At 49.7% G+C, this 69,944-nt stretch overlaps 3 protein-coding genes across 10 annotated transcripts in view; all 3 read left to right on the forward strand.

Annotated features, from left to right (window-relative positions):
• The first annotated feature begins 11,257 nt into the window (after window positions 1-11,257).
• On the forward strand, window positions 11,258-26,269 carry GOT2 (glutamic-oxaloacetic transaminase 2). Its single transcript, XM_079759621.1, has 10 exons — window positions 11,258-11,446; window positions 15,704-15,860; window positions 16,706-16,834; window positions 18,995-19,054; window positions 21,067-21,228; window positions 21,486-21,590; window positions 22,796-22,946; window positions 23,410-23,575; window positions 24,581-24,731; window positions 25,059-26,269. Exons 1-10 carry the CDS (start codon window positions 11,355-11,357, stop codon window positions 25,179-25,181), a joined length of 1,296 nt encoding a protein of 431 aa, XP_079615747.1. The 5' UTR covers window positions 11,258-11,354; the 3' UTR covers window positions 25,182-26,269.
• A 4,780-nt stretch (window positions 26,270-31,049) lies between these two features.
• SLC38A7 (solute carrier family 38 member 7) lies at window positions 31,050-42,958 on the forward strand. 3 transcript variants are annotated; one of them, XM_079759914.1, is made up of 11 exons: window positions 31,050-31,753; window positions 32,799-33,176; window positions 34,048-34,246; window positions 34,484-34,628; window positions 35,478-35,660; window positions 36,225-36,282; window positions 36,505-36,619; window positions 38,071-38,218; window positions 38,761-38,960; window positions 39,713-39,767; window positions 41,023-42,958. In XM_079759914.1, exons 2-11 carry the CDS (start codon window positions 32,907-32,909, stop codon window positions 41,123-41,125), a joined length of 1,476 nt encoding a protein of 491 aa, XP_079616040.1. In that variant the 5' UTR covers window positions 31,050-31,753; window positions 32,799-32,906; the 3' UTR covers window positions 41,126-42,958. The 3 variants fall into 3 exon arrangements, with proteins under 3 accessions (XP_079616040.1, XP_079616042.1, XP_079616041.1); XM_079759916.1 differs by having other exon boundaries at window positions 35,478-35,576; XM_079759915.1 differs by having other exon boundaries at window positions 34,102-34,246.
• A 24,541-nt stretch (window positions 42,959-67,499) lies between these two features.
• The window catches only part of CNOT1 (CCR4-NOT transcription complex subunit 1), a 71,669-nt gene continuing 69,224 nt past the window's right edge, over window positions 67,500-69,944 (forward strand). For 3 of the 6 annotated variants that reach the window (XM_079800268.1, XM_079800267.1, XM_079800269.1), the window contains exon 1: window positions 67,500-67,675. The gene's annotated coding sequence lies outside the window, so the exon portion shown is untranslated. The remainder of the gene's footprint in view (window positions 67,676-69,944) is intronic. The other 3 variants (XM_079800266.1, XM_079800271.1, XM_079800270.1) reach the window with 1 other exon arrangement.

Below are 69,944 nucleotides of genomic sequence, written 5' to 3' on the forward strand. Positions count from 1 at the left end.
CTTGAGCAGCTACTTAAGTTCTGATGGTTCCCGCTCATTTGCCAGTGTGTAATTCTAATCAGAAGAAAAGTCCTTAATCATAGCGACATTACAGAATCTTCTATTCTGAACCTCGCAGGACTCCTATAAAAGTCAATACCTCGTGTTTGCTGGCCTCTGCATTTATTACAGTGGGATGACTCCACAGACTGAGTCTTCACCCTTTCAATCATCTTCCTCTCGTAGCGCAGCAACAAATCAATCTCTTGATTCAGCCATTAATTAGATCTTTGACCAGGGGTCATTTATTTAAACTCTACCAGCCTCCATTTGCTTGGTTGTAAAATGGGAATAAAAATGAGTCCTACTTGCCCAGCCGGCGTGGTTCAGTGGTTGAGTGTTGACCTATGAACCAGGAGGTCACAGTTTGATTTCCAGTCAGGGCACATGCCCGGGTTGTGGGCTCAATCCCCAGTAGGGGTGTTGCAGGAGGTAACCGATTAATGATTCTCTCTCATCATTGATGTTTCTATCTCTCTCTTCCTTCCTCTCTAAAATCAATAAAAATATTTTTAAATCATTCCTACTTCAATGGGTTGAGCAATAAAATGAGCATTTCTGAAATATGTCCGGTATTAGCCTGCTGTCTGACATATAAGGGCTCAGTGAATTTTAACTGTGGTTCTTATTTATTTTTATCTGCAGAGGAGACTCTACAAAAAGCGTTGCCATCAATTCCTTCCTTCCCTGTGAGTGTGTGCTACTTCATCCATTAATTCTATTATCCCTCCTCTTGAGTCAGGGCTGGTGTTGTGATTTTCCTGATCAATAAAATGTAGCAGAAAGGATGCCTGGCAGCTTCCTCTTCCTCCCTGGCACTTTCTTCCTTTACTTGCTGTAAAGGAACTTGGACTAGACAACTGAAGGATGAGACACCACAAGGAAAGGGAAAGGCCACATGGAGGAACACTGAGGCACCAGACATCTGAGTAAAGCCCTCCTGGGTCTTCCATCCAAGCCCAACGCCAGCTGAAGGCATTGTTAGGAGAGCCCCAACCCAAGCAAGACAAGTAGAAGAATCTTCTTACTGAGCCCCAGCAAAACCCACAGCCAACCCATAGATTCATGAGAAATCATAAATTATTATACAGATACTTTTTGTAAATCCATTTATTGTTCTCTTCTACTAGACCATGAGCTTCTCAAGGGCTAAGACCACATCAAAGTTATATCTGTATTGCCAGTTCCTAGCAGACAGAAATCTGAACAAATTCATATACCAGTAAACCAGGGGAGTGAGTCTGTGAGTGGCTAAGGTAGAGTGCTTGAACAGAAAGCTACTGAATGAATTCTTTCCTGTTTCTTTTTTATTTCTCTTTTTCTTTTCTTTTTTAAATTGATTTCAAAAAGGAAGGGAGAGGGAGAGGGAGATAGAAACATCAATGATTAGAGAGAATCGTTTATCGGCTGCCTCCCATACACCCCACCCTGGGGATCAAGCCCACAACCTGGCATGTGTCCTGATCAAACCATGACCTCCTGATTCATGGGTAGATGCTCAACCACTGAGTCACACTGGCCGGGCTGCTGGTCAACATTTTACATGAATCCTTTGAAATAGGGTAGACAGGGGGGAAAAAAATCAAGTATATGACCCTCCAAATTTGAGTAGATGATAATGAAACCCAGTGCCAGATGTTCTCAGCAGCTTTTGCTCTATTTCTCATCATGTGAAAAGTCATGCCCTCCCCAGTAATTTTTGTTAATTCCCAAGGACCTTATATTCTGACTGCCACTCCTTGCTGCAATTTCCTGAATTCTCTGAGCTCTTGTTCCTGATTTTAATTATGCCAGATGTTCATCTACTGAGCCTCAAATATCTTTCTTACATCATCAAATATTTATTGAGTCTTTCAAACGTGAATGTAACAAAACACAGTTGCTGTTGTCTAGGACATACGATCTAGTGGAGGTGACGGAAAAATTAATAGGCAATTCAACACTGTGCTAAGTGCTCAAGTGCTCCTGCAGGAAAATTAGAATGTGCTCTGTAAACACCTCATTCTGGGGGTGAGCTGGGAGGTCAGAAAAAGCTTCCCGGGGAAGTAAGTAGCAGGAGATACCTACATACTTGCTACTCAAAGTGTGGTCCGTGAAAATAGACAAAGCCACAATTATAGTTAGAGATCTCAGTGCCTCTCTGCCAATAATTGATAGAATAAGTGGACAGGACGTCAGGAAGGGTCCTGTGTTCCAGCAGCGATGCCCAAGAGGTCACAGGACATGAGAGAGGCCAGGCCCAATGGTTCCTTTATACCAGGGGTGGGGCCTGCGAAATCATTTGGTCTGGCCCTGCCAAGGCATTAGGGATAAGTTAATTAAATGCTTGACCAAATATAGCAGGCTAATTTTTAAGCTGATGATTTTGAATGGCCCGGAAATGAGGTTATAAGTATTCAAATGGCCCTTGGCAGAAAAAGGTTCCCCACCCCCGCTCTAGACAAACAAAGATGTGGGCAGGGCTGGCAGAGGCCCGTGTCCTCAGCTTGCCCCGGAAGTGGTGGAGGGCCACCGGAAGCATCTGAAACAGGGACTTTTAAAGATCCCCTGGGAGAATGGAAGACCAAGGGCCAAATGTCCCCTCAGCAAATCCCAAAAGTACAACATGTATAACATGCAACATGACTCTTGGGGCAAGGGGGTAACATTACCACCAGCCTGTCAAGATGTGGGCTTAAAATAGAAAATGTTGCCGAAACCGGTTTGGCTCAGTGGATAGAGCGTCGGCCTGCGGACTCAAGGGTCCCAGGTTCGATTCCGGTCAAGGGCATGTACCTTGGTTTCGGGCACATCCCCAGTGGGGGGTGTGCAGGAGGCAGCTGATTGATGTTTCTGACTCTCTATCCCTCTCTCTTCCTCTCTGTAAAAAATCAATAAAATATATTTTTAAAAAATAGAAAATGTTTGTTTTTAAAATAAAGGCTTATTTGTCTCACATCTTTGTGGACTGAGATTCATACTTCCTACATATATATATGCTGCGTTATTAATGTTAAATCCAGAAGAACCTATTTATGTTGGTTTTCTCTGGGGAAAGAGACGGGGGAGGGGAGAGGGAAGCTTTTTCTTCTTTTCATTTTAAAAACAACAAACATATTTTTAACGATTTTTAGAGAGGGAAAAGGGGAGAAGGAGAGAGAGATACATCGCTATGAGACAGAAACGTCGATCAGCGGCTTCCCCCACGCACCTGGACAGGGGGCTGAACTTGCAACCCGGGTATGTGTCCCGACCAGAAAGCAAACTGGCAACCTTTAGGCGCACAAGACAATGCTCAACCACTGAGCCACACTGGCCAGGGCTCTTCACTTTATCTTATGTCCTTTTCAATTAACATATACCATGTTAGAATTTTCATATTTAAAAAGTGTAAACAGTAGAATATTGAGACACGTCTATATTATAAAAAATAATCGTAAACACAATGCAAAGCAGAATGAAAGGGTTTAACAGGGTCTTGGATACATGGCCTTATGTGGCTTGGCATTTTGTAAAGTTTCTATGAAGTTAAAAATAAATATGTGAGGGAGGGTGGGGTGAAGAGGTGGGGCACTGGGGCAGTGAAAATGCTCTGTATGATATCAGAGTGGCCGATAAATTTGCCCAAGCCTGTAGAATGTACACCACCAAGAGTGAACCTAATGTAAACTATGGGCTGTGAGTGACGATGATGTGTTAGTGGTGGTTCGTCGCTTATAGCAAACATGCCATTCTGGGTGGAGAGCTGATAGTGTGGGAGGCTGTGCATGTTTAGGGGCAGGGAGCATGTAATATATCGGAAAACATCGGTACCTTCTGCTCAATGCTGCTGTGAACCTAAAACTGCTCTGAAAGAGTCTTTAAAAATAGAGTTTTAAAAATTAAATTAGATATGACATACATTTTACTCCAGAATACATCCATTTTTGTTCTAATTTATAAAATTTTTAAAATTACTTTCTGGTATTTATGGAAAATAAAGAGCATTATAACCTGATGAACAAAAAGATAGATACAGAAGCAGTAAAGCATCAAACAGACTGTCAAATTACAGCGGGAAGACTGGGGATTGTTGGGGAGGGGGGGAAAGCGATCAACCAAAGGACTTGTATGCATGCATATAAGCACAACCAATGGACACAAGACACTGGGTGGCGGGGGTGGGGGGGGGGCGGAAATGAGGCAAGCGACAGGGCGTAGGGGAGGCTGGGGAAGGTCAATGCGGGGGGGAAGAAGATATATGTACTACTATATGTAATACTTTAAACAATAAAATAAAAAATTTTTAAAAATACTTTCTGGTAAAAATCACCTCATTCTCTTTCAAAAGCAGAATGGGGACCACTGAGGATCCAGGTAAAACACTCAGCCCCTCAAGCATCCTGCAGGGAGCATTCCTACATGTTTACCACCAGATGGCAGCATTGGCCCACAGATGCAGCAACCGGCGGGGTCGGGGGTGGGGGGGAGGCAGGATGGTTCAGAAAACATCTCATCTCCTAGGAGGCAGTCCTTTCCACAGGTGCACATACCATCTATACAGGTGTGGCTACTTAAATCACACACACAATGGCCAAGTTGAGAAAAGTACCCGAACCACCAAATCTCAAAATTCACAGGGATCCTGTATCTGTTCCTTACTTCCTTTTTTATATTTTAAAAATATTTTTTATTGATTTCAGAGAGGAAGGGAAGGGGGGAGAGAGAGAGATAGAAACATCAATAATGAGAGAGAATCACTGATCAGCTGCCTCCTGTACGCCCCACTCCAGGGACCAAGCCTGCAACCTGGGCATGTGCCCTGACTGGGAATCAAACCGCAACCTCCTGGTTCATAGGTCGATGCTCAACCGCTGAGCCATTGCTGCCGGGCCTTACTTCCTTTTTTAAACACAGAAGTCACTAAAGAAGTCACACCTTAAATAACAGAGTCATTGTCAAGATATATTAGCCCTTAATGTCACCCAGGGCGCCATCGGTGGGGGCTGCACTCTGCATAGCCAGGAACGTCGGGAAACCACACAGATGAACCACTGATGCTGACCGAGCACTTCCCCGAGCCAGGCACTGGGAGGTAACTGATCCCCTTATTTCACTTCAGGTAACTGGTTTTCAGTGCGGCGGCAGCACTGCCCCATTGTCATACCCTACCTAGTGATAGACAAGACCCCTTCTCTCCACTATCACATTATTGTACTTTTTATCTACCTTATTGTAGCTTTTCCTACAGGACTGGGGGACAACAATATCCAGTCTCTGGAAAAAAGTGTTGGCAGATCCCCCAGAACTACTCTTGCTTCAATGGTATTTGGACAGAACAGACCCAGGGACGTCCCTTCTTCCAGCCTCCAACCACCTCCAACCTCTTTTCCAGTCGCCACCTTCAGAACCATCTGGGTCACCCTCGGCCTCCGAGACCAGCCAACACCATTTTTGGAGCTTAACTCCTTATGGCCAAGCAACCACGAGCTCCCGGATTCACCAGAAGTATCCACCGAGGTGGAGGCGACAGTCAACCGCCTGGTCACCCTGCGTCTGCGGGCCCCTCCACCTACCTCTCTCGGGGCTTCTATTTCCACCGCTACGGTGTGGTTCTGAAGGGCGTGGGCTCCTTCTTTCTCCAGCTGGCAGAGGAGAAGCTCAGGGTGCCAAGCAGCTCTTGAAGATGCAAAACCAGCATGGCGACCGCGCCCTCTTCCAGGACGTGCAGAAGCCGCCCCAAGATGAGTGGGTGACACGCAGGACGCCAGGGAAGCCGGTGTGGTCCTGGAGAAGAACCTGACCCAGGCCCTTCTGGACCTGCAGGCCCTGGGTTCCGCCCGCACAGACCCTCATCTCTGTGGCTTCCGGGAGAACCACTTCCTGGGTGAGCAGGTGAAACTCATCCAGAAGATGGGCCACACCTGGCTCTTTGAAAGGCTCACCCTCAAGTAGGAGCCTGTGGAGCCCAGAGGCCTTTGAGGGGCCCTCTGCGTGCCCCTGGTGTCTGGCTTCTGCCTGATCCTCTCCCTGCAACCACTAAGCATCCTTTTAACCTCCCTGGAGCCCCCTCCCAGGCTGTGGACCAAATGGAAACAATAAAGCTTTTTACAGCAAAAAGAAAACATTAGTCTCATTTGGGGTTTTTCCTTTTACAAACAGGATCCAGTTGACTTAAACAAAAATTTTGCCAAATGCTAACAAGAAGTTTTCCTACTATAGACAAGTCATAATTAAATGGAATGAAGTGTGGAATTCTAGTCAATAGGAATTCTCACGGGTATTGCATAAAATGCAGCTTTCTGTAATCACAATAGCACCTAAATTGGCTCATCTTCATGTCCTTGAATGGCCAAACCTACAGAAAAGTTTTATAAGAGTTATTTAAACCAAATATTTGAGAACATGCCCAGAATCAAGCTCTCAGCAGGATGAGGCCAGAAGCCCTTTTCTGTCTTCTAAGCAGCCAAACCCAGGAAGAGTGATGGTCTGGAATCTGGAAGATTTGGCTTCTGCTTCTGCCTAAACCAGGGACTCAGTCTTGATTAGAAGCAAGTCGTCTTCCTTATCAAATCCTGCCTTTCTCCTCCTGGAAAGCGAGGAAGTGGAGCTGGGCGGTCTCTGGGCTCTCACGCAGTGTGAGAGCATCGTTTCATTCTGAATCAATGGCATCTAAAGGCAGCTTTTTTAAAAAATATATACTTTATTGATTTTTTACAAAAAGGAGGAGAGGGATAGAGAGCTAGAAGCATCAATGAGAGAGAAACATCGATCAGCTGCCTCCTGCACACTCCCCACTGGGGATGTGCCCGAATCGAACCCGGGACCCTTGAGTCCACAGGCCAACACTCTACCCACTGAGCCAAACCGGCCAGGGCTAAAGGCAGCGTTTGATCTAGCAAATGCAAGGTGTGTCCGCACAGCCTTGTGCAGCAGCCAGCCACCTGGTCCCGAAAGGCGGGCAACAGCCTTTCCAGCCTCCAACAAGCGATAGCTGGAGAGGAAACCGCCCGAGCCCATCTGGGTGTTTTCAAGGAGGCTGCCCCACATCCCTATTCGGGTCAGTGCCCACACTGACCTCAGCCTGACTCTTTTGTTGTTGTCGTTGTTAACCCTCACCCGAGGATATTTTTCCATTGATTTTTAGAGAGAGTGTGGAAGGGACGGGGAGAGACAGAGAGAAAAACATGGATGTGAGAGGGACACGTCGATTGGTTGCCTCCTGCACGCACCACAACCAGGGCCAGGGATCGAGTCTGCAACCGAGGTACGTACGTGCCTTTGACTGGAGTCAAACCTGGGACTTTCAGTCCGACGGCCGATGCTCTATCCACTGAGCAAAACTGGCTCGGGCATCGCCCTTCCTCTTGGGGAAATGCTCTGTCTCCAGTTTGGGGACAGTCTGTGTTCGCTAAACCAATGGCTTGAAAACTCTGTGGTCCTGATATTTTCTTTTTTGATAATTCAAAAATATCAACAATAATCCTCACTTACGTGTGTGAAGGCATTTATTTCAACCCACAAAAGCGATGAGAGCTACACCGGGGCCAGACACAATGGCTTAGATCCGTGGTCGGCAAACTGTGGCTCGCGAGCCACATGCGGCTCTTTGGCCCCTTGAGTGTGGCTCTTCCACAAAATACCACGGCCTGGGCGAGTCTGTTTTGAAGAAGTGGCATTAGAAGAAGTTTAAGTTTAAAAAAATTGGCTCTCAAGAGAATTTTCAATCGTTGTACTGTTGATATTTGGCTCTGTGGACTAATGAGTTTGCCGACCACTGGCTTAGATTAAGGCAGGGGAATAGCCTCAAGTTGGAAGTTCAAGTTTGTTCTTACTTTTGTGACTGTGTCAGGTCCTTAGCATGATTCAAGCATAACTTATGAATGTGTACACTGGCTTCTACTTCTCCAAACCATATTTAGGAGGAGCTCAGATCCTCTTAACTATTGAGCACAGGGAATCTCTCCCCAGCACAGCTTCCAACCTTGGCTTTGAGGCACCTGACTGCACACCCCTCTCCCTACCCTTGATATAGCCAGTTCAGTGAGGCCTGGGGCTTGTCTGAATCCCCTCCGTCACCCACTCGCGGCTGGACACTTGCCGAGTGAGGAATATGATAGACCTGGTTGGCTCTGACTCTTTTGATCTGTGACCCTCAGCCAGTCACCTGACCTCTCTGAGCCTCCGACACTCTCTTCCTCTGTGCAATGGGGCTAATAACCCTGCCATGCAAACTGCATCAGGCTGCTGCTGGGACATCTCTCCCCGCTCCCCAACTTGTGCTGTGATATCTGGGAGCATCTTGACTTTGTCTGACTCTATGTACCTCGTTCTCTGGTGTCTTCCAGCCTTGATAAATGCTGCTCCTGCAACCTGCTCATTCTTTTACTGCTCATTCTTCTAGACTCTCTTTTGCTGCTCATTCTTCTAGACTCTAGAAGAATGAGCAGCAAAAGAGTCTAATCTAGACGCCAGTGAACAGTCTTCTCCTCCAGGTGATTTTTCTTTCTTTTTTTTTCTTTTCCAAGAATAAGAAGATTTTTAAAAATATATTTTATTGATTTTTTACAGAGAGGAAGGGAGAGGGATAGAGTGTTAGAAACATCGATGAGAGCGTAACATCGATCAGCTGCCTCCTGCACACCCCGTACTGGGGATGTGCCCGCAACCAAGGTACATGCCCTTGACTGGAATCGAACCTGGGACCCTTCAGTCTGCAGGCCGACGCTCTATCCACTGAGCCAAACCAGTTAGGGCCAGGTGATTTTTCTTGACATCGCAGGCTGGATGTCTCCATTCTGCACTCCTCTGTCGGTGGCACGTGTATCTACGTTTGTCACTGCACTTCGTGGACCCGAAATCACTGTTCCCACCTTCAAAATGCTTACCATGTTCTTTGGTACTTGCCCTTTTCTGCCATGTCCCCCGAAGGTGGCTAACTCTACTCTAGATGCTTAACGGCTGTTGAGAGTGAAGGCACAGGGGAAACAGGAGGTACCAAGGCAGTAAAGAGACCCAACAGGTATGTGTGGGTGCACCATTGGCATCGTCCGCGACATGGGAGGTCTGCATCTGCCGCTCTGTTGGCGGGCAGATCCTGCAAGGCTGCCTCAAGGCTTACATGGAGGGGATCGGACTCTATCCTGAGGGCACTAGGGAGCCTCCGGAGGGTTTTAAGCGAGGAGATGTGAGGGCCATTTGTTTTAGAAGGATCCTGCTGGCTGTTCCATGGGGAATGTCCCGGAGAGGCAAAACTGGCGTCAAATGGTCCAGTGAGGGGCTATTGGTCTGACCGAAGAAAGGGCTGGTGGTGCGGCCATGGGGATGGAGAGAGGCAGGTGGTTTCTACTTCCTGTGGTAGTGAGAGATCGCTGGGGCTAAATGCTGGCGCTGCCTCTCCCTGGCTATGAACTCTGGGCACCCACTTCAGCATCACTGTCAGAATTAATGAGGAACTAAATGTCTTGGTGGTAGTATTCCAGACACGTTCTGGAGGTGAACTGGGGTGTAGAGGAGGAGAGAGAGAGCTGATCAAGATGACTCTTGGATTTCTGGTTTAAGCAAATGGGTAGATAAGTCAGAAATGACTCAACGATGGGCATGTCAGGTCTTGAGAGAGGTGGGAGGAGGACCTGCTTGGGATCTGTGCATGGAATATGTTCAGGCCCTCACATCTCAGCCTGGCCGGCTCTGGATCCCGGTCCTCACCCCCGTGGGCAGGGCAGGGTGGATCCAGCATAGGCAACTGGAATGGGTGGGACTGACTGGAAAAAACAACAGTCCAACTATTTGAAAGGTGAGGTCCAATCAGAGGTGCTCTGTGTGACCCTGGATAAGTCACCTTACTGTCTGGGCCTGAGCTCTCACACGTGTGAATGGGGGAGACAACGGTGGGCAGGCCTGGTCTCCCAGACACTCAGAGCTGGGAAGTTCAGGCGACGGTGTTGAAACACCTCCTGTTCCTTTGAGGTCCCACTCACCTGCTCCCTGCTCCCTGTCACCTCTCCTGGTTCCCAGCCCGAAGCCAGCGCTCTCCACTCTGGGCTCCTAGAACCTCCACTTTGAGCACTGGCGGGCTGTGCTGGCCCCTGCCCACCCCACAGCCCCTGGAACGGGCTGGCACACTCAGGCGCTCCCTGCAAGCAGCCAGCACAAACCCAGGGCTCGTCCCAAACTTACGGCTCTGCTGTCACGGGACTGCAGTCCTCCAGGTGGAAAGTCCGAGCGAGCGGCAGAAGAAAGGAATCCAGGCACACCGAGGGGCTGCACGCGGGCAGCCACAGATGGACACCATGCACAAAGTATTTTTTTAACCATTTATTAAAATCCTTATCGTGGAAGCAGGTGGGTGTACTTTTCCAGGGTAGTTTCACATACACAGGTAAGTGTTTGGAGACACTTTTTGAGCCAGCCGGCCGGGCGAAAGGGTCATTCTTGAGCGTGGAATGGCTGTTGTTGGAATTATTCAACTTCTAGAATCGCAAATTCATTCGCTTTTTCCTTTAAATGTAATTCATTCCCGCGCACACAACACTGCACTGATCTGACCACCGCAGGCCTGTCATTAACAACCACGGGTTACTTGTGCTTACTAAATCTGGCTCTGTTTTTAGACATAATTGGCTAATCTCACTTAATCCTCACCAGTGCCCACATGAGACCTTGCACAACAGAGATGAGGAAACATTCGTGAAAGTGAGGTGGCCCGGCTGGCACGGCTCAGTGGTTGGGCACGGACCTATGAACCAGGAGGTCACGGTTCCACTCCTGGTCAGGGCACATGCCGGGGATGCTGGCTGGATCCCAGTGTGGAGCGTGCAGGAGGCAGGTGATCAATGATTCTCTCTCATCATTGATGTTTCTATCGCTCTCTCTCCCTCTCCCTTCCTCTCAATAAAAATCAATAAAAATATCTATTTTAAAAAGAGAAAGAAAGTGAGGTGATTTGCACTTAGGGAAGCACTGGGCTGAAGATTGAGGGTCGGCCACCTTGTTACTGGCTTTATGATGCTAGGGCAAATGACTTTACCTACATCAGCCATGTTCCCATCTTTCCAAATGGCACAATAGCTGCCCCCGCTCCCGAGCTGCCCCCTCGCGACACCTCGAGACCCGCCGTGTCGTCACGGTTCTCCAGGACCACGTGGCCCGGCAGCGCCAACCTGGGGGCGGGAGGACCCAGGCCCCGCGCCCGCCCAGCGCCGGCTCCGGCCGCCAGGGTCCGCTGTGGCGCGGCTCGGCCCGGCCGCTCTAGCCCCGCGGGGAAGTCGCTGTCCTTACCTCCCGCTGGAGCCCGCGCCTCCGCGTCTGCGCCGCCCTCGCTCCGTCCTGCTGCTGCCACTGCCCGCGTGTCCACCATGGCCCTGCTGCACTCCTGCCGTGTCCTGTCCGGGGCCGCCGCCGCCGCCTTCCACCCAGGCCTCGCGGGCGTGGCTTCTGCCCGAGCCAGGTAAGCGGGGAAGACGGAGCCGGGGAGACGGGCCTGCCCCCCGAGCCACCGACACCGCACACACACACACACACACACACACGCACACACACACACACGCACACTTTCTCGGGTTGATGGCGGCGCCTCACAGTGACCCTCGGGGTCCTACATCCCTCCCCTCCCCTGCCCCCGAGACCGCAAGAGAGCGTGCCAACGCGTTCCCCTGGGTGATGAAGTGTGGCCCTCCACGGCACCCGGACTCCCATTCAAGGTGGGGGTCACGAGGCGCAGATTCTGCGCGGGGCGGGGGAGGGCAGGGGGGGTGTCCAGGGAGAGCCCACGGGCCACGGCGCGGTCGGGCCTCACGCTCATTGGCTGCAGGGTCCGGGCTGCCTCGCGCCCATTGGCTGCGGCGCCGGCCGGGGACCGGTGCGCCAACGGTGTGCCCTTGACGGGCTACCTGGGGGCTGCGAGCTCACACGTCTCGGCCTCCCCGGGCCGAGCGGGGCGTGCGGGCTGGCGGCTGGGTGCCGTGTGTGTGCCCGGGAGAAGGAAGTGCCCGGGACCCTGGCTTTGAGACCCGCCCGGCTATCCTCTCTGCATCCCATGACCTTGACGCATAGCATCCTCACGTGTCCCCCTTCCCCGCTACCGTTTGGCCTTTGGATGGAGAAGGGTGGGAGTGTAGTGCACCTCTTTTTTTGAAGCCTCTTCTTAGGAGATGTAGCCGGAGGCGAGTGGCCGTTCTTTCTCCATCTCACGCTGCTCTTTCATGTAGTCAGTATTTCGTCACCAGAGTTTCAGAGAGCCAGCCAGGTCCTGGACCAGATATCAGCTACTGATAGACGCTGCGGTAGGCAGGGCGGGGCAACCTTAGGTATACAGTTGTTCCAAGGGAAAAGAATACACGAATAAATAATAATACAGGAATAAACTCTGTTTCACGTATTCACAGCAGTAAACCTACTTTTACCCCATCCTGTACATTATCCCAAACTAGTGTCTGCAGAGAAAAAGTACAGGGCATTCAACGAATTGGTAATTCCTTCCTAGTGGAGACCTGAGCCAGGCGATCTAATTCTCTCAAGAAGCCGACTGGGGACAGTGCCCTTAAGTACTGCCTAATCTGGAACCGAGTCTCCAAAACACCACAACCAGATAGGTATTCACTCCAGCGAGCAAAGCCTTGACCTCTTTCCCATGCCTTGGCCTTTTCTTTGGACGTTGTATGGACGTCGTTAAGCCAGCAGAACAATTTGACCTTTGCAAAGCCTCACACCCGTGGCAGTAGTTTCTCCCAGGCTTTCACGCTGTCTTAGCGTCTTGATTTGGTTCCTTCTTGGCTCACTGTCAGGTGTGCTCTTTAAGTCAGCCTGCCTACTGGCCCAGAATTAGGGAGCGGTTATTATCGTTTATGCAGCAAATTTGGAGAAGAGGGAGGGGTGCCTAAAATTATGGGCAAGAGAAAGTTGTTTTCACCACTGTAGTAATGTTAAAATGATCTCCTGTTTTATGGATTTGGTTGGGTGGTCTGTGGTTCTATTTATACTATTTAGTGAAAATCCCTATGGGTGTGACCTTTTAGTCATGTTTCAGTTTGGGAGCCTGACTCATTTTTCTTTTCCGCCTTTCCCCCATTAGAATGTAAATTCCATGAAAGCAGAGACTGGACCAGCCTTGTTCCCTGTTATTTCTCAGCACTTAGAATAGTGCCTGCATGTCTTTCAATTTGAGTATTTTCATTTTAAACATCGATTTGATTTTTTTAATCAATGCAATAGAAACAAATATGACATTTTAATATTGCATCTTACATCAAAGCCTAAACATATAGGGGAACTGCGGATGCAAAATGTTTATTTGTTTTTTAATAGTTTGGGCCCTGGCCAGGGAGCTCGGTTGATTGGAGTGTCGTCCCAATATGCCAAGGTTGTGGGTTCAATCCCCAGTCCAGGTGCTTACAGGAGGCAACCGATCAATGTTTCGCCCTCACATTGATGTTTCTCTCTTTCCCTACCCCCTCTCTAAAAATTAATAACTATGTCCTCAGGTGAGGATTTAAAACACACACACAAACTAAAAATTGCTAGGTAGGCTCCCAGGGAAACGGCAAGGCATTTAAATCGCAAATGCTTATCTGAATACTTTGTACCGACATATTTTGGTTGTCTGGTCAGTATTGCTTAATAGCTCAGGCTTTGAGCTTATGTCCAAAGTTCATTGAGAGGAATCACTTTGTAGGCCACTGGTTGTCCGACTCAACTTCATCCCTAGAGCACTCGTTTTTATCAAGTACTATCTCTTTAAAAAACATCAAAGTTCTTACAATGTGACAGAGAGTCTTCACCCTTTTAAGGAGTGGAATAGTGAAGGACATGGAGGACCTGAACATAATTACTGATGTAGGACTGATCAAATTGAGAATCCCTGCTCCTGTATTTAGATTTTTAAGGTTGAACATATTCAAATTGCTTTAAGACTTCTTCTTAAAAGACACTACTCTCAATTCGATCTCTGCCGGAAGACAGGATTTCTATGCCAAATAAACGTTTTAAAGAACATGACAAATCAGTGCTCTTCCCACCAGGTAACAAGGGTACTTCTGACCTGTGGTTAGGGGCAACGGCTCTGTCATCATTGATTGACGACCATGGAGACAGAGCCATCTTTTTAAAAATGAAAATTGCTTACTAGAAGTTCTATCATATGTCCTTGACATTCAAAGTATTCCTTTCAGTCATTAGCTGGTGACAGTGATATAGACAGGCAGGTGGCTACGTGTCTCCAGGATCTGAATTGTGGGTAGGAAGCAACAAAAGCTTTCTTCAGGCCCTGTTCAGAAGTTGCTTGGGGATACCTGTTTCTTACTGTTGCTGAGATACTGGAAGCCTGGCAGTGGGACTGTTGAGGAGGAAGAATGATAATATCTCCCAAGACTCTAGAAAAGACTTAACTTATTGAAAAGCAGGAAAGACCTGTATTTTATCATAAAGTCTTGTGACCACGTGTTCCTTGAATTCTCTGCATACTTTCCTCACCAGGCTTAGTGGCACAGAGGTTATAAATAAGAGTGTAGTGGAATAACTTAGTAACAGTGATACCAGCTGATATCGAGTACTCACTCTGTACCAGGCTCTGTTCTGTTTCATAGTTAACTAGAAGCCCAATGCATGAAATTTGTGCATGGGTAGGGTCCCTAGGCCTGGCTGCCGATCGGGGCCTTCCTTTCCCTGGCTGCCAATCGGGGCCTTCCTTCATTCCTCGCCACCCCTTGGTTGTTAGCACATGTCATGGCGAGCTGTCAAACTCCCGAGGGGACAATTTGCATATTAGCCTTTTATTATATAGGATAACTCCTTTCATTCTTACAAAAACCCTGTGAGATAGGCAGAGTTGTGCCTCATTTTACAGACTGGCTCTAAAAATGGAAGTATATTCATGCCCAGCCAGCATGGCTCAGTGGTTGAGTGTCGACCTATGAACCAGGAGGTCACAGTTCGATATCCAGTCAGGGCACATGCCCAGGTGTGGCCTCGATCCAGAGTGAGGGTGTGCAGGAGGCAGCTGATCACTGACTCTCTCTCATCATCATTGACGTTTCTCTCTCTCCCCCCCCCTCTCTTCCTCTCTGAAATCAATAAAAAATATATTTGAGAAAAAAAATAAAAATGCAAGTATATTCATGTCACTCCCCTTACCTGATCACCATATTCCTCCCCCCCCCCCCCCAAAAAAAAATGATTCCCATATTTTCACTACATCCAAGGTGGAGCCGAGGAAACGTTTTAACAAGCTCTCCAAATGGCACCCTTACCAAATTTGGGAACAGGATAAAAAATCCAAGCCCCTTGGGGTGGGGGGTGGGGGGAATTGTCACATTATCCTCTTACACTGGTCCTTCTGGCTTCTCTAGTTTCATCTTTGACCATTCTCAGCTTCTCACTGCAAATTCCTTGAAATAGTCTTTGCCTGGGGATTCAGGTCAGGCCGGGACTGCTTAGAAAGCCTACACATGCATCCTGTCCTCCCCAAGGTGATTCGGGGAGGTGGCCCCTTCCGCTTCTCATAGGATTCGTATTGAAATTATTGGTCTTCCCCACCCTCCTGCGAGGTGCTCTGAGGTCTGATGCATTATTGAATTATGGTGCCTATTGCTTTACCGTGTGCGTAGTAAACATGCAACCATGCATTGAAGTGGATTTGTGGAAGGTCCAAGATGTCTCTGGCCGTGGGAATCTTGCTTCTGTAACTGATGTCTTGTCTTTCCCCTTTCAGCTCCTGGTGGGCCCATGTGGAGATGGGGCCCCCAGATCCCATCCTGGGAGTCACAGAAGCCTTTAAAAGAGACACCAACAGCAAAAAGATGAACCTGGGAGTTGGTGCCTACCGGGACGATAATGGAAAGCCTTACGTGCTCCCTAGTATCCGGAAGGTGAGCTTGCCGTCCATCTCCCGCCTGGTTGGGATAAGTAAACTGACGGGAGCTCCCGGGGAGCGGCAGAAAGACCGCTGGACTGGGAGTCAGGAGACCCAGGTTCAGGTTCTGGTACTAACTGTTCCCGTCAGGCTGTCTGAGCCGCAGTCTCCTTGGCTATAAAAGACCATTGGAACTGCATGGTCTTTCCTAAGGTTGCATTTCTGTGATTGTCTATGAAAGAGGCATAACGTCATATGTAATTCTGAGTGCGCAAAAGGACCAAGAATTTCAGTGCTGTCTCAGTCATAGAATTAGGCCTTCGTGGATGGGCATTACTCTTATTTTCCATTTCTCTCATTGTAATTGCCTTAATAAAGCCCACCTTCTTACACAGACATACTCTGTCCTTTCTTCCTATCGAACTATAGAATAGTTTTCTTTATTTTTGTTGCATATTTATTAGTAGTCTTACTATAGGTTACTATAGTTATAATTTAACTAATCCTCTAAGAACAATTCTTTTTTAAGAAAGTATGTCTCCCTTTGCATCTGTCCCTCCTCCATTGAAATATGAATGTGCTGCTTTGCCACTTCCAAAGTGGATGGTGATGTGTCTGTCATTCCTCCAAATAAAAAAAATAACGCTTTACCTCCGAAATTTAAGTAGAAAACATTTAATCAGGCTGGGGCAAAAGTAGGTTTACAGTTGTGAGTACACGAAACACCGTTTATTCTTGTATTATTATTTATTTATTGTGTTTTCTATATGAACAAACTGTAAACCAACTTTTGCCCCACCTGTATTAATCAAGGTAATTCCAGGAGAAAAGAGCTAAACAGATGCTTTTTCTCTTGTCTAGGCAGAGGCCCAGATTGCTGCAAAAAATCTGGACAAGGAATACCTGCCCATCGGGGGCCTGGCCGAGTTTTGTAAGGCGTCCGCAGAGCTGGCCCTCGGCGAGAACAGCGAAGTGCTGAAAAGCGGCCGGGTAAGCGAGCAGACTCCGGCGTTGAACAGCGTCTGTCGTTAAATGTAATAATTTAGATACATTTGAGATAATTCAAACAATTTAAAACAAATAAGAAAAGAGACATGTTCACTTTGTGCCTGGTGATGGTTTTGAGGTGGCCACACTTTTGCTAATATCTCTTCTTTTTTTTTTTTTTTTTTAAATATATATTTTATTGATTTTTCACAGAGAGGAAGGGAGAGGGATAGAGAGCCAGAAACATCGATGAGAGAGAGAGACATCAACCAGCCGCCTCCTGCACACCACCCCCCACCGGGGGATGTGCCCGCAACCAATGCACATGCCCCCGACCGGAATCGAACCCGGGACCTTCCAGTCCGCAGACCGACGCTCTGTCCACAGAGCCAAACCGGTTTCGGCTAATATCTCTTCTTTAGCTAATAAATTGGCCCTAATTAAATAAAAGATTTCCTATAACACCAGTTCCAAACGTATGGTAGTGATTTGATAGATTTGACACTGCTTTTCTGTTAGTTTCTATGTGCTTATGTTCATTTTATATTAAATATGCTTTAGAAACTCCAAACTATCCCTAGTTTTAGGCCTATACTTAGCCCCCACCTTCATGTCCTAAGCTTCCAGCTTAGATGGAGGAAGCAAGCAGGAAACAAGCCACAGGTAGGCTCTGGCAGCTGGGACCAGCGGGCACTCTGCTGGTCCCTCGCAGCCGTGCTCCCTTCCTGCTGCCTCCCTCCTCTCTGAGGTCCAGGGAGCATCACCGCAGCATTGATCTCCTTCCAGCTCCCGGCGGGGTCCCTCCTTGTGGAAGAGAGAGGGCCCTAAAGGTCACTGCACAGAAGCTTTTTGCACAGATCCCCGTATGCACCGTGGAGTATACGCAGGCGCACACTTGCAGTAAAGACGAGCATCAAGCATGCGGGCCACCAAACAGCTCACCTGACACAAGGGCTCATGTGCCTTATAGTTTACTTTCTTTTGAAACATATATGTTTTCCTAATGGATACATTTGTATGTTTAAACTTTTTTTTCTGTTTAAGTCTGGGAGAAACGCACAAAGTAGCAAAACTAAGCCAACACTTCTCCCTTCCGCACCCCTCCAAGGACAGAATAAATACATTTTATTTACAAGACAGGTCTTAGTCCACAGGTTAGTTCATTGACTCAGAGTAAAACGTATAACCTTGACCCAGTGGTGATGGTGCAATGACCATAAGTCATGGACAGAATATGGTTTGACTGATATCCATACAGTCAACCACCTGTTAACCCCTCGTGAAAACTTCTGGGGGTTTTTTCTGTAATTTTTGCTTAGTCTGTGTACCTCTAGTCAGTGGTTACCTAAGTATGAGACTGGCCTATCTTAAAAGAACATCAGTTTGTATTTTATAAATTGCTGTGCCTTTGTGAATCATTGGCATCAGATCTACAGCCAGGTTTTTAGTTTTATCACGCCAAAGTTTGCAGAGACTAACTTTGTTTAGGAAAGAGTTTGTTGGTTGGGTTCCTCCCATTTGATCCAGTGTCCGCCAGTCCAGAAAATAGGTTGATATTCTGTAGGGCCTTGCTTCTATGGTGCCTTAAAAAAAGAAGAAGAAAAAAACCACAGTGGTTTCTTACTCATTTCCTAACGTGGACTGGGTTGAAGAAACAGATCTACTCAGGCATCTATCCAAATGATTAATATTTCAGATTCTGAAAACTCGTAAAAGGAGCCTCTTAGACAACCTTTAATATGTAGCAATGTTAGTCTAAGGTACTTTTCAAGGACCTTTGATGTTCGGAGAGTCACTCCATTTTGTATAATTCTACAACAATGTTTAAATGTAGTAACTGTTCTTAGTGTCTTTTTTTTTTTCCACTGGGAGGTGGGGATTTTGTGTCCTGAAAGTTTCTCACGTAACACAGGATGGTGCTACTAACAGGCTGTAAGGAATTAGCTTGTGCATCAGCAGGGCTGTTGGAAACTGAAGAGACCGCCCTTTGGGAAACCAATGAGGAGAGTCCAGTCAGTCTGTGGCTTAGCGAATGGGGAAATGAAGCAGCACCGTTCTCTCATTTCCTGATGTTCATTTGGGGCTGTCTCAGCCTCTGTGCTTGGCCTCTGCTCTGCTGAGTGAGGGGAGTGGTGCCTCGCTGACCTCGTGTCTCTCCCTCAGTATGTCACCGTGCAGACCATTTCTGGAACCGGGGCCTTAAGGATCGGAGCCAGCTTTCTGGTGAGTCTGGAAATTTCTTCAGCAAAGAGCTATGAGGATGACGGGTTTTTCTACCGCATGTGTGTTTGCTGACCCAGAAGTAGACTTCCTGTCTGTACAACATTGGAAGACTTCTCATTCCCTGATAAATGAACTCGGGGGGTGGGGGTGGGGTGTTAAAAATTAAAGTACCTAGAAGGAATCACAAAGATATTATAATTATAGTAAGATAATATTATCCTACATAATAAAAGGGAATTATGCAAATTAACCATCACTCCGCTACGCCCACGATTGGGCCAGCAGGAGGCGCGGGGGCGGGACTCGGGGTGGCCAATCGCGCTGGCAGGAGGAGCTGGGAGCGGAGACTCGCGAGTGATCCCTGGCAAGCCGAGCCAGCTTGGGCTGGGGTGTCTCAGGCTGCTAGGGCCTCGCCCCCAAGCGCGATGGCTCTCAAGCCGCGCTGGTTTGGGCTGGGGTCTCAGGCCGCCAGGGCCACGTCCCCAACCCGAGCGAGTGATCCCTGGCAAGCCGCACAGGCTTGGGCTGGGGGGTCTCAGGCTGCCAGGGCCACACCCCCAAGCCGCGTGATGGCTCGCAAGCCACGCCGGCTTGGGCTGAGGGTCTCAGGCCACCAGGGCCCCGCCCCCAAGCCGCAGGATCCCCTGGCCATGAGGACAGCTTGGGCTGGGGTCTCAGACCTGCAGGGCCTGGCACCCAAGCTGCATGATCCCTGGCCGAGGCGGCTGCCTGGGCTGGGGTCTCATTCCTGCAGGGCCAGGCACCCAACTGCATGATCACCCAGCCAGCAGCAGCGGCAGGGTGGTGTACCCCCACCAAGCTATCTTCAGGCCAGTGAAGGCAGCCTGGGCTGGAGACGCACACCCCCACTGGGCTATCCACAGCCAGGCTGAGATGGCAGCCTGGGCAGGGGTCTCAGCTTGGCTTGGCTGAGCCGGCAGCCTGGGCTGGGGTCTCAGCCTGGCCAGGGCCCCATCCCCTGCCAGCGGTGGCAGCCTGGGGTCCCAACCATTGAGTCACACCAGCCAGGCAGATATGGAGGAATCTTAAATGTTTCTTTTTTTTATAATATATATTTTATTGATTTTTTACAGAGAGGAAGGGAAAGGGATAGAGAGCTAGAAACATCTATGAGAGAGAAACATTGATCAGCTGCCTCCTGCACACTCCCCACTGGGTATGTGCCCCCAACCAAGGTACATGCCCTTGACCAGAATCGAACCTGGGACCCTTGATTCTGCAGGCCAATGCTTCATCCATCCGCTGAGCCAAAACAGTTAGGACTGTCCGATATGCTAAAGAAAAAACCCTATCTAATAAAGAGGTAATATGCAAGGGAGGGCATTTGGGGGTGACCGGGGTATCAGGGGCTGGCAGAGAAGTGGTTAGGGGGTGTCAGGCTGGCAGGAATAGCGGTTAGGGGCAATCAGGAAGGCAGGCAGGCGAGTAGTTGGGAGCCAGCAGTCCTAGATTGTGAAAGGGATGCCTGACTGCCTGTTTAGGCCCGATCCTATGGATCGGGCCTAAACAGGCAGTCGGACATCCCCCAAGGGGTCCCAGATTGGAGAGGGTGCAGGTTGGGCTGAGACACACACACACACACACACACACACACACACACACACACACACCCACACACACACCCACACACCCGTGCACGAATTTCGTGCACCGGGCCTCTAGTTATTATAATAATGAATATAATTTATTGAGCACATCCTGTTACTAGGAGCTTTTATATTTTAACTCATTTACTCTTTCTGAAGGAGGTTCAGTTAACACCATTTTACAGATGAAGAAAGTGAGGCCCAGGTAGGTCCTTGGCCACACGGCCGTATAACTGTCAGAGCCTGGGTTTCCACCTGGCAGTCTCGCTGCTTAGTCAGTACTGGCTCTCACTCGGAGGGGAGCTGTGTTTCAGGAGAGAAAAGTTGTCTTTTCCGTAAAATATATCAACTTTTTTTCGCCTCCCCTTTCATCGGTTTTTCATTCCCTTTCATCCCATCTCTCAGCAAAGATTTTTCAAGTTCAGCCGAGATGTCTTTCTGCCCAAACCGACCTGGGGGAATCACACGCCCATCTTCAGGGACGCTGGCATGCAGCTGCAGGGCTATCGCTACTATGACCCCAAGACGTGTGGCTTTGACTTCACAGGCGCCATGGAGGACATTTCCGTAAGTGTGGCTCTCAGTGAGGGTTCGGGCGGGCGGGAGGGGGGGTTGGGGCCGGGGGAATCAGGAGTAAACCTCTTGTGGAGACTTGAGGCCACCCAGCATGTCTCAACACCTGACTTAAAATATGGAGGATGAGCCAACTCCTAGAACTTGGGTTCTTTTTGTTATTTACCAAGTGATGGTGACCCTGTGGCATTTTGGGAAAATGATCTCCTTGTCAAGCTGCAAAGCGATCTCATGGTTGTTTCTCTTTTTAGAAAATGCCACAGCAAAGTGTTCTCCTGCTGCATGCCTGTGCCCACAACCCCACGGGAGTGGACCCTCGCCCCGAGCAGTGGAAGGAGATAGCCTCCGTGGTGAAGGTGAGGGGTGAACTGACTGGGGACAGTTCTGTGTGGTAACTAGCCTTCGGTGCTTCACTGGCCACGTCTGAACAGTGACAACTACCTGGAGCCCACGTGAAATTTCCACACTTTTAAAAAAAAAAAATGTTTTTATTTATTTCAGAGAGGAAGGAAGATGGAGAGATAGAGAGAGAAACATCAGTAATGAGAGAAAATCATTGATTGGCTGCCTCTTACACGATCCCACTGGGATTGGAGCCCGCAACCCAGGCATATGCCCTGACTGTGAATCAAACCGTGACCTCCTGGTTCAAGGGACAACACTCAACCATTGAGCCCCACCGGCCAGGTCCACACATTATTAATAGCCAGAAAAGAGCTCCACATTAGCGAGATTAACAATTCTGTACTTGATGCTACATGAGCAGGGTGGAAATAATTTTTGTTCCTCAGTCGCGTCTAGGAAATTCTGATCAGACTTTGTCATTGCCTGGCCTGTATAGTAGGCATCCACTGGCCCCACATGTCTGCTGGTGGGGTCTCCAGCTGTCCTGGTCAGTGGTTAAACTTGTTCATCCTTTTCCACTTTTTCATGTCCCCTCCTATCGGTGCCACTTCCCTCGGCATCGCCATTGTCACTCACGGGGTCGGCTGGCAGCGAAGGCACGCGTCAGAATTCCTAGGGAGGAAGATACTCCTGTTGCCTTGCATCCCCACTGTCACTCCTTTTGGTTCCCCTTCCTTTACATCTGTCAAACCTCCGCTGCAAACAGAATGAGAGAGAAGCAGCATTCAGAGAGCACTTTCAGGAGGAGATGGCTCTGACGTGGCCGGCCCCTGAGCCCTGGGTATAAGATGAGTCTGCCAGGGTGACATTAGCCCCAGAAAGGCTGATGCTGATCCTGTGCTGACTAAACTGAAATAATTACCCAACCACAGGGCCTAAAATGAGCTTCCCATTTGACGAAGCAGCTGCCTGGGGAGATGGAGATTAAGCTTCTCCTCTTTTAGTGTCTTCTTGAGGGACCATACCAACCGGAGTAAAAAAAAGATACATTGACATCTGAACTCTTAGGAAACGGAAACGCTGCCAAGCTGCCACCTGGGGAGGAGACTGTGTTGATTCTGTCTCTGTGAGACAGGCCTGGTCCCAGTAAGCACAGTGACCATCTGGGCATCTTGAGGGGCTGCCTGAAGCTTTGGTCTTCTCTTTTCCTTCCCAGAAAAACAACCTCTTTGCGTTCTTCGACATGGCCTACCAAGGCTTTGCCAGCGGCGATGGCAACAAGGATGCCTGGGCTGTGCGCCACTTCATCGAACAGGGCATTAATGTTTGCCTCTGCCAGTCCTATGCCAAGAACATGGGCCTCTATGGTAAAGTGAAGGACCCCGTGCGAGTGTGTTCTGATGACATTGAGGAAGTGCTGGGAGGGGTGCCACACAGGTGTGGGGTTGCGTGTGCCGGTGTGTATGTGTGTGTGTTGTCTCTGTCCCTCCTTCCCCAGAGAGGAAAGACAGTAAAATGGATTGTACTGACCTTAGCCACATCTTCTTTAGTGTCCTTGAATTTTCCCAGTAAAGAAAACTGATTACTGCTTCTCTAAACAGTGACTGTTCCATGAGCCACAAAGATGGATACAAGAGAAAGAGACCTTTAAACACTCTTGAGTATTCAACTTTCTGTTGTACCCAGATTCACCATCCTGGTTGCTAAAAACTTTTTACTTAGAAAAGTTATTTTTGTGGTGTTTCTGTTGGAAACAGCTAACGTGTAGCACATTTACTCATGATTTGCTTTAGATAGAACTAGACGACAAGATCCACTCTGTCTTTTCAGGTGAGCGTGTGGGAGCCTTCACTGTGGTCTGCAAAGATGCCGATGAGGCCAAAAAGGTGGAGTCACAGTTGAAGATCTTGATTCGCCCCATGTATTCCAACCCTCCTGTCAATGGGGCCCGGATCGCTTCCACCGTCCTGAACAGCCCCGATCTGCGAAAGCAATGGTAAAGACACGTTGCCGCCCCCAGGCACCCGCCTTCCCCCCACTAAGTCTTCAAAGCTTGTTTATAATTGGCCACTAGTGAGGCACAGCATCACACAGCTACCACATGTGGGAGGGGGCAGGGAGAGAAGAGTGCCTTTTGTTAGCACTTTTCAGTAAATACATTGGTCTTTCCCTGGAAGAGATGAACATAATGCAGAGATGGTATTTCCTTTTTTTTTAATATATTTTTATTGATTTCAGAGAGAAGGGAAAAGGAGAGAGATAGAAACATCAATAATGAGAGAGAATCATTGATTGGCTGCCTCCTGCACGTCCCCCACTGGGGACTGAGCCCACAACCCAGGCATGTGCCCTTGACCAGAATCGAACCCAGGACCCTTCAGTCCCGCAGGCTGACACTTTATCCACTGAGCCAAGCTGGGTAGGGCTAGTATTTCCTTTTATCCCATCATCTCCAGGTTAAGTAAATTCAAATTCATATTGAAGTACCTTACATAGGAAAACTTCCTGAAGAAAATCATGTTTTTGTTTTATTTTAATTATAGCTAGCATTGAATTGGTATTTCTGCACCTTTTGGTTTTTATTATCTGTACTATCTGAATACTGTGGCACCTGAGCTCTAAGGTAGTGTTACTCAGTGTTTGTTTTTTTAATATATTTTTTTATTGATTTCAGAGAGGGGGAAAGAGAGAGATAGAAACATCAATGATGAGAGAGAATCATCCATCACACACCCCCCACTGGGGATCGAACCCACAACCCGGGCATGTGCCCTGACCAGGAATTTAACTGTGACCTCCTAGCTCATAAGTCAATGCTCAACCACTGAGCCATGCCAGCTGGGTATAAAATAAAAATGCTATAAAATAGTTTTTTCTTCCTGGACTCAGTCAGGGACACACTAGGGCCCACTAAATACTCAAGGAAGGTGAAAATTCTGTGAGCTATGGCGTATCTAACGGGACTTGGCCAGAATTGAGCTGCATCCCAGGCTTTTTACAGGTTGCAGGAAGTGAAAGGCATGGCCGACCGCATCATTAGCATGCGGACCCAGCTGGTCTCCAACCTCAAGAAGGAGGGCTCCTCCCACAACTGGCAGCACATCACCGACCAGATTGGCATGTTTTGTTTCACAGGACTGAAGCCCGAGCAGGTGAGTGGACTCTCTGTAGCAGACCAGTTACTCAGTCCTAGCGCACCTACCTATTCAGGAAAACAGTCATATTGGAGGCTTTTAGGTAAATGAAGTATGTACACATGTAGCATTCATTCTGCTTTGTTTTTTATTAGTCATTTACCTATCTGCATCCTCCGTGAGGTGCAGACTTCCAAAGAGCAGGACTTGTCTTCATCTGTCTTAACACATGGTTGTTGTGCCAGGGCTGGGGACACACACATACACACACACACACACACACACACACACACACACACACACACCCATGAGCTGGACATGCCCAAGCATTCTTCTTCTCTGCAGGTGGAACGGCTGACCAAGGAGTTCTCGGTCTACATGACGAAGGACGGCCGCATCTCCGTGGCAGGGGTCACCTCCGGCAACGTGGGCTACCTTGCCCATGCCATTCACCAGGTCACCAAGTAATTTCCCTGATGAGAGGAAACAGAGACCACCTCCCTGCCGACCTCTGCTGCTGTGAGATGCACGCGGAGGAAGAGGGAGGGTGGATGGTGGTGGGCAGATCATTTCTTTCAACCACAGTGCTTAAAACTCAGCGTTGGAATGGTTTCTCGGCAAAGGGTGTGTAGGGAAGTAGGCAGAGGCATCTGTGGCTGGTGCGTGGAACTTTATGGCTCTAAACCAAAATCTCCCTCATCTGTGTGTATCCAGCTTTTCCGAAAGAGTTTACATGTACAAGAACGTCCTAGCCAAAAACCTGTCAATCACACCATTGCAATATTCCAGAAGCTTTAACCGAAGCACCTGATGGTGTCGATGCCACATATTCAAGCCTTTGTGAGAGACCTGGTTCCAGCAATAATGGTCAGCCTCACCTTTGTGCTCCCGGATTGAGCAGCCTAACCAACAGACCACATTACAGAAATCGCGCTTCGTGAAAGCCAGCGCGTCGGCTGCTACTGCAACAAGGAACACGAAAAGATGCTGTTTCCGGTCTTACTTAAGGAAAAAAGAAAGAAGGCTCTCCTTCTTGTACTTACTTGTGGGCATTTCAGTGTTCCCTTCTCTCTGTCAGCGCTGCTCTTTTCCATAGGCACAAAGATCTACAGCCAGCCTAGATTTTCACCCTCTTCTACTGCTTGATTGACCATCAACCCCACCCTATAGCACTTACTCATTTGAAGAAGGAAGAACATAATTTACTGCTCACCCCACACCCTCCCTTTTCTCAACAAAGAATACCAGAGAATGGTTAACAGATTATTGCAGCATCCTCTTCAGTGATTGCTTGTCTCCCGCCGGGATGTTGCCTCTGCCCAGTTGGACCTCGTACCTTAGTGCAGTGTTGTGCAGCCACTCATCTCCCGTCCCAGGTCGGGTGATGCAGGGTTGAGCCAGGCAAGAGGATATTCAGGTTTTGGTTTTAACCTTCGTGCACTTCCAGCAGGGCTCGGGCTTCATTCACCCTTTAGAAAGATAACCACCATCTACTCTAATCGTGTAGACTTACTGCAGCCTGGTTTCTCTGTTACAATAAAGTTACTGCGACCCAACCACTGGCGACTATGTTATATTTTCTCTTTAATGGGAGGAAAGGGCAGGAGTGGGTGTATATCCTGGAACTCTGAAGTCATGCCCAGCTGACCATGAGCCAATGGGTGTGTGAGCTGTTCTGAATATAAACTAAAGCCACATCCTTGTCTTACTCTCACTCAGCTTGTCTAGTCCAAAGATGTTCGAAATGTAAATATGATCCATTGGATCTTGGGGGACAGGTGGAGTACCTCAAAGGATCTTGTGGGTGTCAGCAGGGAGCAGAGGAGATGGAGGGGAGGTGGCAGCTTCAGATGGCTATGGGAGTGAGGTAGGTAATCTAAACAATGAAGGGAAAGTTAAAAGAGTGATGCCACCCGGATGTAAGATGATCATTGGGGACCAACCCACATCCTCAGTAATGAGAAATAGGGAAGTGAGAGGTGCTATGAGAATGAAAGTCCAGGATGGCAGGTCTTCAATTTTCCAAATAACACAAATCCTGTTTTTATTTATTTTTTATATATGTTTTTATTGAATTCAGAGAGAGAGGGAGGGAAACATCCATGTGAAAGAGAAACATCCATTAGCTGTCTTCCATATGCAGAACAAAACCCCAACCTGGGTATGTGCCCTGACTGGGAACTGAACAGGTGACCTTTTGGTACACGGGATCGAACCTGAAACATGGACCCCAACCAGGAATTGAACTAGGACCTCCTGGTTCATAGGTTGACACTTAACTATTGAACCACACCAGCTGGACCACAATCCTAAGGTCTATTGATGCTTAAAAGTTGGCAACTGATTCAACTTTTTAAAAATATATTTTTAATGATTTCAGAGAGGAAAGAAGAGGGAGAAAGAGATAGAAACATCAATGATGAGAGAATCATTGATTGGCTGCCTCCTACACTCCCCCATACTGGAGCTCAAGCCTGCAACCCGGGCATGTGCCCTGACCGGGAATTGAACCGTGGTCTCCTAGTTCATAGGCCGACAACCACTGAGCCACGCTGGCCTGGCCTGATTCAATTTTCTTAATGATTTACAGGCAAGATGCAAACAATAGGTCACCAGTGTGCAACCTCTACCATAAAGTCATCTACTCTGTCAGCAGACATGGTGCAATGGCGCCTGCTTGGCATCAAGGTTATGCTGTCCCCTTCTGCTTAGTGCTGGAAGCCATTTAAGGTGGGACAGCCGGCAATGGAGCAGAGGTCAGGCCCGGAGCACATCCACAGTGCACGGATAGCTGCTGGGAGGGGGCAGCAGGCCCAGCTTGCTCTTTCCCTCTTACTGCTCACTCCCTGAGGGGCATGGTGCACAGGAGGCTTGCTCCTGACCCTGGGAACGGATACACCAAGGTGGTAAATGGATAAGTAAGTGAGCTTACCTGGAATGGGCTTTGACTGGATGTCTTGGGGAAAGTATCTTAAAAGGAAAAACAACATGTTATTCGGCTGCTCCGTTCAGGGACTGACTGCCCAGGTTAGGAGAAGCTCTCCCTGATGGAACCACATGGTTGAAAGTTGGCCACCAAGACAGCAGGAAAGGGAACCTGACCACCCTGCTGACCTCGTTATTTTTAACCACACATATTGCCAGCTCACCCTGGACTAAGTCCCTTTCCTCACCAAACAGTCACGTGGGGGGTGTGTTTCTCAGCAGTTCAAACTGTTTGCCTTCAACCCTACCCTAGTTTTCTAGGCTGGGTCGAATATGTTCATGTTCATCCACTCGATGGAGGAGGTAGTTTGCTCAGAATAGCCTCTTTTTTTGTTTGTTTGTTTTCTTTTTAAAATATATTTTTATTGATTTCAGAGAGGAAGGGAGAGGGGGAGAGAGATGGAAACATCAATGATGAGAATCATTGATCAGCTGCCTCCCACATGCCCCCCACTGGGGATTGAGCCCACAACCTTGGCATATGCCCTGACTAGGAATTGAACCGTGACCCCCTGGTTCATAGGTTGATGCTCAATCACTGAGCCACGCCGGTCAGGCATGCCTCTTTATTTATTTTTAATATATTTTTATTGATTTCAGAGAGGAAGGAAGATGGAGAGAGAGAGAGAGAAACATCAATGATGAGAGAGAGTCACTGATTGGCTGCCTCCTGCAGGATCCCACTGGGGATCAAGCCCACAACCCAGGCATGTGCCCTTGACCGGAATCGAACCTGGGACCCTTCAGTCCGCAGGCCAATGCTCTATCCACTGAGCCAAACCGGGTAGGGCGGCATGCCTCTTTATTATAGTTCAAGGTAGAATAGTTTCTAAATCTGGATTTTCAAAAAAATATTGGTTCCCTAGCCTTATCTCTGGACATTCTGACTCAATATGTCTGAGATAAGGTTTGGGAGTCATTTCTTTAAATAATAAAAAGAGAAAATTTTCTAGGAGGTTCAGAAACACCTGATCCGTTGACCAGCCATTGGGTACTGTTAGACTAAACTGCCTCAGGCTTACATCTACATGATCAAAGTCCAGCTCACTCAACCAGCTTGAGAATTTTTTTTTACCTTTTTTCTTATGGGCTGTGGAACTTTTTTCCATAGAAATTATTGGTTTGTATCTAATAAATAGACAATTTTTTTCTTTTCTTTAAATGATAATCTTATAAAATTCCTGAGAAGCCCTGGCTGGGTAGCTCATTTAGTTAGAGTTGTCCGAATACACCAAGGTTGTAGGTTCAATCCCCAGTCAAGGCACATATGTACAAGAATCAAACATAAATAAGTGGAACAAGTCAGTATTTCTCTCCCTCTCTAAAATCAATATTTCTAATCTTACAATTTTTTAATTGATTTCAGAGAGAGGAAGGAGGGGAGGGAGAGAGAGAAAAAGAAACATCAATGTGAGAGAGAACATCAATTGGTCGCTCCCCTCACGTGCCCCAACCAGGGATGGAACCCACAAGTTGGGTGTGTGCCCTGATGGGGAATTGAACCCACCACTTTTTGGTGTACAGGATGACACTCCAACCAACTGAGCCACACCAGCTGAGAAATTTTTTAAATCTTGAGAATTTGTATCCAGAATATATAAAGAACACACTTCAAGAATAAAAAGAAAAAGAACCCAACTAATAACTGAAAAAGTATCTGAATAGACATTTCTCCAAAGACATACTAATGGCCAACAAGCACATGAAAAGATGCTATAATCATTAGTCATCCGGAAAACGCAAATAAAAACCATAATGGGAATCACTTCACACCCACTAGGATGACTGTAAAAAAAGGAATATAAGGGTCATCAAGGATGTGAAGAAATTGGACCCCTCCAACACAATGTTGATAGGAATGTAAAATGGTGGAGCTGCTTTGGAAAACAGTCTGGCAATTCTCAAAAAGTTAAACATAGGCTTACCATCTGACCCAGCAATTCCACTCCTATACACTTACCCAAGACAAAAAAAAAAGGGGGCACACATCCACACAAACACTTATCCATGAGTGTTCATAGCAGCATTCTTCACAATAGCCCAAAAGTGGGAACATATCTAATGTCCAATCAACTGATGAATAAATAAACAAAATGTGGTATAGCCATACCATGGAATATATCCTATACTAGAGGCCCAGTGCACAAAATTCATGAACTGGGAGAGGGAGGTCCCTCAACCCAGCCTGCACCCTCTCACAGTCCAGAAGCCCTCAGGGGATGTCCAACAGATGGCTTAGGCCCGCTCCCCACAATATGTAAATCGACCAAACTGGGGAATGACTGGTTGCTATGACATGCACTGACCACCAGGGGGCAGACACTCAATGCAGGAGCTGCCCCTGGTGGTCAGTGTGCTCCCACAGGGGGAGCGCTGCTTAGCCAGAAGCCAGGCTCATGGCTGGCGAGTGCAGCAGCAGTGGAGGGAGCCTCTCCTGCCTCCATGGCAGTGCTAAGGACCCCTTTGGGGATGTCTGCCTGATGGCTTAGGCAGGAAGCAGGCCTAAGCCGTCAGTCAGACATCCCCCGAGGGGTCCTGGACTGCGAGAGGGCACAGGCTGAGCTGAGGGACCCCCCCCCCCAGTGCACAAATGTCGTGCACTGGGCCTCTAGTTTAGTAATAAAATGAAATGTAGTACCAATATGCTCCAACATGGATGAAACTTGATAACAGCTCATCCAAAACCTCAAGTAGGTTAGTGGTGCCAGGGGCTTGGGAGAGGGGAAAATGGGGAGGGGAGGGTGTTTGACTACTAATGGTTACAGGGTGTGTTGTTTTGGTGGGGGGAATGATAACAATGCTGAAATTAGATGACGGTTATGGTTGCAAAACTATGAATATACTAAAAACCATTGTATTGGACTTTTAAAAATTCTTTTATTTTTTAATATATTTTTATTTCGGAGAGGAAGGGAAAGGGAGAGAGAAACATCAATGATGAGAGAGAAACATTGATTGGCTGCCACCTGCACGCCCCACACTGGGAATAGAGCCAGCAACCCCCAGCGTGTGTCCCTAACCAGAATTGAGCCATGACCTCCTGATTCATAGGTCAATGTTCAACCATTGAGCCACGCTGGCCGGGTGTATTGGATATTTTTAAAGGATTGATTTTATAGTAAAGTGCATAAAGCTCAAAAAAAGCTATTATACTTTTAAAACCTGCAAACAGCTCAGACGTCCTTCAACAAGTGACCAGTTAAGCAAACCAAGTACAGTAGATACCTACCGAGGATATTACCTGCGGAAACTACAACTCCCAGAGTGCCCTGCGCCCCATAGCCCGGCTGTCACGTGACCTCTGTTCACGTGTCTCCGCAGCCGGCTGGGCTTGAGGTACCGTGGGTAGGTGGCAGAAAGTAGAAAAGGTGGAGGGTGGGAGCTTTAGGTCCCGGGGTACCCAAACCCCCGGTCGCAGCAGAGCCCTGCCCACTCCCCGAAGGGCGCTCCGAAGCCCGGCGTCCTTGGTCCCACGGCCGCCCTCGGTTGGCCGGTCCCTGCCCAGTCTCCACCCAGTCCTAGGCCCGGATCAAATCCCGGTGCCTCCGCCCAGTTTACCCCACAGCAGCCCACTGGCCTCACTGCATGTCTGGGGGGCATCCCCTCCGCGCGGGGTGCGCCCTGGCCCACCTCCCAATGCAACCCACCCCTCCTATTTCGGGGATCCAGCCTCGGGCTGGGGTAGGATCCCGCTCCGGTTGGGAACCTAGGGCCCTCCTGCCGTGATTCCAGCTCCACGAGGGCGCCAGGCTCCTCGTTCTGGTTCTGCCGGCTGCCCGCTGTGACAGGAGCCCAGCGTCTTCCCTCCATGCGCCTGTTTACCTGACTGACCTGGTGCTCCCTTCTACGACTTAGAGTCCCCTCAACTTGCTGACCAGCACAAAACAGCTCAAACTCATTACTCTGCTGACGGCGGACTTTTAGCAAAGCCTTGAGAAAAAGAAGAAATCAGGGCCAGAGAGAGAAGTGAGGAGAATCAGATCCCAGGTCTTTGGGGAGAAGGAGCTGGGAGCAGCACCCCCTCCACCATCGCCCTTACCAGGTGGGAAGAGCAGGTAAGCAGGGGAGGATGGAGCTGAGTAACTGGGGGGAGGCAAGGCTGAGAGATCTTACACCTCTGTTCTGAGATGTGAGCAGGGCTGAGAGGAAGGTTGCACAGCTCTGGCAGCACTAGCTTTGCGGGGCTCTGTCTGGAGCCCTGCTAGGAGCCTGGGAACCCAAGACTCTCCCTCTACTACTCACTGCTTTGATTTTTTGGCTGAGTTGCTGGATGGGTGTCCCCTGACTGATCTTTCTGGAGCTGGAGCCAGCAGAGGGATATTTCCTCTGGAGCTGGTGTCTTGGTTGCATGCGTGGTGACAGATGTCTAAGAGCATCAGAATCCTCCTTTTTCCCTCTCGTGAGTGTACCATTCCCGGTTTTGTTGGACCAGGACCAGGAGGAGCAATGGGAAGCATCTGACTACCCAGGGGGCCTCCTTTGCCATTCTAACCCCTGGCATGTGGAGGGCCTCAGAGGGGATGCCTCTGGTGGGCAGTAGTTAGGTGAGTCATGTGGGAGATGAGTGAGAGTTTGGCCTGAATTTTGAAGGACTTGGAAAGCTATGGAGAATCCAGACTCTGGGCTGGAGGGAGGTGTGCTGGGCTGTAATACATTGAAATAGCCACGGTTCTGAGTGGGGGCTGCTCTTGGAACCCTGCAATGTGGAAACAGGCTGGGAAGGCAGACAGATAGGTATCCAAATCCTACTCTGCAACTTGCTGATTTGATCTCTCCAAACCCTATGACCCCTGTCGTAAGGATGGGATGAGGTATGTCCATGACACTCCTGCCCATACATGGCCTCTCTCTAATGCTGGCACATTACTACCCCTCTCTTTTATGTTTGTCTTATATACCCCAGGGGTCTGTAAGCCTGAAGCAAGCAGGATTTGCCTCTGACCTATTTCTGTCTCTGCCATCCCACACTGTTGTCCCCAGTGCAGTATTCTGCACACAGGTGCTCCTGGGTTCCAATCCCAGCCATCTGATCTTGGGGAAGTTGTTTTACCTTTCTGTGCCCACCTTGGCATAACAGTAGCACCTGCCTTTCCTGTCTAGGCTGAGAAGAGCCGGAGCCCACAGGCCTCCTGGGAGAACCGCTCTGAACAGGGGATGTGGTGGTGAGGCGGAATCTGCAGACCCTGCCGGAAGAGGGCTCACGGGGCCATGGCCCAGGTCAGCATCAACAGTGACCTTGGCGAGTGGGGCTTCAGCACGGATGCTGGGGAGCGGGCCCGTCTGCTGCAGAGTCCCTGTGTGGACTCGGACCCGAAGAGTGAGGGGGAGGCCTCTCCTGAGAGTCTGAGCAGAGGCACCACGTCCACATTTGGGGCCATCTTCATTGTAGTCAACGCCTGCCTGGGGGCAGGATTGCTCAACTTCCCAGCAGCCTTCAGCACCGCCGGGGGCGTGGCAGCAGGTGTCACCCTGCAGATGGTGAGTGTGCGGGCCTGGAGGGCAGGAATGCAGTTCAGCTGATGAGTCTGGCCTCTTTGCCTCAAAGGGGAGGCTCTGGATGAGAGATGATCAGAGCTACCACTCTCCCCACCCTCACACAGGGCAGATGTTACCCATCTATCCCAGCAGTCTTTCCTCTGAGCCCAGATGAGGCTTCAAAAACCTTCCGAGCAATCAGGGAAATTTGACATCAATTGCATACTTAACAATCTTGTGGTTATGTTTAAAAAGGAGGCCCTGATCTTTTAAAACTACATGAAATAGTACTGATTGAAGTGATATGAGAACTTGTATTTTCTTCAAAATAATCCAGAGCCCGACCCGTGTGGCTCGGTGGTTGAGCATTGATCTATGAACCAAGAGGTTGCTGAATTGATTCCTGGTCAGGGCATGTGACCAGATGGCAGGCTTGACCCCAGTAGGGGGCTTCTTATCAATGTTTCTATCTCTCTGTTCCTCTCCCTTTCTCTCTCTTTAAAATAAATAAAAACACATTTTTAAAAAAGAGAGAGAATGTTTTAAAAAAAATAGTAATAATCCAGAATGGGAGAAGGAATAGATGGAAAAGGATTGGGCATGAATTGATCATTTTTGAAGCTGAGTGATAAGTACATGGGGGTCCATTATACCATTCTTTCTACTTTGGTGTGTGTTTGAAATTTTCCACAAAGCTTCTTTTGTTTCTGAAGAAAATCTCAAGTCTCCAGTAATCTTATTAAAATTTCCCTGTGAGATGAGGTCTATATGCCAAACCAGCTTTGAGCATTGGCCCCGTAAATACTGAGCAAAACCAGGCTGCCCTCTGCTGCCAGGCCTTTCCCACACCCTCCTGCTCTGCCCCTGCCCACAGGGCATGCTGGTTTTCATCATCAGCGGCCTCGTCATCCTCGCCTACTGCTCCCAGGCCAGCAACGAGCGGACCTATCAGGAGGTGGTGTGGGCTGTGTGTGGCAAGCTGACGGGCGTGCTGTGCGAGGTGTCCATTGCCATCTACACCTTCGGCACCTGCATCGCCTTCCTCATCATCATTGGGGACCAGCAGGACAAAAGTGAGGTTCCCTCAGTAGCCACCTCATCCCTCCCCCTTGGCCCTGGGAATCCTAGGGGTGGAGGGAAAGGGCATGGAACACCCACCCATCCCCTCGCCTGGGCTCAGCCTTCCCCTGGGAATCCTCCTCCTGGCTGCTGGGCCCATTAGACAGATGGAAGTCCCGAGGCCCAGCAGAGCAGGAGGGCTGCACCTTGCAGTGGCCTGGCATGACATTCCCTCCTTCCTCCCTGTGCAGTTATAGCTGTGTTGGCAAAGGAGCCTGAGGGGGCCGGTGGCAGCCCCTGGTACACAGACCGCAAGTTTACCATCAGCCTCACCGCCTTCCTCTTCATCCTGCCCCTCTCCATCCCCAGGGAGATCGGCTTCCAGAAATATGCCAGGTTCGGAGGCCCCACCCCAACCTGGGCTGGACAGAACTCCGGAGGCCCAAGGGCTGCCAGGGAACCCCCGTCCTCCATGCCACCTCACCTTCTGGGGCAGCAAGAGTAGGCAAGGCTGGCCGGCCAGGGCTTGCACGGGTTCCAGCAGAAAGCTTTCCTTTCTGTCAGCAGCAAGGGAGACAGTGGCCCTGAGCATCAGTGAGATATTCAGTGTCCTTGTCAAAGGGACAGGTGGCAATCAGAGGGTAAAGGCAGCCTCCGGGCCTGGACCTTAACTTTCTTGGAGAGAATGGGATTTTTGATCAGTTGGGATTGTCATCTGGGCAGCATCTTCCACACAGCTTGTTATGAAGGGAGGAGACTGGCTGCCTGACTCAGGGTCTGAAAATCTGTTTCCTGCGACCCGTAATCGGCAGGGTCACACTCAGCTGTCTCCAAGGTCCCCTGTAATGTCGACATTCCAGTATTTGTACCTTCGACCCTTTTTCCTCCACTATCTCCTAGTTCTCAAGGGCCCTCCTTGCAGCCCTCGCCACGCGTGGGCCGCTCTGATTGAAGCCCAGCCCTCCGAGCCCTGGAGCTGAGCCAGTGCATTTCCTGATGGTCAGAAATGTCAGTCTGGTCCCCTGTGGGGTCCAGCTCCCTCCTGGCTGTGGCCAGTTTCTCCAAAACTTCTTTCTCATGCCTTTCTTGAGTCTTTGCTGGAAATAGCCCCCCCCCCCCGCACCCCACAAGTTGTTCAGTAGACACTGGTGGTCACTAGAACTAAGGGTGGATGCCCCTGGGGTGGGATCAGAGAAAGGGCAGCTGGGGCTGGGGAGGAAGGAGTTCGGTCCATTCTTCCCGCAGCTTCCTGAGCGTCGTGGGCACCTGGTACGTCACCGCCATCGTTATCATCAAGTACATCTGGCCGGATAAGGAGATGACCCCGGGGGACATCCTGACCAGGTGGGTGAGGACCCCCACGTGTCTCGTAGGATCGGCTCCCCGGGCCCCAGAAGGTGCCGAGTCAGACATCGAAAGGCCACACAGGTGCTCACCTTAAGGCTCGGTGGGGCTTGGCACATCGGTCATTGTAGGAAGGAGGCCAGCAGTCCTGACCTCTTTCCGCTGAAGGGAAGAGTGAGAACCAGAGACAGGAGAGACTTCGCCACTAACGTCCAACAACTGAGCCAACGTGAGACGAGGCCTCAGGCTGGGGAGCCTGCCAGGGTGGAGCTACACATTTTTCCAACTTGTGCTTCTCTGTAATTTCTGTATCTTCTACATGAGGATGGATCTATGTGGTCATTTAAAAAAAAAAAAAGTTTCCTTTTTTTTGAAAGGAACAAACCAAAAAAAGTAAAAGCCCCAGTGTAGGAGCCAGAAATTCTGGACGTTGGCCCCAGGAGGGCCTTGCAGAGCCTCAGTTTACTCAGCACCTGTGAAATGGAGATGTGTTCTCTCCCGTTCCCAGGCTTCTGTGGGTAGAGTGTGTAGAAGGCTCACTGGTGGGGCCATGGTTGGCTGAAGGAAGAGTAAGGGCATCAGGGAGGTGGGGGGGAGTTGGTGGCTGTGTGGGGTTCACAGGCAGCAAGTTCTTGTGTTCATCCACAGGCCAGCTTCCTGGATGGCCGTGTTCAATGCCATGCCCACCATCTGCTTTGGATTTCAGGTGCCAGTTGCAAGGTCCCTGCGGCCCCCTTAGCTCATTCCCCACCCTGGGATGGAGCCCACATCACAGGCAGGATGGGGGATCCTGGGAGGAAGGATGGAGTGGGGACCCCAGGACTCGCCCCTTGTCCTTGTGGTCTTTGTCTCCAAGGTACCTCCCTCTGGAAACGGGGGTGGTGGTGCGGTCACTTCCCCAGCATAACTGTGACCTTCGCCCTGACAGTGCCACGTGAGCAGTGTGCCCATCTTCAACAGCATGCGGCAGCCCGAGGTGAAGACCTGGGGCGGGGTGGTGACGGCCGCCATGGTCATAGCCCTGGCTGTGTACATGGGCACAGGTGAGTGCTCCCGCCTTCCCTCTGTTCCTAAGTGCTCCAGCCCAGTGTTCCCGGGGACAGCCTTGCACGCTTAGCGCGTCAGACCCTTCTGTAGGCATTGGCTTGAACTTGGGCTGTCCTGGGCCTCCCCCTGCCCAATTGAGAGGAACGGGTTCATCCATTCATTCAGCAGCTCTGCCTAGTCAGTGCCAGGAACTGTTCTCAGATGGGGGATGCCGTGGAGATAGGTAGGCCTGGCCCCACCCTCATGGAATGGACAGTCTAGTAGGAGAGTCTTTTTTTATAACATTTTTTTCATTGATTTCAGAGAGGAAGAAAGAGGGAGAGAGAGAGAGAAACATCAATCATGAGAGAGAATCATTGATCGGCTGCCTCCTGCAAGCCCCCCACTGGGGATCGAGCCCGCAAACCGGGCGTGTGCCCTTGACCGGAATCAAACCTGGGACCCTTCAGTCCGCAGGCTGACGCTCTATCCACCGAGCCAAACCGGCTAGGGCAGGAGAGAGTCTTACGAGAGAAAAGCAGGAATCCGGAATTGCAGACAGTTGAGGGCCACAGTGAAACAGGGGACATGTGAGTGGGACTGGGAGGGTTGCCTTTGGGGGATGGTTCCCAGAAGGCTTCTCTCTGAGGGGTGCCTTTGGGGAGGCCCAAATGATGAGACAGAGTCAGAGTCGGAAGGGCTGGAGGAAGAGCATTCCAGGCAGAGGAACCAGAAACTGCCGAGTCCTTGATCAGGGATCAAAGAAAGGTGTGTGTGGCTGGAGTGGAGCAAGGTGGGGCGGGCGACAGGGACAGGGCCGGGTCCCCTTGGGCCTGGAGGGTTGCTGGGAGGCAGAGGGAAAGAGTCGTAGGCAGGTGTGTCCGTGAAAGATGGCTGTGGGTGCTGTGGGGAACGGCTGGGATCAGGGAGCAGGGCTGGGAGACCCGGGAGGGTGATTCCTGCACAGACGGTTCTGGGGCCTCCACCTCGGAAGGCACAGCCAGGAACCGGGCAGGCCCAGAGGCAGAGTCCCTGTCCTCCCGGGGCTCGTGTTCTGCTTGGAGAAACAGATCGTAAGTTAAAAAAAGAAAGGGAAAGAAAGAATTCAGAGAGAAAGTGGGCTCTGAAGGAAATAGGCTGATGTGAGAGTGCCTGGGGTGGGGCTGTTGTGGACAGGCTGAGTGGGGAAGCGTCTCTAGAGAGGGGACATGGAGCTGAGACCTGAGTGGTCAGATGAAGAGCCGGCTCTGAGAGGAACGTGCCGGGCAGTGTGAGGTCAGAGAGGTGGCGGTGGGGGCGGCCGTGAGAAGGCGGGGAAGGAGGCCCTGATCCCAGCCCAACACCCTCAGTCTCCAGAGCTGCTCCAACGCCCGCCCTCCCTACCTGATGTCCCACCTCGCGGTGGGCAGTCCGTCCGCCGTCCCCTGCCAGGGTGGCCCCTTCCCGGCCCTTTGATCCCTGCCCTCAGGCATCTGTGGCTTCCTGACCTTTGGCGCTTCTGTGGACCCCGACGTGCTCCTGTCCTACCCCTCCGACGATGTGGCCGTGGCCGTGGCCCGCGCCTTCATCATCCTGAGCGTGCTCACCTCCTACTCCATCCTGCACTTCTGTGGCCGGTGAGCCCCCGCCCACGGGGGTGCTCCCTCGGGGCCCCTGAAAACCCTTTGTCCCATGGTCCTTTGACCTTGTATGGACCCTGTTTGTAGAAGGAGAAACTGAAGCCCACGGGGAAAAGTCAGTGCCTACCCCCAGCTGGGTCTTGCCCCCCCCCCCCACTCCTTTGTCCCATGGTCCCCAGAACATTCTGTGAGTCCTCTAAGAACCTCTAATCCAGATCCTTTTCTGAACACCAGCCTTCTGGGTGTCCCAGGCCCTTCCCTTTCAGGAGAATAGAATTGGTTCCCCCAGTGACCACGTCCTGGGCCAGGCAGGGCGCTAAGCCCTTCATGTTCACCCCCACCCAGTCCCCAGGCAGCCCCGAGATCGCTGCCGGGGCCCTTTACAGAGAGGGACAGACTCGCCCCATTCCACCCAGTCAGGGGTCTGGCTCCGGGAGCTGGTGGGGGGCTGTGAGCAGGGGTGCCTCTGAGCCCCTCCGTGTGTGCAGGGTGGGGGGGACTGTATGCAGGGAAGCCTCTGAACCCCTTCCCGTGTGCAGGGCGGTGGTCGAAGGCCTGTGGCTGCGCTACCAGGAGATGCCCGTGGAGGAGGACGTGGGGCGGGAGCGGCGGCGGCGAGTGCTGCAGACGGTGGTCTGGTTCCTGCTCACCCTGCTGCTGGCGCTCTTCATCCCCGACATCGGCAAGGTCATCTCGGTCATTGGAGGCCTGGCCGCCTGCTTCATCTTCGTCTTCCCAGGTGCGGACCCCTGGCGCCCCCGCAGCCCTCCCTCCCTCCCGGCCAGAGCGCCTCACTTGCTCACCTGCCGGGGAGAGGAGCCACCAGCCTGTGGGGTCATCCTCCACAGGCTCTGGGCTGACCCCGGCCCAAGCACCATCTGATAGGAAGATGCCATTCTCTCCACTTCCTGGTGAGGAGATGGGAGGTTCCCGACGTGAACTCAGCTAATGGGTCACAACCTTTCCAACGCCAAGCCTGTCTAGGTCCTCAGCCTATACCCTTAGTCTCTGTGGCTCCCTGGCGATCAGGGTTGTGGCTGGTCAGTCCCCAGAAGGCAGTGGGGTCTGTGGCTACACCAACCCAGAAGCCGGGAGACTGAGTGTCAGATGGGTCTGCCACCAGACGCCTGGGAAGTTGTCCCATCTGCCCAGCCATGCATTCCACTCGTACCCAGCTTATTCCACCCTGAAAGCCCTTGCCACTCGGCGCGGAGCAAGGGGGCCACGTCTGCTCAGCGACGCACTGGGAAGGGCCTGGGCATGCTGCCCCGTTAGCTCTGAGTGCTGCGTGCAGCTCGCGGTGTGCCTGTGGCATGCTGGCCTCTCCTGGGAGAGCCCATGCCAGGCCTGGGGCTGGGCGTGGGGGCGGAGGTGGAAGATCTGGAAAAGCCAACAGGCCTTTCTCCATCCACCGCTGCCTCTTGGTAAGCGGCGAGCTGGGCCCGGGGAAGGGGCCCAGCCAAGCTCTCGGGGCCGCCTCTTCTCTTCCAGGGCTGTGCCTCATTCAAGCCAAACTCTCTGAGATGGAGGAGGTCAAGCCAGCCAGGTAAAGCAGCGCCAGCCTGGGTCCTCAGGGAGGCGCTACCCTGGGAGGGAGCCTCGGAGGGGGCCTTAAAATCACAGGGGTCAGGAGACTTACACTCTTCAGAAAACGGAGTTTTTAAAAATACTTTTTTTCTAAATATATTTTTATTGATTTCAGAGAAGAGGGAGAGGGAGAGAGATAGAAACATCAACGATGAGAGAGAATCATTGATCGGCTGCCTCCTGCACACCCCCCACTGGGGATCGAGCCCGCAACCGGGGCACGTGCCCCCGACCAGAATTGAACCTGGGACCCTTTGGTGCGCAGGCTCACGCTCTAGCCACTGAGCCAAACCAGCCAGAGCTAAAAATACTTTTTTAAAAATGGGTAATGTGCTAGTTATGACAGTTCAAGCACTCCTGAAGGACTTTAGAGAAAAAAGTGGAATCCCTCCTCCCCCACAGCCCAGATGCCACCCTCCCCCACCCCAGCTCCACGTCCCAGCATGGTCTGCCCTCCCGGGCTCTGCATGTGTGCCTTCTGTATGCACACAGCTGCGAATATGTGTACACAGTCACGTGGGGCTTGGGGGTCTAGCTGTGTGTTTTTCATTTGTTTTTTAAACGTATTTTTATTTTTAGAGAGAGAGGAAGGGAGAGGGAGAGGGAAATAAGAAACATCAATGGTAGAGGAACATCATGGATCGACTGCCTCATGCAGGCCTCCTACTGGGGACAGAGCCTACAACCCAGGCACGTGCCATGACTAGGGATTGAACTGCAACCTCCTGGTTCATAGGTCAACGCCCAGCAACTGAGCCACGCTGGTCGAGCTGTTTTGTTTATTTTGTTTGAATGAAATGGCTCACACTGTGACCTGCTTTTCCCCAAAACATCTTTCCATCAGGAGACACGCATTCTAATCCTGGTCCTGCCCTGGATCTCCTAGGACCAGTCCATCCCATTAGGTCTTGGTCTCCTTACCTGTGGATTAGGGGTCATACACCTGGCAGCGCACACCTTTGTATGAAAAGTCAGTCCTTGCGAAGTAGGAAGGGCTCTGCCCACAGGAGAAGTGGTTTGGGTCAGCAGTCGCCAGTCGGTGGTCCGTGAGGTCCGAAAGGTTGGCGACCGCTGCTTTAGGTGATTACGGTGATGAGTGTGTTTGTGTGTGTGTGTGTGTGTGTGTGTGTGTGTGTGTGTGTGTGTGTGTGTGTTGAAGTCTGCAGAGTCACGGGTGGGTTGATTGACAGGCCTGCCTCTCCCTCTGCCTCCAGCTGGTGGGCGCTGGTCAGTTACGGAGTCCTCTTAGTCACCCTGGGAGCCTTCATCTTCGGCCAGACCACAGCCAACGCCGTCTTCGTGGATCTGTGGGCATAACCGCGGCCTCCTGTGCACCCAGGAACCCACCTCAGAGCTGCGGGCCCACGCTGACTCGGGCATCATTCCCTCTGCTGGTGGGATGATTCCAGGGACGGATCTGGGCTGAAATCGGGCCCCACAGTCTGGAGCCTGCAGCACGGGCATGTGCCCTGCCTGGGAATTGAACACACCAGCTCCCTTCCTGCTCCCCCGTCCTGGCGGGGCCCTGGATGGTGCGAGGAGGGCCACAGGAGCCTCCCTGCCTCCTCCAGCTCTCAGCTCCTCCAGGCCTGGAGCCCCCGGTGAAGAGGCTCAGCAGGTCTCAGAAGAAGGCATCAGCTTGACTTCCCTCTGGAGAAGGAGGGCGGGCAGAGGGGCGCCCTCTCCATAGCGCAGGGGCTCCACGCCTGCTCCCATCTGTCCGCAGACCAGCCAGCAGTGGCTTCCTCTGGCCTCCGGCCAGTCCCAAAGGTAGCGCTGAATTCACACGGATGCACAGAGGCAGGTAGAGTTCGTGCCTCGCCCACTCCCTCCGGGGCCCACGGTGAGCCCACAGCCCTCTTTCCCACGGCTGACTGACATTCCCCGAGGCTTTGGGGCCTCACCGAGTGTCTCTCCCCAAACCTCAGAGGCCAGGCATCCCTCTCCTCCTCCATCCCCAGATGTCACCAAGTCTTATGTTTACAAACGGTGCCCGCCCGGCTCAGCCAGGGACCAGGCGCCGTCCCATGCCTCGGTGCTGTGAGCACTCCGCCTCCCACTCCGCCTCCGTTAGCTTTCCCCATGGCGGCGGGGAGGAGGGGGGCTGTGCTTCTCTCTCAGATTCCAGATGGACCCCTCTTTTCAGAGGCACAAAAGTGGGTGATGGAGAAGGCTGGGACCTTTCGGACCTGTGCCGGCTGGGCTGGTCAGGGCCAAGGTGAACCTGTCTGCTACCCTCTCCTCCGATGATTGCTTCTCCCTGCCTCCCCTGCCGTCCCTCACGGGGTGGCCCAGAGGCTCGCAGGGTGCCGAGCTGTCATTGACGGGGCAGCGTGGGAAGGCAGCTCCGCCAGCCTGGAACTTCCTACCTGGATCTGGTCTGCTCTTCCCCCACCCCATCCTTTCTTCACCCCCCACCCCATTTTTCTATGTAGTTCAATCTCCTGCTCACATAAGTATTGGCGGGCGAGCTGCCAAACCCTCCCTTGTCAACTTCCTCAGCTCCACACATCCAGGCCTGGCCTCGGTGGCCTGTCAGTCACCCTGAGGTCACACCTGGATTGCGCCCCAGGCACGGTGACGGGGGACACTTCTCCCATTGCACATTCCCATCGTGAACACCTTGGCCAGCACCAGGCACCGAATCGAGCTTCCTGTGCCTGGAACGCTCAGCTTTTTTCCTGCCCCTCCTGCCCCAAACCTCTGTCCTGGGCAGGGTATGGGGACCCCGGCCAGCAGCCCACCAGTCAGAGAAGTCAGATCTAGGGAACAGGCTGGTGGGAGGCCCGATAGGCGTCTGCCCAGCCCCCACACTGGCGACCTGCCTTTCCTCACCTCCTGGCCCCTGGGGCCAGAGCCCCTCTGCTGGTTCCTCTCAGCCGAGCCTGCTGCACCTCGCCAGGCCCTGCCAGCACCCATCCCTGACAAGGTCGGGAGGATGTCTCAGCCAGCATGGCCGCCCAGCCTCCTGATGCTGGATTTCTGGGTGGAGGGAGGTAAGGGAGTGATTGCACAGAATCATTCGGGGAAAGGGGCTGGAATCTGGCCTTTCTCAGGAGCCCCGACCCTCCCTGCTGGGGCCTTTTACTGTTTCTTTTCTACTCGGGCACATTCAGACCAGGGAAGGTGGTTAATAAAAAGGAGCTTGTGCTACTGAGCTGCGTGGCCTGTGTCTGGTGCTGGGGACAGAGTCCGGGCCACTGCTGACAGGTGGGGTGGGGTGAAGGTGGAGGGAGGGGTGAGGCAGGGCCTTCTAGCTTTATTGTCTATAACCCCTGTCTCAGGAATGGGCACCATCCTGTTCTCTTTACCAAGTTGGAAACCTACGAGTATTGTTTTTTTAATCCTAGTCATGTTTGTGTGGGGTTTTTTAAATATGTTTTTATTGATTTCAGAGAGAGGAGGGGAAAGAGAGAGCGAGAGAGAAACATCAATGATGGGAGAGAATCATTGATCAGCTGCCTCCTGCACGCCCCCCCTCCCCCCACTGGGGTTGATCCTGCAACCTGGGCATGTGCCCTGACTAAGAATCAAACCGTGACCTCCTGGTTCATCATTCTCAGTTGGTCTTCACAACCCTATGAAGGAGCGAAAGCAAGGAGATATTAAATAGCTGGCCCAGGACGCACAGGTAGTAAAACAAGCCAGACAGCCTTCTTCCACACGTGGATGAACAAGTGACAGAGGCGCTCTCAGCGGACCCCAGGAGGCAAGCTCAGGAACTACAACCCCCACGTTGGCACCAACACCAGATCTTGGGGAACCCTGGGGTCACTCTCCCAGCCAGTCCACGTCGAGTGGTGTGATGCCTGCTGGCAAGTGGCTCTGGGCAAGTCGCGCTTCAGCTCTCTGGGCTAGTTTCCCGATCTCTAAAGTGGAATGGTAACCACTGACCTTATTACCTCCCAGGGAGAAGGGGAGCCAGTGTAAAGAAAGCACATGATGCCCGGCAGTGTGCTTCAGTGGTTGAGCGTCAACCTATGAACCAGGAGGTCACATCAGGGCACATGCCCGGGTTGTGGGCTGGGTCCCCAGTGGGGGGCGTGCAGAAGGCATCCAATGGATGATTCTCTCTCATCATTGATATTTTTGTCTCTCTTCTCCTCTCAGAAATCAATAAACATATTTTTTTAAAAAGAAAGCTCATACCCTAACCGGGTTGGCTCAGTGGATAGAGCGTCAGCCTTCGGACTCAAGGGTCCCAGGTTCGATTCCGGTCAAGGGCATGTACCTTGGTTGCGGGCACATCCCCCGTGGGGAGTGTGCAGGAGGAAGCTGATCGATGTTTCTCTCTCTTCGATGTTTCTAACTCTCTATCCCTCTCTCTTCCTCTCTGTAAAAAATCAATAAAATATATATTAAAAAAAAAAAAAAGCTCATGAGAATGACAAGTGTTTTATAGCCAGAAGTCCATGTTTAGAGAAGAAATATGAGAACTCAGTTTCTCCTTAGGAGGACAAGGCTGGGGAGTCGGGGTGCTTTCTCCATCTGGAACGCGCACACTGAGTTTGTATCAGCTTAGGGTACAGATTCTGATTCACTGGGTCTGGGTGGGGCCGGGGGTCTGCATTGCTGAGTCTCCCAGGGCCACCCACGCTCTGGCTCCGGGACCACACCTTCAGGAGCAGGGACTGGAGGCCAGAGCAAAGGCTTCTGGGTTGGATCTCAGCACTGCCCTTACACCGTAGGAACTCAGGGAACCCGTTCACTTCTCTGAACCCCACTTACCTCAACTCTAAAGTCGGAATGAGGGTGTCCACCTTGTCGATGTAGATATTCTAAATCTCAAAGACAAATGGCATAATTATGTGACGTGGTCAGCTCTCTCCTGGGAGGAGTGTGCCACTGCAGTTTCTCCTTTTGGTCACTAGAGGTCACCATTGTGTAATTTCTGCTTTTGGAAGTGAGGTGCCCAAGCCTCGGAGGAGTGAGTGACTCCTGTCCTCTGAATCACTAGGGTTCCTGGTGATCCCACTGCTGCCTAGTAATTCTAAGTGAAATCCCTACACCAGGGCAGGGCCGGCTCTAGATCATGGCCTCCAGTCTGGTGGGGGAATCAGACCAATCAATCACAGAAACTAACAGTTGTGACTAATAGTGTGCTAGATGTAGGTTAGATATTGCAAATCCAGATTTGGTAATACTTTACTGCTAAGATACAATGAAAAAAATTTCTAAAAAATTATACATATATATATATATATATATATATATATATATATATATATATATATATATATATACTAGAGGCCTGGTGCATGAATTCATGCACGGGTGGGGTCCCTCCACCATGACTGTCAATTGGGGTTGATTGGGGCTGTCTCGCCCAGTCCCAATTGGGGCCAATCGGGGCCTGTCAGCTAAGGGGAGGGATCATGGGAGGTTGGCTGAGGAGCGCACTGATCACCAGGGGGCAGCTGCTGCATTGAGAGTCTGCCCTCTGGTAGTCAGTGCACGTCATAACTACCTGCCGGTCGGCTGGTCTTAACAGTCACTTAGGCATAGACAGATAGATAGATAGATAGATAGATAGATAGATAGATAGATAAAATAAGGGGCATGCCCTTCTAGTTGCTAGATGGGATGCTGCCAGGTTCACAAATCGCTCGGTAAAGCCAATTAGATCTTCAAAATAGAATATTTTCAGTAGGGTGGAAAAAGCCCAGAGAGTGTCGCCAGGAAGAAAAGCAGACACCCTGTCCTCCAAACACTGTGTTTCCTGGGGGAAGGGGGAGGGAAGGGAGACAGGCACAGGATCCATCCATTTGGTCATTTTCCTATTAAAAATGATATCGATGTATTTCCATCCAACATGCAAGAAGCACGGACATGCTCACTCCATCTAACACCAGGCTGGAAAGCCACCAACTCTTAGATCTGTAAGATACGTCAGGTTACAGTGGACCTGGATGGGAAAGAGCAAGAGCAGCCGACAAATAATGGAGCAGAAACTCACCAGCAGAACCCTCCATGGGAACCAGTGCCAGGGTACGGAAACCAACTACAATCGGTGAACTGCTGCAGGCTCACTCGGGCAAGTCAGAGATACAAGCTCCAGGGGACCCAGCCATAGGGGCTGGAGCGGTGGCCACACTTCTGTGCACTGTACCTCCCGGAGCTCCATCAGGCTCTCACTGTAAACAGAAGAATCCCCTTCGTGCTTCGGGCAAAAGGATAAAAGGAACTACTTTGAAAAGTGCCCTAGCATTCATTCCCTTCTTCACAAGATCTGTCCTCAGGAGAAACTCGAATTTTACCCAGAGCCTAACCAGGTGGGGTTTTTTGTTTTGTTTTTAATGTTTTTTATTTACTGTTGTTCCAATTGTTTATGCATTCATTGGTTGATTCTTGTATGTGCCCTGACCAGGGATCAAACCCACAACCTTGGCATAAGGGGATGACGTGCTAACCAACTGAGCTCCCCGGCCAGGGCGGAGTGGGGTTTTATCAGAACCTAACTGACCTAAGGGAAGGGGAATACCCAGCTCCAGCCAGTTCTAGCCCTCCAGCTGCGGGGAGGGAAGGACCCAGCTCCAGCCCACTCTAGCCATCTGGTGGGACTGGAGGGGGAACTGAGAGGCACGTGTGAAGTTCACGTGCAGAACGCAGGCTCACTGAAAGACTGATCTGATCATCAGACTGTAGAACACTGCCCCGTCCCCCACACCCTACCACCACCTTAGTAAAGGTTCCTTTTACCCAATATATTAAGTCCAGCCATCAAGAAAAAATTGTAAGGATGTATTGGGTTAAATAAAATGTATTATTAAAATTTCTTTAAATTGTGAAAAATAAAATAAAGAAAAAATTGTAAGACATACTAAAAGGCAAAAAAAAACCCAAAACCCACAAAATAAATCCCACAACAACCACAAAACAAACAAACAAAAACACAGTTTAAAGAGACAGAGCAAGCATCAGAACTAGACTTCTGGCAGGGATGTTGAAATGATTAGACCAAGAATTAAAAACAACTCTGATTAATATGCTAAGGGCTCTAATTGGCAAAGTAGATGGGCAATGGAACCAGACAGGTGGAAATTCTAAGAAAGAATAAAAAAAAAAAAGAAATGCAAGAAATTAAAAAAAAAACTGTTAGATGAAAAATGCCTTTGATGGGTTTATGAATAGCCCTGGGTACAGCTAAGGAAGGAATCTGAGTTTCAGGATATCTCAACACTGAAAAGCAATTAGAAAAAAAAAAGTCAAAAAACAAACAGAAAAGAAACAACTACTAAAAGAGTAACTACTTTTAGTAGAGACAACGACTAAAAGAGTAACATATGTATAATGGGAATACCAGAAGGAGAAGAGAGAAAGGAACAGAAAATATATTTGAAATAATAATGGCTGAGAATTTCCCCCAAATTAATGTCAGACACCAAACCACAGATCCAGGAAGCTCAGAGAAAACCTAGCAGGATAAATGCCAAAAAATATGACACCTAGTCATTTCAAAAATAATTTTTTAATCAAAGATAAAGGAAAAAAACCTGAAAGAAGCCAGGACATGCATGCATACATACATACATACATACACAAGCAAACAAGCAATACACCTTACTTACAGAGAAGCAAAGAATTACATCTGACTTCTCAGAAACCATATAAGCAAGAAGAGGGTTGAGTGAAATATTTTCAATGGTGAGAGAGAAAAAACACCAACCTAGAGTTCTGTGGTCCATGAAATGATTCAAAAGTGAAAGAGAAATGAAGACATTCTCAAACCAAAATTGAGGGGGGAAATTTGAGGGAATTTGTTGCCAGTAGACTTGCTTTGAAAGAAGTGCCTAAAAAACCTGGCCAGCGTGGCTCAGTGGTCGAGCGTCAACCTATGAACCAGGAGGTTGTGGTTCAATTTCCCATCAGGGCACACCGGGTTGTGGGTTTGATCCTCAGTGTGGGGCGTGCAGGAGGCAGCCGATCAGTGATTCTCTCTCATCATTGATGTTTCTATGTCTCTCCCTCTTTCTTGCTCCCTGAAATCAATTAAAACAACAACAAAAAAGAAGTGTCTAGAGAAGTTTTTTAGAGAGAATGAAAATGAGATACAGAAGATATCACAATAATAAAACAAGAAAAAGGTGCTTTGAAAAATTAACAAAATAAAATCTAGCACCACAAAATTACAAGTGTGACAACCAAATTAAAAGAAGAGTTGAAAAGTTAAGAAAATTTCCCAGAAAAAAAAAAAAAAGCAGAACAAAAAGACTAAAGAGATGGAAAAGAAGAGATAAGATCATTAGAGTTTCAGCTCAGGTTCAACATCTGTCTAACTGGAACTCCAGAAATAGAGAACAGAAAAAAGGGGGGCTGCGTGCGGGGAGGACAGAAGGAAAACATTGTCAAAGAAATAACTCATGAAAAGGTCCCAAAACTGAAAGAGATGAGTCTCCATACTGAGGCCAGTACATTGAATTTTTTTTTTAAATATGGAACGCTTCACGAATTTGCGTGTCATCCTTGCGTAGGGGCCATGCTAATCTTCTCTGTATCGTTCCAATTTTAGTATATGTGCTGCCGAAGCGAGCACCAGTACATTGAATTTTAAGAGCTGCACACTGGAAATAAAGAGAAAATCTTAAAGATTTTCTGAGATGGTAGAGGATGGGGGTGGGGGGGTGGGGGGGGAGCAGAGGGGAGGCATGGGGGCCAGGAGCAGGGGAGGCATGCCTCTCTCTTAGCATCCTTGCAAGCTAGAAAACAACAATGCCCTCAGAATTATAAGTGAACATTTTCTAGTATACAACCAAACTCTCAATCAAGTGTGAGGCTCAAATAAAAATATTTCCAGGTAAGCATGGGGGTAAGCAAATGTGTATCCTATGCAGCCTTTCTTAGAAAGTCACTGGAGAACAGGCTTCCAGAAAACAGAGCTGTAAAGGAAGAAAGCAGAAGGCAAAGCATCCAGGAAGCAAAGAGTCAGCTTCAGAAGAACGACCCAGGAGGCTGGTTCCAGAAGGCAGCTGGGCAGCCGGTCAAAAGGTAGCTGCTCAGTTGTAGCAGGAATATGGAGAGCGATAGAAGAAAGTTCTCCGGGGGGAACAAAACTCGCTCTGGCCAGGTAGCTCAGTTGGTTAGAGCATTGTCCCAATATGCCAAGGTTGCAGGTTTGATCCCTGGTCAGGGCACATGCAAGAGTCAACCAATGAATGCATAAATAAGTGGAACAACAGGTCAATCTCTCTCTCTCTCTCTCTCTCAATATCCATCAATAAAAAAATACGTAAATAGATGAAACAACAGGTCAATGTCTCTCTCCCTTGTTCTTTCTCTTTTTCTTTTTTAATATATTTTATTGATTTTTTACAGAAAGGAATAGAGAGGGAGAGAGAGTTAGAAACGTCGATGAGAGAGAAACATCAATCAGCTGCCTCCTGCACACCCCCTACTGGGGATGTGCCCGCAACCAAGGTACATGCCCCTGGGACCCTTGAGTCCGCAGGCCGACGCTCTATCCACTGAGCCAAACCGGTTAGGGAAGCTCTTTCTTTTTTTCTTTAAAAAAAAAATGTTTTTTTCAATAAATAATTTTTTAAAAACCTACACACATGAGTAGTTTGATTTTTAAAGCTTACAATTATTATTAAATATGAACTGAATGCCTACTATAGACCATGTTCTAATTCTAGCATTTCTGCTTATTATGAGGCCTTAGGCAGTACTACTTGGGTCTTGATTTCCTTATCTGTATATTACAATATTTGCTGTAGCAGAGACTGCCTGGCCCTTTCTTTGATAACAATAGAACTTGTGAAACAATGGAAGACAGACATATTCTGCCAGCAGTTCCTGGCACAGAGTTCCTAAAACCCTCGTAAGTTCCTAGTGGTAAGAGTGTCTTTGTTCTAAGGCAGCAACTCCGGGCGGACTCCTGGATGGGGCTGGTCATGAGAGAGACCAGGGCAGGATGAGAAGCTTGGGATTTTCAGACCCTTCCTCCGACCTCTGGGGATTGAGTTAATCATTGATCCTGCCTGCGTGACGGAGCTGCCATGAAAGTCCTAACAGTGCATGGTTGGGAGAGTCTGAGCTAGTGAACACATCCATGTACTAGGAAGGCGATGCACCCCAACCGCACGGGACAGAAGCTCCTGCCCTCGGGGTCCTTCTGTACCTCCCTTGATGTACGTCTTTATTTGGCTGCTCATCTGTATCCTTTATCCTTTGTAGTAAACCGGCAGACGTGTTTCCCTGAGTTCTGTGAGCCATTCTAGCAAATTACTTTTCCCTACCCTGTGCTTTATTTATTTATAAAAGGGTTTTAATTTTTTAAATTTTTTTTTAAATATATTTGTGCCCTGGCCGGTTTGGCTCAGTGGATAGAGCGTTGGCCTGCAGACTCAAGGGTCCCAGGTTCGATTCTGGTCAAGGGCATGTACCTTGGTTGTGGGCACATCCAACAGTGGGATGTGTACAGGAGGCAGCTGATTGATGTTTCTCTCTCGTTGATGTTTCTAACTCTCTCTCCCTCTCCCTTCCTCTCTGTAAAAAATCAATAAAATATCTATATATATAAAAGCCTAAGCGACCATAGCAACTGAACTGACAACCGAATAGGCTGCATGGGATGACCAGGCTGGCAGGAGGGTTAGTGAGGGACGACCAAACGACCGAGCAGCAGGCTGCATGGGGTGACCAGGCTGGCAGGGGGCTCAGTGAGGGGTGACCAAAAGACCGAGCAGCAGGCTGTGTGGGGCAACCAGGCCCACGGGGGTTTAGTGAGGGGTGACCAAATGACCAAGCAGCAGGCTACGTGGGGCAACCAGGTTGGCAGGGGTGGCAGTTGGTGGTGACCAGGCTGGCGGGGGGAGGGGGTCAGTTAGGGGCAATCAGGCAGGCAGGCAGGCAAGCAGTTAGGAGCCAGTGGTCACGGATTGTGAGAGGGATATCCGACTGTCGGTTTAGTCCCGATCCCCAGGATTGGGCCTAAACCAGCAACCGGACATCCTCTGAGGGGTCCTGGATTGGAGAGGGTGCAGGCTGGGCTGAGGGGACCCCCAGCCCCCGTGCATGAATTTCGTGCACTGGGCCTCTAGTATTTTTTTAAAAATGTATTTGTATTGATTTCAGAGAGGAAGGGAGAGGGAGAGATAGAAACTCATTGAGAATCATTGATCAACACCCCACACAGGGGATTGAGCCCACAACCTGGACCTGTGCCCTGGCCAGGAATTAAACCGTGACCTCCTGGTTCATAGGTCGATGCTCAACCACTGAGCCATGCCATCCAGGCATTTTTATTTTGTTTTATTGATTAGAGAAAGAGAGATTGATTTGATGTTTCACTTATCCATGCATTCATTGCATTCCTGTATGTGCCCTGACAGGGGATCGAACCCACAACCCTGGCGCATCGGGACAACGCTCCAACCAGCTGAGCTACTCGGCCAGGGTCCCACCCTGCATTTTAAATAGAAGAAGGAAGAAGGAAGAAGAAAGAAGGAAGACAGAAGAAAGAAAGAGAGCGAGGAGGGGGGTGCGGAGAGGAAGGAAGAAATAGAAAGGGAGGAGAAAAGGAGGAAGAATTTTAAAATTAAGAGCTGTTACACACAAAACATCGGGACATCCAGTTCCTCTGAGAAACTGGACTTTCTGGTACCGCTGGTCCTCAGTCCTGTTTGGAAAGCACCAGCTGCGGCTGATGGACCCTGCATTCCAGTTCACTACAGCTTTTCTCAGGTACTAGATGGTCCCTGTTTGGCCCTGGGGACATAGGGGGTTCGGAGCCCTGCAATGAACCTCGAGCTAAACCAGCCAATCCCAACCCACTCCCATGCTTTCCTGCAACCTCGCATCCGCCCTGGGGCTCTGAAATGCCGATGAGAGAGCAGGTGCCCGCTGTCCTGCCAGCCTCTGCCCAGAAGCTCAGGCTGGCAAAGGGAATGGGACTGGCGGGGAACAACCACCCGGGCTGTGTAGCGAGTGAGGGGAGGTCGCTGAGCCCCCCAGCTGCACCAGGAGTTTAGGCATTCACAGACACCAACAGCCTCCTGCTCGTCTGGCTGCCGTGGTTAACAGAGGGGCTGAGTCTGTCTTCCCTTGAGCCAGGCCTCTGGGCACCAAGTATATTAGCAAAAGGGAGGCTTCTGAGTGCTGTGCTGTGACAGCTGGGCCCCAAGTGACAGGAACCAGTGACCAACCACTCTGCTGAACTGCATTCCTGACCAACAGGAGTGAACTCCCTAACCTAGAGATCCTTGGATGTTTAAAATTTAGAAGTCTAAAATGCGTTAGGAATCCTTCCTTCTTCAGCAAAAAAATAGCTGAATCTTTCCTTGCTGATTTGAGACCTGGTAGAGAGTGCCTTTCGCCCACAAGTCGAAGTGTTTTAAATATGTTTTTATTGATTTCAGAGAGAGGGAGGGAGAGGGAGAGGTAGAAACATCACTGATGAGAGAGAGTGAGTCATTGATCAGCTGCTTCCTGCATGTCCCCTACCGGGGATCGAGCTTGCAACCCGGGCATGAGCCCTGACAGGGAATCGAACCACGATCTCATAGGTCGACGCTCAACCACTGAGCTACACGGGTCATCTTTAAGCATCTAGAGTATGTCACTCCCTTTCTAGGCATGAGGACAAAGAAGGTGCAAGCAGTGAGCAAGAGTGAGGACTAACTACAGAACATTCCTGAGAAATAGCCTTCAGAAACGAAATTCTGAATCCTAGTTTGTTTCCCGTGGATTTGCTTTTTTTTTTTTTTTTTTTTTACTATTCTGTGTCAAAAGCTGATGGGGGGAAAAATCAACTTAATTGTTAGCTCTAGGTAGCAGAGTAAACATCAATCAAGGTTCACTGAACAGAGCTCAGGCACCGGGAGACCCTAGAAGATAGACAATGGGAAGAGAGCACGGGAGTGAAAATGCGTAGGTCTGAGTTTGAATCCCGGTTTTGCCACTTTCAGCTGGTGGGATCTTACATCTCTAACCCTTATTGAGCATTTACTATGCACGCAGCCCCAGGCTCAGCGCTTCCCACGCATTATCTCATTTGCTCAGTGAGCTCTAAAAGCATTGCAAAAGAGACCCCAGGAAAGGCCCTCTACCTCCTGAGCCTGAATTTCTGCATCTGCTGAGTGGTAACGAAAATAGCATCAGACAGGTTTGCTGGGTGGATGAAGTAAGCTCAGTGCTGGAGAGCTCTCAGCGAGGGCCGGCGGGGGGCCTGGGTGTGTGCACAGCGGGGGTGGTGGCCAGGACAAGCCACTCTATCCAAGAGTATCCTGCCGAGGTGCTCTGCTGGGGAGTCAGGTTTTGGTTTTGGGGTTTTTCTTCCTTTTTAAATTCTTGTCCCACCCTTCCTTTAAAAAAAAAAATCATTTTAAAGGGAGCTTATGCTTGGTTTTGGCTTCCAAGGCAGGCAGGCTGCTCCCAGCCTGCAACGGGTCCTGCCTGCCAGGAGCTGAAACCTAACTTCACACAGTTTTGTTGTTGTTTCTTTTAAATATGTTTTATTGATTTTTTTTTACAGAGAGGAAGGGAGAGGGATAGAGAGTTAGAAACATCGATGAGAGAGAAACATCAATCAGTTGCCTCCTGCACACCTCCTATTGGGGATGCGCCCGCAACCAAGGTACATGCCCTTGACCGGAATCGAACCTGGGACCCTTGAGTCCGCAGGCCGACGCTCTATCCACTGAGCCAAACCCGTCAGGGCTTCACACAGTTTGGGAGGATTTGCTGAGGTCCTTCTGACTTGGAAACCCCACAGTTCCCGTTGGAATTCACCACCACCTGTCCTTCAGGGCCCTTCCCAACCCCAAACCTGTGACAGAAGGCTGACAGGCTGAAGGCGGGCCAGGAACCAGCTACAAGAAGGAGGCAGCTTCAGTCCTCAGGGGGAGACCCTCCAGAACAAAGGGAGGCTGACCTCCCTTGCCAATGCAGGCCTCCTGGGGGTAGGGGAAAGGGAGGCCAAGCAGCTCGCCTCTTTCCTGGCCCCCAAGACCTGCTACGTAATTGGTGGGGCCCTTGTTCAAAAGTGATTAAGAATTCAAGACAGCAGAGTAGTCCACCAATAGGGAGAACCTTCTAAACACACATGCCCCCGTGTGACTGCACAGGTCACAGGGCCATGGAGCTGGCCCCGCTTGGCCACCCTGGGACATGGTACCAGAAGATTACTTTTTAAAAATATGTATTTTTTAAATTTATTTCAGAGAGGAAGGGAGAGGGAAAGAGAGATAGACACATCAATGAGAGAGAATCATTGATAGGCTGCCTTCTTGCACACTCACCGCTAGGGATTCAGCCTGCAACCCGGGCATGTGCCCCAACCGGGATCGAACCATGGCCTCCTGGTTCATAGGTGGACACTCAACCCCTGAGCCATGTGGCCAGGCTATAAATATATATATATATTTAAATATATTTTATTGATTTTTCACAGAGAGGAAGGGAGAGGGATAGAGAGTTAGAAACATCAAAGAGAGAGATACATAGACCAGCTGCCTCCTGCACACCTCCTACTGGGGATGTGCCCACAACCAATGTACATGCCCTTGACCGGAATCGAACCTGGGACCCTCCAGTCCGCAGACCGACACTCTATCCACTGAGCCAAACCGGCTTCGGCTAAAAATATATATATTTTAAAAAATAATGCCTCCCTCCTGGATACTGAGCAAGCTGTACAGAGTAGCGGCTGAGAGTCAGACTGCCGGGTTCAAATCCCAGTTCTCCCATTTCCCAGCTATATGACCTTGCCCAAGTTCCTTGACATGTCCAGGGCCTCCCTTTCCTCATCTGTCACATAGGATGCTAGCCATAGGACCTACCCCATAGGATGCTAGCCATAGGACCTACCCCATATTCACTTCCTCCACCCCATGTGGAAAGGGTGGAGGAAGGGAATACTCACCAAGCACTCGGATCTTGGGAGCACCCGGTGTGAGCTATCTGACCGTCATTCCTGAGCCAGTTGCCGAGGTCAGACTGTTCCAGTACAAGATGAGCCTGAGGCAGACTGACCAGGTGGGAAGCAGGTGCCCTGGCTGGGGCACAGCGGGCAGGGGACGTGACCCAGAGCAGGTGGAGAGATGAGCAGGATCATGGGGGCCATAAGCCATGGGAAGGAATCTATTGGAGGGGTTTCAGCAGGAGAATGGGATTTGGGGGAGTGAGGGCAGAGAAGAAGGAGGGAGACCAGTAGGGCCTGTTGTGGTGGTCCAGGCAGAGATGATAGTGACTCGTGGACTAGAATGAAAGCATCGGAAATGGAGATCAATGGGAAACATTGGAAAATATTTGGAGGGTAGAGCTTGACCTTGATCCTTATCCCCGCCCCCCACCCTGTTTCCCTGACTCTAAGGAAGGCTGCTCTGAAAAGTGTCAACTTGCCGAAACCGGTTTGGCTCAGTGGATAGAGCGTCGGCCTGCGGACTGGAAGGTCCCAGGTTCGATTCCGGTCAAGGGCATGTACCTTGGTTGCGGGCACATCCCCGGTCGGGGGTGTGCAAGAGGCAGCTGATCGATGTTTCTCTCTCATCGATGTTTCTAACTCTCTATCCCTCTCTCTTCCTCTCTGTAAAAAATCAATAAAAAAATATATTAAAAAAAAGAAACACTCTCTTTAAAAAAAAAAAAAAGAAAAGAAAAGTGTCAACTTCTCTGAGATTCTGGGTTCATCCTGCAGGAGGCAGTATGCCACGTGGCTTGGAGGATAGGCATGGACATGGCACCAACATGAATTCTGGCTCTGACACTGACTGGCTGTGTGGCTTTGAGCAAGCTCTTTCACCTCTCTCTGTGCCTCAGTTTCCTCATCTGTAAAATGGGAACGTACACAATGGTACCTGTTCCACAGGATTAGGGTGATAGAGGAGACCATGAGTGTGAAGGGCTCAGAGCAGGGCCTGGCACAGTGAGCACTGCATCATGGTTAACCATTACCACTGTTACCATCAAGAGGGGGCTTCTCAGCCCAGCTGGCATAGCTCAGTGGTTGAGCATCGACCTATGAACCAGGAGATCACGGTTTGATTCCCGGTCAGAGCACATACCCGGGTTCTGGACTTGATCTCCATTGTGGGGCATTCAGGAGGCAGCTGATCAATGATTCTCTTTTATCATTGGTGTTTCTATCTCTCTCTCCCTCTCCCTTCCTCTCAGAAATCAATTTTTAAAAATTACATATAATCAATTTAAAAATTATATATACCTGGTATATTAAGAAGGGGCTTCTCAGCCCTTATATGTGTCCTGTTTCAGAGCTTCGGAGTGAGAAATAGAACGAGCAACTGGAAGATGATACTCTGATCAACTTTGGTTACTACCACGGTCTCCTTGGCAATGAGTGAGTCCCGCCTCCTTCTAGTCCTTGGCACATCTGTTTCTGAGGCAGGTGGCTCTCTGCCATCCTTAGGCCAGAAGCAGGCGAAGCCACCAGGCAGGCCAGTTTAGCTTGATCAGGGGTAACTAATCCAGCAGGAAATGGGGTGACTGCCATGCAATTGAGGTGAGTCCAAGGGGCCCACGCCCTCTCTGTCTGACTCTTTGCTCTCTGCCCACAGCCTCTGAGCCTCCATCAACGCCTCCTGCTGCTCTGAGGGTGCCTGCAACTTCTTCGGTGACACAGAGGACAGCAGCTTCACTGCGGTGAGTCACCCCTCGACTCAGTGAGGGTTGGAAGAAGGGCACCCCTCTCCTCCTCAGCTGGCCACAGAGAAAAGGAAAACAGGGGGTGGGGGGGCTCAGAGCCCCAGGGCACAGTGCTGTACACACACACACACACACACACACACACACACACACACACTCCCAATTCAGTTTAATGGAACCCTGTGAGGCAGGCAGATTGGTGGAGTCCACATTGTTATTATTATTATTATTTTTAAATCTGGCCCAAGCTGGTTTGGCTCAGTGGATAGAGCGTCGGCCTGAGGACTAAAGGGTCCCAGGTTCGATTCCGGTCAAGGGCACATGCCCGGGTTGTGGGCTCAATCCCCAGTGTGGGGCGTGCAGGAGGCAGCCGATCCATGATTCTCTCTCATCATGGATGTTTCTATCTCTCTCTCCCTCTTCCTTCCTCTCTGAAATCAATAAAAATATATTTAAAAAAATAACAAATAAATAAATATCCCTGGCTGGCATAGCTGAGTGGTCGAGCATCGACCTATGAACCAGGAGGTCAGGGTTAGATCCCCAGTCTGGGGCGTGTAGGAGGCAGCCGATCAATGCTTCTCTCTCATCATTGATGCTTCTATCTCTCTCTCCCTCTCCCTGCCTCTCTGAAATCAATAAAAAATATATTTTTAAAAATCTTATATCTGGGGGAAATAGGTGAAGGTGGTCAAAAGGTACAAGCTTCCAGTTATGAAATGAGTAATTCTGGGGATGTAACGTACCGCATGGTGACTATAGTGAACAATACTGTATTGTATATTTCTAAGTTGCTGAGAGAGTCGATCTTAAAAGTTCTCATCACACACAAAAAATTAACTATGTGCAGTGATGGATGTTTACTAATTTTATTGTGGCTTGGCTGATGTGGCTCAGTGGTTGAGCATCAACCTATGAACCAGAGGTCACTGTTTGATTGCCGATCAGGGCATATGCCCGGGTTGCCAGCTCGATCCCCAGTGGGGGGGGGGGGGGGGGTGTGCAGGAGGCAGCCGATCCATGATTCTCTCTCATCATGGATGTTTCTATCTCTCTCTCCCTCTCCCTTCCTCTCTGAAATCAATAAAAATACATTTAAAAGAAAAGAAAAAGAAAATTGGTGTACTTCCGACTTAATTTTATTGTTCGGAATAGGCATTTGTATCCCCATCTTTCAGGAAAACAAACTCACTCTTGGGCCTTCCAGCCAATGAGAGGCAGCGTGTGGGCTAGAATTCAGATTGTTTCAAGGGCAGGGTTTGTCTCCTTGGCCGTACAGTATCTCAGAGGCCCCTCAACCCCATCCCTACCCTGCCCTGATCAAGAAGAAACCTACAAAGCCCTTGGCAAAACACGAGGCAGATAGGCCCTGATCCACCTCAGAGATAACATTCTCTCAGTTCCTCCAGCAGTATTTGCTGTCACAACCCCCAGTCTCCTCCTCCCAGGGAGGGGGGAGCGGGAGGAGGGTGCATATCTGAATGCAAAAGACTGAGAGTTAGTGGAGGGCTTTGATTTCATTACAAAAGTGAGTTGTGCAAACTTGAGCACTGTATGATTTTTTTTCATTTATTAGCTCTAATAGTTTTTTTCTTTAATTACATTTATTGAGGTCTATGACCATACCACCCTGACATACCCAGTCTGTCTGGGATGTGAGACAGTGAAGGCTGTGCCCCGTATTTTGGAAATAATTGTCGTTCAAGAGAAAACCACAAGCCCAACATGGAGTCACTTATGCTAAAGCCTGTGACATGAAACCAAGACTGAATACCTGACCTTCACTGCAGTTTCTAACTTCTCCAGGAATGTACTCCTAATGTAAGGTCTTTCCAAAAATAGGGACTTTTTTAAAACGCCGTGGGACGCGGGACAAACGGTTAAAAATCGGGACTGTCCCGCCAAAAGCAGGACGATCTGGTCACCTTACCCTAATGGGTCAGCCTGGAGTTTTCTGGTCAGTCTGAGGAGGTGATGTGTCAGTGGGTCCTCTCCCTCCCGGCTCCCTCTCTCCGGGAAGCTGAGGTGTAAGGGAAGGTAACCTTGCCTGAAACAATCCTTCCTTTTCTTCCTTTGAAGTTGATTTTAGAGAGAGGAAGGGAGAAGGAGAGAGGGAGAGAGAAACACTGATGGACTGCCTCCTGCACACCCCCTACTGGGGATCAAGCCTGCAGCCTGGGGATGTGCCCTGACAGGGCCCTGAACTGGTGACCTCTGGGGCACGGGAGGACGCTCAACCAACTGAGCCACACCTGCCAGAGCAATCCTTTCTTTTCTTTTGCTAATAACTTTCTTGTCCCACCCAGTTTCTGCCCATAATAGCCTTCCATCCTGTCCCATTGAACAGCTTCTCCAGGGCTCCTCTGTACTTGCAGGATTAGATGCTGCCTGATTCATGAATTGCTCAATGAGGCCAATTACATCTTCCAATTTACTGGGTTGATTTTTTTGTTCTTTATTTTTTTAAAAAAATATATTTTTATTGATTTTTTACAGAGAGGAAGGGAGAGGGATAGAGAGCTAGAAACATCAATGAGAGAGAAACATGGACCAGCTGCCTCCTGCACACCCCCTACCGGGGATGTGCCCACAACCAATCGTACATGCGAATCGAACCCGGGACCCTTGAGTCCGCAGACCGATGCTCTATCTACTGAGCCAAACCGGTTTCGGCGATTTTTTTGTTCTTTAACATCAGTATGTACAGGCAATGCTTCTCGCCACCTTTTTAAAAAATATATCTGTATTGATTTCAGAGAGGAAGGGAGAGGGAGAGAGAGATAGAAACATCAATGATGAGAAAGAATCATTGATAGGCTGCCTCCTGCACGCCCCCTCCTGAGGATCGAGCCAGCAACCCAGACATGTGCCCTTGACCGGAATCGAACTCGGGACTGTTCAGTCCACAGGTTAACACTCTGTCCACTGAGCCAAACCAGCTAGGGCTTCTCTCCACCTTTGCAACTAGTCCAACCCACATCATCTCTGGCCTGGACTATTACAACATCCTAATGGGGAGATTCCTGCTGCCACCCTCACTCTCCTAGAGTCTCTCCTGGCAGCCTTCTTTCAAAACTAGGTCAGCTCATATCCTCAGCTCAAAATCCTCTGTGGCTGCTCTTTTTACCAGGATGAAAGACTCACTCACCACAGGGCCCCACACTTCTGGCTCCTCTGACCTCATATTCTACCCCTCTCTTCCTCTACCACTCTCTGCTTCAGACTCTTCTGCAGACTCCCCAAACTTCAGCCTCAGGGCCTTTGCATAACCCTCTGCCACCAGATCTCTGCCTGGCTTCCTCCCTCCCTTCATTGAGGTCTCTGCTCGGGTCCTCTACCAGAGAGGTCTCCCCAAACACAGCTGCCCAACCCTCCAGCAGAGCTGCTTCTGCTTCATTACCTTTCACGGCACCTTTACTACCTAGCATTATTTACTTATTATTGATTATCCCCCCTTTAAATGCAAGATCAATTTTGAGAGAAACAGCGATTTGTTGTTCCACTTATTTATGCACTCATTGGTTGATTCTTTTTTTTTTTTTTTAATCCTCACCCAAGGCTATTTTTTCCATTGATTTCTAGAGAGAGTGGAAGGGAATGAGGGAAGGATATGGGAGGAGAAGGAGAGAGAGAGAAACATCAATGTGACAGAGACACATCAATCAGTTGGCTCCTACACGTAGTCCTACCCAGGGCTGGAGAACCTGCAATAAAGGTACGTGCCGCCCTAGCTGGTTTGGCTCAGTGGATAGAGCATCGGCCTGCGGACTGAAGGGTCACAGGTTCGATTCCAATCAAGGGCACATGCCTGGTTGTGGGCTCCATCCCCAGTGGGAGGCATGCAGAAGGCAGCCGATCAATGATTCTCTCATCATTGATATTTCTATCCCTCTCTCCCTATCCCTTCCTCTCTGAAATCAATAAAAAAATATATTTTTTTTTTTAAAAAGAAAAAAAAGGTACGTGCCCTTGACTGGAACTCGAACCTGAGACCCTTCAGTCCCTGGGCCGACATTTCAGCCATGGAGCCAAACCGGCCAGGGCTATTAATTCATTCTTTTTTTTTTTTTTAATTTAAATTCTTTATTGTTTAAAGTATTGCATATGTCTCCTTTTGCCCCCATTGACCTCTTCCTGGCCACTCCCACCCTCTTACTGTCTGTGTCCATTGGTTATGTTTATGGTTGATTCTTGCATGTGACTTGACTAGAGATCAAACCCGCAACTTTAGTGTATCTGGATGATGCTCTAACCGACTGAGCTATCCCACCAGGGCCTCAAATATTTGTTGAACAAAGAAATGGACGAGAGAGAGGCACCTATTGCAATTGGAAGCAGAGACCGGTGAGTGAGCCGGTCTCTGCTTCCAATTGCAGTACATGTGTCGGCTCATGTCTAGTAGCAACTTCTTGCTGGTTGGAAGGCAGGGTTGAAAAGGGGCCTCGGGAATTCCAGATCCCAGTGTCTCAGAACAGACCCGCCTGCCTGGACATCCTCAGCGGCTTCTCCCTGCAGGTCCCAGGTTAGTTCTCAGGACCAGGGCCCCTTTCTACCTGGAAATGCTGCGGAACCACCCCTGTGCCCTTGTCCACAACGGGACACTGACCTGGCTTGCAAATTCCTGGGTGGAGGTGTGTGGAGGCCCTGAAGCAGCCAGTGAAGATATGTCTCCCCCCGCCCCGCCCCACCCCCGGGGAAGGGAGAACCCTGAGGAGGCCTGGGTGGGGGGGTGGGGGGTAGGAATGAGCAGCCTGGGGAAGAGTGGGTCCCAGTGCCCCTCCACGGGGGCTGGCACTGGACAGATTCTGCTTGGGAGTAGAACAGTCCAGTCCGGAGGAGGAGGGCTGGAGAGAAGATCAAAGCCCAAGTATTTCTTGAAGAAAACAAAAAAGGAGACTTTGTCCCTCCAGCTATCTAAAGCTGAGCTCCACCCAGATCACATCAAAAGAACTTTATTAGCATTTAAAAGTGATCCCATCTCTCCACCTTAAAAAAGAAGGAGGGAAAAACCCTTCCCACCCCTCCAGCTACTGCTTCCCTCTCTCAACTGGGAAGCCCACTCCAATCTGGCTTCTACCCCCTCCCTCCTCAAAAATGGTTCTGTCCAAAGTCACACAGCCCTATCACACAGCCCAAGGCCTTATCAATCCCCTCCTTGCTCAACTGCTCAAAAGGGCCCTGGGTTCGATTCCAGTCGAGGGCACTTACCTTGGTTGCAGGCTCATCCCCAGCCCTGGTTGGGGTGAGTGTGGGAGGCAACCAGTGCCTCTCTCACATGGATGTTTCTCTGTCTCTCCCCCTCCTTCCCTCCCTCCCATTCTCTCTAAAAATCAATGGGGTGAGGATTAACAAACACACACCCACGTACAAACACACTGAGCCCCTCAGTCCTGCCGGCCTCTGGTCCCGGCCCAGCGTCCAGCAGTCCCCAGGCCTCAGGAGCTGGATGGGCTCCCAGTGAGCTGGAGACCTTTCTTCCTTAACCAGGGGCATAGCACAGCTTTGCTCAGGGCCCAGGACTTCTGCTCTCTGAAGGCCCCCCCAGGGCCACCCGCCCTACAGGGACTGCATTCTCCACCAGCAGAGCTTTGGCCTATGGAGCCAAAGGGCTAGGGTGGAGGGTGGAGGGTGGTACTCAACTTTTCCATTTGGGTGAACCACAGGCACCTTCAACTCAAAACTGAACTCACCATCTCTGCCCCCCAAACCTGCTCCTCCAGTCTCCCTGCTTCATGGGGGGGAGGCACCCAGTGGCAGACAATCTACCTTTTCTCCATCTTTCATATTCCATCAATGGCCAAAGCCCTACACTTTTACCTCCCACATCTCGGGGCTCCACTCCTCTCTATTCTCAAGGCCACCACCTCTCCCAATCTCCCGACTTCCTGGTTAGTCCCCCAGCAATTTCTTCCGCTGGGCACCCAACCCTCCAAAGGCTTCCCAGAGCCCTTAGGATCAAGGGTTGACCCTGAAGGCGGGTGGGGGTGGGGAGGGGGGGGGAGGCCACTGGATACCTCTGGGCTCCAGCCTTCCTGGTCTTTCAGTTCCTCAAAGATGCCTAAAGATACGGGGATCATAGGCTTAGCTCTATGCTGGAATGCACCCCTCTCTGCCACTCTGTCAGGTTCCCGGATGCTGCTGCTGCTGCTGGTGGTCAGGGGACTACGCTTAGAGAACCACTGCTCTACAGAAACATATGCCAGCAAGACAACTAGTCCGACTTGGCCTATCCCTCTTGTGCACAAGGCTCAGGACCCATGGTGCCCCACACTGACCTGCTCAGGCTCCTTCTTGGGAGCTTCCTCAGCGGCTGCTAGGGTTTCCCAGAGGCTGGAGTCTCCCATTCCCCACCCCCATCTGCTCCCCTCACTTTCCTTTTCCAGGAGAGAATGTAAGAACTCAAATGTAAACTCAACTGGAAAACACCCAACACACAGCAGTGTTTTCAGAACCTGTCTCACTAACATATAACACCCTGCTACGCTGTGCAGCACATTGCGTGCTTGGAAACTATCTGGTTACTGACTAATGGGCCCTTGAACGTTACCGCTGGGAGGTCACCTAGGCAGGGGGCTTTCCAAAGCACAGCTTAGAGTGTGGTGTCGTGGCCGAGAATGTGAGCTGGCAAGTCAGACACTTCGCTCTGCCATTGACTGGGTATGTTGCTTAGGCCCGTGGTCGGCAAACTGCGGCTCGCTTTGGCCCCTTGAGTGTGGCTCTTCCACAAAATACCAGGCCCTAGCCTAGCCGGTTTGGCTCAGTGGATAGAAGGTCTGCCTGCGCACTGAAGAGTACCAGGTTCGATTCCAGTCAAGGGCACATGCCCGGGTTGCAGGCTCGATCCTAGAAGAAATACCTAGAAGAAAAAGGACGTTGAGATCTGTGCAAGTTACCTTATAAAATGTAACTTTTTAAAGTGGGGGGCGTGCAGGAGGCAGCCGTAAATGATTCTCATCATTGAAGTTTCTTTCTCTCTCTTCCTCTCTGAAATAAAAATATATTTAATAATAATGATAATAATAATAATAAAAAGAGATTCAGGGAGGGGATGTGACTTTTCCAAGGTTACTCAGAGACTTAGGGCCACAGCCCAGTTTAGGAGTTGGGTTTCGGGATTTCTCAGCAGGCTTTTTGCAATATGCATGCCTAGATGTCCTCTCCTCAACACAGAGACATCAAAGTCTCTGGGGGAGCCAGAAGGCTTGGCAGCAGCAATGCGCTAGGAAGAGATCAGAATTTAGATTTAGGCTGCCCATGCGTGGCTTTGGCTAGGACAGAGATCAGATGGTTGTCAAAACTACTGTAAATTGTAGTTACTGACTCATCTGATAAATGGGACTGAAAAACAGGAACACAGAATAATAAGGCCTTGTATTTCTGCTCACCCTTCTCCCCAGCACCTCCAAGCATTTTATAAGGTAACTTGCACAGATCTCAACAACTCCAAGTCCTTTTTCTTCTAGGTATTTTTACCTCCACCCCAACCCAGTTCCCTAACGCTTTTGTTTCTTAGCACCTGCGTTTCCCTCTCCAGGCTATTTAAGGAAACACTGAAAAGAGTTTATCAAGTTCTTCCAGAATCTTGGATGCACAATTAATTGAGGACTGGAAGCAGGTGAGTAATTAACAGCTGTTTCTAAATATGTTTGACCCTCAGGGCACATAACTGCTGAGTTAAAAGGTGATTCCGTGAATCCTTCGTGAAGGTCTGGCTGAGATTCCCAACTGCGTCATTCAGTAAAATGACAGAAGTGCACCAGGTGATTTCCATCTCCTTTCCAGTTCGTAAGCAGTCTCTTTGCTTTCCAGCAAGCGGCCATGAATTCTCTCTCTCTCTCTCTCTCTCTCTCTCTCTCTCTCTCTCTCTCTCTTTTTATCCTCACCGGAGGTTATATTTTTTTTTCAAATTGATTTTAGAGAGAGGAATGGCGGGGTGGGTGGGGGGAGGGAGGGAGAGAGAGAGAGAAACATTGATGTGACAAAAATATCAATCGTTGCCTCCAGGGGGATCACACACACAACCTAAGTATGTGCCCTGACCAGGAATCAAACCTGCAGCCTTTTGGTGTACGGGAGGAGCTCCAACCAACTGAGCCACCTGGCCAGGGCATGCCACCATGAATTCTAAACATACAGTTGAAGGACTTTGATCTTCAGGCTACTGTGGAATCCTGCAAGTATTTGGTTAAGGCCCCAAGGCAGGTGAAATCCTGGAGTGTTGTTGGTGCAGCTCTGGGGGAGGGGCTGGCAGTGGGCTCCAGGGTCTCTCGGAGCAACTTCAGTATAAAGTAGCAAAGCTCGTTCTTGGCCACGACCGGCTGAAGTGGGAAAAGGCAACTCAGCTTTATGTCGACATACCTTGTCTTAGGAGATCTACATTTGAGACCTGAACTAGTTGTAGCATGACAGAGTTGACCTTAGATAGTTGACCTTCATGGGTATCACATTCTGTGCGTTTTAAAAAAATTTTTTTTAAAATTACACAAATAAAATATGAATAGATCCTCTTTGTAAAAAGTTCAAATAGGACAATAATATGTGGAATAAAAAGCAAAAGTTCCCTTTCCCCTTCCTCATTCCACTTCCCTCCCCGGGGATAACCATTGGTGTCAGTTGTGGTGAGTGTGTGTGTGTGTGTGTGTGTGTGTGTCTTTCTAAATCTTTTTTATGCATTTAGTTATATTTAAATTTAGTTATTTTCTCCTACACAAATAATTATGCTATCTTTTTAAATCTTGGCATCATCTCATATCAGTACATATAGATTTATCTCTTCCTTTTAAAAAACTTCATAGCATTCCACTGTATGACAGTACCATACATTTATTTAACCTGTTCCCTATTGTTTCCAATCTTGTGGGGCTCCATAAACTAATGCATCAGTGAATGTCTTGATACATTCATCTCTGTACAAATTTGCAATATTCATCTGTGGAGTAAATTTCTAAGCATGGAATTACTGAGTCAGTGGGTCTGTGCATTTTCAGTTTTGATAAACTTGACCAAAATCCTGCTATCTTTAAAGGATTTATTTATTTATTTATTTATTTATTTATTTATTTATTATTAATTTCAGAGAGAAAGGAGAGGGGGTGAGAGATAGAAACATCAATGATGAGAGAGAATCATTGATTGGCCGTCTCCTGCATGCCCCCTACTGGGGATCCAGCCAGTACCTGGGCATGTGCCCCCTTAATCAGAATCAAAACCCGGGCCCCTTCAGTCCACAGCTCGATACTCTATCCACTGAGCCAAACCACTAGGGCTATCTATAGAGGTTTTAGCAATTTCACATAGCAACAATGAATAGATGGGCCTTATTCCTCATCCTTGATCTGTTTAAAGGGCCTTTTATCAGTAACCTTATAATGTTGTAAGTCCATTTCTCCTGATTTCTCAACATTTCTTTGCTCACATGTCTACCATGTGCCAGGCACAGTGCTAGGTACTGGGAATACAGCTAGGAATGAGACTGAAGCAATCTTTGCCCTCCCTATATGTGGGGTTCCTGGGTCTCATTCAGTTGCTGAAAACACAAGACACTAAGTAAATATTTGCTGAAAGAGTTGGCCTCTAACCAAGGAAAGACAGGTATAAAAAAAGTATATTTTGGTGAGATAAGCTAGTCACAAAAGGACAAATAGTGCACGATTCCAAAGTATCTGAAGGACTCAAACTCTATTAGAAATAGAAAGTAGAACAGGAACTGGAGGAAGGAAACAAATTTGTTTGTTGTTTTTTTTAACTTCTTTTTATTTATTTTTGGAAAGAGAGAAAAGAAGAGAAAGAAACATTGATTCGTTATTCCACTGATTTATGCAATTCATTGGATAATTCCCGTATGTGCCCTGACTGGAACCAAACCCGAAACCTTGGGGTACCTGGAGGATGATCTAACTAATTGAGCTACCCAGCCAGGGATAGAGTTTTAGTTTTACAACACGAACAAGTTCAGTTGCACACAAATATGCATGAAGTTAACACTAATGTATGGTATACTTGAAAATGGTAAATTTTTTGTTTTTACCACAATTAAAGAAAAAAGATATTTTTAGGCACAAAAGGTAGTGCTTCTGAGCCTAGCCTTAGAACGGGAGGTGGTGGTGGTGGGAGTGATGAGGAGGATAGGTTTTTTCAAAAGTTAAAAGAGTCAACCGGTCAACACTTCCTTCCCAGTGTTCCCACCCCTCCTCTGGGGATAGATGACCATAAAAACCTTACCATCTGCTATATATAATACATTATAGCAAAAAATACGTTTTTGTGCTTTTCTCTTGAGAGTAAAGAGCTTAGGTATCCTTTTTGATACCGCTTACAAGTCGTAAGCCAAAAAGAGAACCTTAGCTTCCTACCACTCTGTATCACAAGCATCCCTTCTTTAACAGGCAAAAGTAGAAGAAAAAGTTGTCTTGATGAAAGTGGCGCCTAGGAGACTACATTTCCCAGCATGCAACTGCTCCCCTAGGGCGTCGTAAGTGATGGAAAAAGAGGCATAACTTTTGCGACAGGAGTCAGGCGGGCGGGGGACTGGGGGCATCACTATGTATCCCGGGATGCAGAGCGTCACCCTTTTTAGTTACAGGTTGGCTTGCTTTTTGATGGCTGGTGTTCCACGCCAAGGGGACCCGAGGGGAGGGGAATGTTTAAGCTTGGGAAGCCCCGCAGTCTACTGGACTTGACACTTCGAAAGAGGTAGGAGAGCGAAGGAAGGAGGTTTCGCTCGAACTCAAAGTAGTTCCCGCGCTGAGTGGCGAGGGTTTACGGGCCCCCTCCCTTATTTATTGTTTCTCGGGGCAGGTGGGAAGTCGGAGAAGCCCCAAATCGAAGTTCTATGCGTCTTCCCATTGGCCCTCGGTCCGGCGCAGGCGCGAAGGCTCCGATTTGGTCCCTAGGGACTGGCGAGCGGCTATTGGCCCGAGCCCGCGAAGCCGGCGTCCGGATTGGTAGTTGCTAGCAGGAGCCTGGTTTCTTCCTTGACTTCGGCCAGGAATAGTGTGGGATTGGTTGAAATCCGCGGGCACCTGACGGTGATTGGGTGGGGGCCACGGGCGGGCTGCACTCATTGGCCGGTGCCGGGACCTTCCCTCCGCGAGCGGGCAGCAAATGATGAAATGAGAACGGGGAGGGGAAAGGCCGCGACGTGAGCGCGCGACCTCCGGCGCCATTTTGTAGAGAAACAAGCGGAGTTAACCGAAGAGGGGGGTCGAGGAGAGCCGGAGTCGGGGACCCAGGAGTTTCCTGTGTCCAGCGTCGCCGGAGCCGCTTGAGGTGAGCGGGGCTGGGGTCGAGGGCCGGGGCCGGCGGGCGGTGTCAGGTGCGGAGCGCGGGTGCCGGCGGGGGTTGGCGCCGGGGGGTGGTCCCGACGGGGCCATGGGGAGCGTTTCCCGGAGCCCCGCGGAGTGAGGGGCAGTCGGGATGGGGAAGTGGCGAGTCGGCCGCGGGCGGACTCTCTCCCCACGGCTCGCGGAGCTTTGGGGCCCCCTCGTAAGGCTCGCAGAGGCCGGGGCAGGGGCCCCACGAAGCGGAGGGCAGAGCGCGGGGTGAGCCCGGGTGGCCCCCGGCCCGGGGCCTGGAGACTCCGAGGGCGGCGGGGGTGCTCATTCCGGCGGCTGGGCCTGGCTGGCTTCGCGCGGACTGCACCCTCCTCTGACTCCACGAGCTTCTCCCAACTGCCCTTTCCTCTCCGGGCTCTCCCGGGGGAGTGCGGCGGGCAAGTGGCCCCCGAGGCCTAGCTCCTGGGGCGAGGGAGACGCGGTGGGGAGGAGTTGCAGGTTCTCGGTTCTTCTCCCCTCCGGCGCCCCCAGCACGTTGTCAAGCCCGGGTGTTTTTTCGGGTGCCCGCCGGTGGGAGGGGCGGGCGGGCGGGCGGGCGGCAGCGAGCACTTCCTTGTTACTTCTGGCCACAGGTTTTGTTCCACTCGCGGGCCCGGGCGCTCGCACTTGTCCCCGGGGTCCCCCACCCCCTGAGCCCAGTGTCTGTGCTGTAGTGGCGGGCCTGCGCACCCGTGGGAAGGGTCCCCCGAGTGAGCCGAGCCCTCGGAGGCCTCAGGGCTGGTGAGGGACCGAACTACAGGTCTTGGAGGGGGTTCCCGAAGGCCAAACACAACATTGAAATTGCAAACGGAAATAGTCTTTTTTTTTTTTTCTTCCCCAGGACCGCCCCCCTCTGAAGAGTTCACCCAAGCGGGTTCCCACTCATAATTACCCCCTCTAGGAGTAAGCTGTGCAGGTTAGAAAGAGAAAATGCTTGATCCTGGGGGTTTGAGACTGTGCTTAAAACAAACTCTGAGAAGTAAACTTTTGCCCTGAAGTCACTCCCATTAATCATCACATTTCTTAGGACGCTACTAAAAAAAGTCAGTTTTCTTCCCGAAGGTGGAGTAACTATACTTAATCTCCCTCCCTCCTTATTTCTCTATAAATCGATTGTCTTGGCGGGGATTTATTTTAACAGTCAAAAATTAGGTGAATGTAATTTGAGGTTTTTTTTGTTTGTTTTTTTGCGGGGCAAAAAATTCTGAACATTGCCTTTATGACAATCCATTTGATAGGAATAAGGATGAAAAAATGGTAGGACAAGTAAAAAATTAGGAAGTAGGTCAAACAGATTAAGAAGAAACTTGTTTTTGTTAGAGATATTTGGGTTTTAATATGTTAGTGATTTGTGGCCCAAGTTGACATTCCTTTCAAAGATTGTCGGCATGGTATTTTAGGTATTAATAAGGTAACAGGTTAAGTAATAATGTCTTAGGACACTGCAAATTGTTACCTTGTGTAAGGAGGAAATGGGCTGCTGGTACATACAGTTTTAGGCATCTAGTTGTGCTCTGACTAAATTGGAATTTGTTGGTAAAAATAGTTTGGAGAGTTTGTCACTTTTCAACAAGTGTGGGTCCCAAGACCCTGAGTGGAAACATAAGTTTAGAATCAAGGCACAAAACTTGACCATTAATAACTGCAAGTATATCCCTTTCTTGCCTAAAGTTTTGGCGGGGGGCGGGGGGGGCAGGGTTTAGCGGCAGGTGGAACAGAACTGAAATGCTCTTGGTTCTAACTCATTCAAATGGATCCCTGGCTTAGTTTCTAGTCTCTAAATTTCTACCGGGGTTTTAAACGTGTATCCTGTCAGGCTGTGTACTGTGACATCCTCATAACTTTGGGTTAAGTCATTAAAAAGCAAAACAAAACAAACCTGTGAGAACAGAAAAGGAAATGCTTGCTTAGTTCTTCAAAACATGCTTAAAGACCAATCTCAAATGATTCTTGTTGCTCTTTTCTGAGTATGTTTTTGGTGAGATGCTGGTCTAGTTATGAAAAGCTTTCTTTTTAACCAGCTTAAATTTATGAATTTGAGTCTTTATTCTACAAGGTAACAAACCTTTGTCACTCAGTGCCATGGAAGGGAGTTTGTCCACAATAATTCTAATTAAATGCTTAAATATTTCAAGGCATTAATTTTGTAAGAAGTTTATGATTCTTGAATTAACAAAAATTGTAGCCTGCCATTTTGAAATGCTATATTTTATGAATGATATATA

The sequence above is a fragment of the Cnephaeus nilssonii genome (assembly GCF_951640355.1).
Source record: "Cnephaeus nilssonii genome assembly, chromosome: 20".
Classification (NCBI taxonomy): domain Eukaryota; kingdom Metazoa; phylum Chordata; class Mammalia; order Chiroptera; family Vespertilionidae; genus Cnephaeus; species Cnephaeus nilssonii.

What these genes read in the sequence shown, in the direction of transcription:
- GOT2 (XM_079759621.1), top strand. Translation starts at nt 11,355, where the DNA reads ATGGCCCTGCTGCACTCCTGCCGTGTCCTGTCCGGGGCCGCCGCCGCC. An exon ending in AGATAGCCTCCGTGGTGAAG is followed by an intron (nt 21,591 to 22,795) that starts GTGAGGGGTGAA and finishes TTTCCTTCCCAG; the next exon opens with AAAAACAACCTCTTTGCGTT. An exon ending in CAAGAACATGGGCCTCTATG is followed by an intron (nt 22,947 to 23,409) that starts GTAAAGTGAAGG and finishes CTGTCTTTTCAG; the next exon opens with GTGAGCGTGTGGGAGCCTTC.
- SLC38A7 (XM_079759914.1), top strand. Translation starts at nt 32,907, where the DNA reads ATGGCCCAGGTCAGCATCAACAGTGACCTTGGCGAGTGGGGCTTCAGC. An exon ending in CAGGTGTCACCCTGCAGATG is followed by an intron (nt 33,177 to 34,047) that starts GTGAGTGTGCGG and finishes CCCTGCCCACAG; the next exon opens with GGCATGCTGGTTTTCATCAT. An exon ending in CTTCATCTTCGTCTTCCCAG is followed by an intron (nt 38,961 to 39,712) that starts GTGCGGACCCCT and finishes CTTCTCTTCCAG; the next exon opens with GGCTGTGCCTCATTCAAGCC.